Source organism: Sarcophilus harrisii, chromosome 3 (assembly GCF_902635505.1).
Source record: "Sarcophilus harrisii chromosome 3, mSarHar1.11, whole genome shotgun sequence".
Taxonomy (NCBI): Eukaryota; Metazoa; Chordata; class Mammalia; order Dasyuromorphia; family Dasyuridae; genus Sarcophilus; species Sarcophilus harrisii.
Window position 1 is genome coordinate 601,314,421 of NC_045428.1, and position 60,948 is coordinate 601,375,368.

At 53.7% G+C, this 60,948-nt stretch overlaps 5 protein-coding genes across 5 annotated transcripts; all 5 read left to right on the forward strand.

The window, feature by feature from the left end:
- Nucleotides 1–20,079: 20,079 nt before the first annotated feature.
- MYADM (myeloid associated differentiation marker) lies at nt 20,080–23,555 on the forward strand. The gene is given in 5 exon segments (XM_031961767.1): nt 20,080–20,123; nt 20,488–20,884; nt 20,886–20,933; nt 20,935–21,379; nt 23,262–23,555. Coding segments are annotated over 4 exon segments (1,182 nt in total). The 5' UTR covers nt 20,080–20,123; nt 20,488–20,489.
- Nucleotides 23,556–25,490: 1,935 nt separating this feature from the next.
- On the forward strand, nt 25,491–37,676 carry PRKCG (protein kinase C gamma). The gene is made up of 16 exons (XM_031961769.1): nt 25,491–25,731; nt 26,042–26,073; nt 27,093–27,175; nt 29,921–30,032; nt 31,819–31,975; nt 32,667–32,755; nt 32,923–32,951; nt 33,785–33,937; nt 34,100–34,288; nt 34,411–34,502; nt 34,587–34,649; nt 34,815–34,953; nt 35,409–35,489; nt 35,569–35,676; nt 36,438–36,578; nt 36,911–37,676. The coding sequence occupies exons 1-16, from the start codon at nt 25,562–25,564 to the stop codon at nt 37,109–37,111; spliced, it is 1,839 nt and encodes a 612-aa protein (XP_031817629.1). The 5' UTR covers nt 25,491–25,561; the 3' UTR covers nt 37,112–37,676.
- Nucleotides 37,677–41,310: 3,634 nt separating this feature from the next.
- CACNG7 (calcium voltage-gated channel auxiliary subunit gamma 7) lies at nt 41,311–45,511 on the forward strand. Its single transcript, XM_031963461.1, has 5 exons — nt 41,311–41,552; nt 42,007–42,093; nt 42,205–42,345; nt 43,457–43,602; nt 44,401–45,511. Exons 1-5 carry the CDS (start codon nt 41,357–41,359, stop codon nt 44,656–44,658), a joined length of 828 nt encoding a protein of 275 aa, XP_031819321.1. The 5' UTR covers nt 41,311–41,356; the 3' UTR covers nt 44,659–45,511.
- On the forward strand, nt 45,241–52,440 carry CACNG8 (calcium voltage-gated channel auxiliary subunit gamma 8). The gene is made up of 5 exons (XM_031961770.1): nt 45,241–45,453; nt 46,770–46,995; nt 49,427–49,792; nt 51,810–51,893; nt 52,226–52,440. The coding sequence occupies exons 1-5, from the start codon at nt 45,241–45,243 to the stop codon at nt 52,438–52,440; spliced, it is 1,104 nt and encodes a 367-aa protein (XP_031817630.1).
- Nucleotides 52,441–58,990: 6,550 nt separating this feature from the next.
- On the forward strand, nt 58,991–60,567 carry CACNG6 (calcium voltage-gated channel auxiliary subunit gamma 6). Its single transcript, XM_031961771.1, has 4 exons — nt 58,991–59,249; nt 59,355–59,468; nt 59,791–59,928; nt 60,314–60,567. Exons 1-4 carry the CDS (start codon nt 58,991–58,993, stop codon nt 60,565–60,567), a joined length of 765 nt encoding a protein of 254 aa, XP_031817631.1.
- The last annotated feature ends 381 nt before the right edge of the window (nt 60,568–60,948 follow it).

Here is a 60,948-nt window from a genome sequence, read left to right on the forward strand (position 1 = left end):
TTTCCCACTACATTACTTTCTTACTCGTTAATTAAAATTTTTTTCCCTTCACATTTCAGCATCACCTGTACCCCATATGCTTTCTAACTGCCCTAATAACGAGAGAGTTCTAATGAGATATAACTGTCTTCCCATGTAGCAATGTAAATAGCTTATTTAAACTAATTAAATTCCTTATGATTTTCCTTTCCTGTTTTTGTTTTTATGCTTTTTCCAGAGTCTTGTATTTGAAAGTCAGCTTTTCTATTCAGCTCTGGTCTTTTTTTAATCAGGTACACTTAAAAATCCTTTATTTCATTGAACATACGTTTTCCCCCCAGAGGGATTATACTCGTTTTGTTGGGTAGGTTATTCTTGGTTGTAATCATGGCTCCTGTCCCTTCTGAAGTGTCATATTTCAAGACTTCCAATCCTTTAAGGCAGAAGCTGCTAAATCTTGTTTTGTGGCTCCACAATATTTGATTTTTTCCCCCCTTGGCTGCTTGCAATGTTTTCTCCTTGAGAAAGGAGCTTTGGAATTTGGTTATAATATTCCTGGGAATTTTCATTTTGTGATCTCTTTCCAGAGATGATCAGTGGACTCTTTTAATTTCTATTTTACCTTCTGGTTTTCTTGGACAATTTCTTGAAAGATGATGTCTAGACTCTTATGGCTTTCAGGTTGTCCAATAATTTTTAAATTATGTCTCGTAAATCTATTTTCAGGCTCACTTCTTTTTCCAAAAAGATGCTTCCCATTGTCTTCTATTTTTTTTTTTTTTCATGCTTTTCTGTGAGGACCAAGTTAACATCCTGGATATTTTAGAATCAGCCAGAGTCAGGATAAGTCAAAATCCTTGGTCTTTATTCTTGGTCAAAATGAGAGGAATAGACACAGGAATCTCCACACCTCTCTTCTTCTTCTCCCAGCCAGGAGTCACTCTGGCTTGTCTTACTCCACCCTCTAACCCCACTTACGATTCTTTGTCTGCACTGACAGATGGAGCCAGCACAGAATAGTGGGGTGGGCCATTTTCCAAGCATATGCTAAGAGAGTATCATCCAATAAGTAATTAGCCTTAAGTGCTTGGTTGTCTGACCTCAGTGCATGAACTCAAGAGTTTTCAGTCTTTTACATCCCCTGCTTTTTTTTGTTTTAGAATACGAGTTCATGCCATCCCTGACTTCTCAGGGAGGTGAGAGCCCCCAAAAGGAGGTGATTACACCCTCCCTGACATCTCAGGAAGGGAGATGAAAAGCACCAAAGGGAAGTGGGGATTGCTAGTGGGTTTCTGGGCTGAAGGGTCTTATTAGAAACAGGTATGCACAAACCCATCAGCAGGGGATGTATTACCAAGCACATAACAATAAAGCACAGGCTATTAGTGGTGACTCTCCCCTCAGTCAGTACAGGCTCAATGTGGTGTAATAAACATGAATTGTACATGCAAATAGTGATATAACAAACAATATGAATCAACATGGTGTTGTAAAAGGTTTCCAGAAATCCTAGAAGGAGGGTATGTAAACAACAGTCATACATATGCCTCCTTCAGCAGTCAAGAGATAGTCCAAAACCAATCTATTGTCCATTGCTTCGCATGTCAGGGAATCCAATGATCTCTGGAGGTTTTTAAGGTCCTGCAACAGTCTTTTTATGTGTTAGGGAATCCAATGATTCCAGCAGATTTTGAAGCGCTACAAGTCTTATCATTTCTCAGAAAATCCAATGATTCCTGAGGCCTTGCAAGTCCTACAACAATCTTATCATGTCTCAGGGATTCCAATGATTCTTGAGGGTTTTCAAGTCCTACGACAATCTTTTCATGTCTCAGAGAATCCAATGATTCCTGAGGGTTTGGAAGTGCTACAGTTTTTGATGTCCATGAGTCAAACGCCATAATTGCCAGGCTCTTTCAGTGGTGGGCACAATCAGCAACGGAACCACCGGATGTTTCTTGGGTCTTCTTTGTTTCAAGGGTCTGCTCCATTTCTCTGCGATGGACAAGGCAAATATAGCTCGTTGGCACCCATCTGATTCCTTTTCCATCTGTGGAGATAAAAGCAAACCCTCTCCCGCAAGCAATTAACCGATCTGGTCCCTTCCATTCACCACTTTCTGGGTCTCTCCACATCACCTGCTGATTATCTAAAGATAGTGGAGCTGGTCACAATGGACACTTTTGTAAGTTGGCATGGTGAGTTTAAAGCACTGTCTCCTCTTAATATGTCATATAATGGTTGTAATTGATAGGTAGTCAAGCCTAACACTGGACGCATCCATTGGATAGCTCCTATCAATTTCTGAAAGTCATTTAAGGTGTTTAACTTCTCTGTTCTTAAGGACAGTTTTTGTACTGTGAGCACCTTAGGATGTACTTCATATCCTAAATACTGAAAAGGAGCATGTCTTTGAATTTTTTCTGGAGCTATGTACAATTTGTAATTCCTTAGTGTTTCTATGGTCTTTTGTAGACATGCCTCTAACATTTGCTCCTCAGGTGCACATCTCAAGTTATCATCCATGTAATGTAATAACATTCATTTTGGAAATGTTTTTCTTACTGGAGTAAGAGCAGCAGCAACATACATTTGACACATAATAGGGCTGTTTTTCATTCCCTGTGGCAAAACTGTCCATATCTTTTATAAGGCTCAGCTAAGTTAACACTGGGCACTGAAAAGGCAAATCTTCACATCCACCTATATCTAGAGGGATAGAATAGAAACAATCCTTAATGTCTATAACCCAAAGAGGCCATTCTTTAGGCAATTGAGTAAAGAGATGGAAGTCCAGGCTGAAGAGTTCCCATAGTTTCCATCTGTTTATTTACCTTTCTTAAATCAGTCAACATCCTCCATTTTCCAGATTTCTTTCTTACAACAAATACTGGGGAATTCCAAGGACTTAGAGAAAGTTGTAAGTGTCTTTGGTCAAGTTGCTCCTGTACTATATCTAATAAGGCCTGAATTTTATCGCTGTCTAAGGGCCACTGTTCTATCCACACTGGTTTATCAGTTTTCCATTGAATGGGAACAAGTGAGAGTATTGGCAGGCTGTCAACAGCAGCCCTGCCTAAAAAACCAAGGTACTCATTTGTAATCCTAATTGTTGTAAAATGTCTCTTCCCCACAGATTGATGGGGATTTTTTCTACTATAAAAGGAGTAAAAACTCCTGTTTTGCCTTCAAAAGTCCATCTCAAAGGGGCAGCACTAACTTCAGCTGCTATTGATCCTCCTACGCCAGACATGTAGGTGTCTGCTTTAATCTTTGGCCAGTGACTGGGCCAGTTGGCACCTCTAATGACTGTCCGATCTGCACCAGTGTCTACCAATCCTTCCAATGATAGGCCATTTATATGGATAGTGAGCATAGGTCGGTCAGCTGTCAAGCTGCTGTTCAGTATATTCCTGGAGTCAGGAATCTGGGTGACTATCACCAGATTGATTATTAGGAGCCTGTATCAGTAAACTTGATGTTGCTACTTGTCCAGGGTGATAAGTCACACATTGTCTGCCTGTATTAGTGACTGGGATATTAGCTATACATTCCCCAGTTTTCCACATCAGTGTGTGGATGAACACTGTTTTGTTAGTGCTTTCAGGAGGTGAAATGGTCGAGCCTACTGTGCCTGGAGGCAAGGGTTCCATAGGCTGGAGAGGAACAGATTTCACCTCTCCAGGGGGTATCTCAGTTGTCCCAGCTGCATATAATTCTATTCTCCCCAATTGTAATTCCTTTCTCCCATGTTGCTTCCTGGCTGGTTGATTGTATAATCCTCTTCTCCCATCAGATTGCTTCCTGGCTGATTGATCATGTCTGGGTACTGGACTTCTAGGCACTCTCTGGGTGTAACCTCGTCTACCATCATGCCCCTTCTGTTTTTTGCCTGGGGCCCTGGGGCTGGGCCCCTCATCCCGTTTCCCTGAATCTGTCTACATTCTGAGGCCCAATGGAAGCCTCTGTTGCATTTTTGGACATGGGGTTTTGGGTCTTGTTCTCCCACCTGTTTCCTCATTCTGTCTCTATACCAACATTGAGCTTTCAGATGTCCTACTTTACCACACTGAAAGCATTGACAAGTCTCTCTGGAAGTCCCTTGCCAGAAGGGACCCTGTCTGCCCATGTTGGGATCTTGGGAAGTCTGCATCATATCCTGGATATAAAAGGCATTTGTGCCCACTGTGGCACAGCGTCTTATGCACTCCTCTACAGGAGCATCCTTGCGGAGTCCTAGTATAATTCCTGTACAAACCTCATTAGCATTTTCTTTAGCAAGTTGCCTTATCAAAATGTCTCTTACTGCATTTTTAGCATTAGTTTGTATGACAGCTGTCTGCAAACGTCCCACAAAATCAGCAAAGGGTTCATTTGGCCCTTGTGTTATTTTTGTGAATGCTTCACCCTTGTCGTTTTTATTGGGGAGAGAAACCCACGCTTTGATAGTAGCAGCAGCAATTTGCCCATAAGCTGCTAAGGGGTAATCAATGAAATTTCTGCATAAGAACCTACTCCTGTTAGTTGGTCACAGGAGATTGGAGTATGAATTCCACTTTGTCAATTTGGTTGGGCTTGTATCCGACAGCGCTCACTATATTCAGAAAGCCACAAGTTTTGTCCGGGTTCTAAGCATGTCCTTGCTATAGATTTCCAGTCACTAGGGGTTAAGAATTCGTAAGCCAAATTCTGTAATAACATCTTAATATAAGATGATGTAGCTCCATAAAGAGTGCAAGCCTTTTTCAGGTCTTTCTATATCAGGATTTCTATATCAAAAGGAGTATATCTTCTACTTTCTTGACCTGAAGAGTTAAACTGTTGAATCACCAGATGCATTCCTAGTTTCAAATCAGGTATATCCTTCTCTTCCTCTGTGGCTTTAAGCAGTGCCTATTGCAATCTACTCATAAGAGGGGGTGATTGCTGAGGGGGAAGTGCTGGTGGCATCACTGCCCCTCCCACTACTTCTCCTCCCTCTATCCCAGAAGGTGGAGTTGATGGGGGCTTGTCAATTATCTGCTCCATAGGCATGGTTGAAGCTGCCTTGTAAGAGGGAGAATCACCATACCCTTGAACCTCATTTAAGTCCCCATGCCCTCTAGCGATATGGTCATTAAACTGTTCTTTGTCTTACTCTTTTTCCTCACACTTTCCTCATCTGGCTGTTCTGAAAACTTTTCTTTTTTCTTTTCCTTTTTTTTTTTTTAACTTGCAGGCCAATTGCATTATGTTGTATATATAGAATGTTTCTTTGGAAATTGAATCGAAACCATTATCATTATAATATTCACATAGTTGATCTCCTACAAGTTTCCAGTTATCTGCCCTTATATCTTCTTCATTGAAGAACCAAGGGGATGTACTTTCTAATGTATCCAGGAATCCACCAATCTGCTCCCAAGTTATAATGAAACCCTTTATCTTTATCAGTCTGAGTATGCTTCCTGTAGATCTTCTTTGGGGTGAGGTTGGGGGTGAGTGGGGGAGAATCTTTTCCTAATATGTGCCCCATTTCAGCTAGAAAAGGTTACTCGTTTAGCCCTTAACAAAGTAAGTTCCCTGTTTGTCTATTAAAATACTCACCCTATTTCCTGGTCACCAGAGACTTCTTCAGTGAAATTAACGTCCTTGGTCTACACGATGGCGCCAAATGTGAAGACCTAGTTAACAACCTGGATACTTTAGAATCAGCCCGAGTCAGGATAAGCAAAAATCCTTGGCCTTTATTCTTTTTTTTTTTTTTTTTTTTTTTTTTTTTTAGGTATAATTGTCGTTTTATTTTTTTAAATAATTATAACTTTTTATTGACAGACCCATGCCTGGGTAATTTTTTACAACATTATCCCTTGTATGCACTTCTGTTCTGACTTTTCCCCTCCTTCCCTCCACCCCGTCCCCCAGATGGCAAGCAGTCCTATACATGTTAAATATGTCACAGTATATCCTAGATACAAAATATGTATGCGGAACCAAACTTCTCTTGTTGCACAGGAAGAATTGGATTCAGAAGGTAAAAATAACCTGGGAAAAAAAAAGAAAAGTGCAAACAGTTTACACTCATTTCCCAGTGTTCTTTCTTTGGGTGTAGCTGCTTCTGTCCATCATTGATCAACTGGAACTGAATTACATCTCTTTGTTGAAGAAATCCACTTCCATCTGAATATGTCCTCATACAGTATCATTCTTGAAGTGTATAATGATCTCCTGATTCTGCTCATTTCACTCAGCATCAGTTCATGTAAGTCTCTCCAAGCCTCTCTGTATTCATCCTGCTGGTCATTTCTTACAGAACAATAATATTCCATAACATTCATATACTTGGTCTTTATTCTTGGTCAAAATGAGAGGAATGGACCCAGGAATCTCCACACCTCTCTTCTTTCTCTCTTGATCAGAAGTCACTCTGGCTTGTCTTACTCCACCCTCTAATTCCTCCTCCAAATCTCTCTATACACCAACAGATGGAGGCAGCACAGAATAGTGGGAAGGGCCATTTTCCAAGCATATGCTAATAGAGTATTGTCCAATTAGGAGTTAGCCTTAAGTGCTCGGTTTTCCGACCTTAGTGCATGAACGCAAGAGTTTTCAGCCCTTTACACTTTTCATTTTTTTTTTTTTTATTGTTTCTGGATGGTTCAAAGTCATGAACTTCCATTTGCTCAATTTTTAAGGAATTCTTTGTTTAGTGAGATTTTTATCTCCTTTTCCATTTGTCCAATTCTACTTTTTACAGGAGTTGCTTTCTTAAGTGAATCCTTGCCCCCCCCCCCAAATTTGGTCAATTTGGCTTTTTAAGGGACTCTTCTCATTACCTTTTTGTACTTCCTTTCCCATTTGGTCTAATCTGCTTTTTAATGTGCTATTTTCTTCAGTAGTATATGTGTGTGTGTGTGTGTGTGTGTGTATCTTTCACCAAGAATTGACCTCTTTTTCATGATTTTCTTGAATCATTCTCATTTTCTTCTCAATTTTTGCCCTTTCTGGATTTTGAAAATCCCTTCTGAACTCTTTCATGAATTGAAATCAATTTATATTTTTAGAGGCTTTGGATGTAGGAGATTTGTCACCTTCTGGTTATATGTTTCGAGCTTGTCACCAAAATAACTTAGTATGATTAGAATCTTTTTCTGTTGCTTGCTCATTTCCCCAGCCTATCCCTTCAACTTTAGCTCTTTACTAAAGTTGGATTCTAATTCCTGGGTGGAGAGTACACTGGTCCTAGCTGTTGGAGTTTTGTGAAGTTTTCAGAAATCCTCTTAGGGCCCTGTAAGTTTTCAATTCTTCTATGTTTTTATGGATAGGAAGAATAACTTCCAGCAAAAGACCACATTACTGATAGTATCTCAGGTGGCTCCAGGAAGGGAGTTCTTGTCCCTAAGTGAATTTGAATTTCTTGTATTGACAGAATTACCTTGAACACAATTACTGTACACACGAGGCCACTGTACAAATGTCAAACCCCAAGCTAGAAATCCCTTCTTGGGTTACAACAGCAATACAAGCTGCTGTTCCGTAAACAGATAAAATAGAACCTATATCCCAGGGTTATTTTAAAGATCACACAATTGTAAAAGTGCTTGGTGTAAGACAAATACTATATGAAAGTTAACATCGTTGGATGTTTAGCTGCTTTATACTTGATAGCTTTATATGGGTTTTTAGTTTACCAATTTATATTGATTTTTTAGTTTAATTTGGTTTCGATAACCAATTTATAATACAATGTTGAGGTAAATGATTTTATGTGTAAGGCAATTTGGAAGCACAGGCAACTCAATTAAAGTCACCTGATTGGTAATTAATGGAATCCCCAAATCTGGGCTTCTGTGGACTACAAGAAAGTCCTATACATGTCCATCTTTAACATGTATAGGACATGTATGTGCATCAAAGAAAGAGCATCTCTTTCTCTTTCTCTCCCCTTTCTCCCTCCCTGACTGAAGCAAGGGTGGGTGGTTAGGAAAGTGAAAGAAAATCAAGAAGCAGATCTGTTAGGTTGGGGGCTGTTAGTGAAAATTCTAGGTCGAAGGCCTCATTTTGGAATAAGAACTGACACTTAAATCCTTTCCCAGTTCACAAAAAGGAAAAGTTCTTTGTGAATTGGAAAATAACCAAAAGGTAATCAATTTTGTTTGGAACATTTAGCTAGAATTTAGGCTTCTTACAAACCAAAGTTAAGTGCTAGTCAATTTTAATATAGCTTATAAAATTGGTGTATGTTATTGCAAACTTGATTGTAACTGATATGACTCTTATTCATGTTCATGATAGATCATTGTATCTAGATTTTAAGAATTGTCTTGTTTTTTCTCTTAAACAAAAGGGAACTCAATTAAGGAAATAGGAATGGGGAACCCAAGCCCTTCTGAAACCTCCTGAGCTACAACAGCTTGGAAAAAGAAAATCCCACCAATTTGATCCACTACTGAATGATGAGACTTAGTAAATACTAATTGACAAGTAATAGGTGGGTTCTTCCTGACTGTAGAATCCATTTGGCTTGTTATCCAGCAACTTGCATGTTATGAACTGAACTAAAAGGTGGAATGTTTAAAACCTGTTATGTTAGGAGTCCTGCTAACTCCGTTTAATAGTGTTTTGTAACTGTGATTTTAGGGAATTGGATATTTTCACTTTTGCTTGTGAGTTTAGAGCAACTTACAACTAAGAAAATTTGATTATCACTTATGAAAATTGCAGGATTCTTAATTTAGTCACTTGAAGGTATTGTCATAATGTTAAAATCTAAAATTGGTGATTTCTGCTTATCCGAAGCATTTTGCCTTAGTGGGTGAAGATGTACCACAGAAGTATTGTCTTCCCTATCCCATTTCACAGGGGTCAAAGAGCATAGAACTTAATAGCCTGAAAGACAGATAGGGTAAGCAGGCAAAAGTAGCAAGCTTAGCCCCTTCTCCGGGGTCCCCGTTGATACCCCTTCATTTATAAGCTTTCCAGGTTTCTTGAAATCACCTTGTAAGCAAGATCATCAGCTGTGGGGAAAAAAGGTCTCTTATAGGGGATGAAATTCCCAAACAAAGGATGTGTAAGGGCTGAAACGCTTGAGTTAATGCACTGAGGTTGGACAACGGAGCACTTAAGGCTAATTACCGATTGGACAATACTCTATAAGCATATGCTTGCAAAATGGCCCTTTCCATCACCCTGTGCTGGCTTGATAATTGGTATATACAGAGAATTGTAGGAGGGACTAGGGGGTAGAGTAAGACTAGCCAGAGTTATTTTTTGGTGGGAGACAAAGAACGAAGGTTGCGGAGATTCTGCTTCCATCCAATTCACTCCTACCCTTAAAGACCAAGAAAAAAAACCAAGGACTTTTGCTTATCCCGACTCCGGCTGATTCTAAGGTATCCAGGGAGCTAACTTGGTCTTCACAAGGATGGATTTAATGAGGATTTGATAATTTGTTTATTATATAGCAGTGATTTCTAATGACTGATTTTTACACAAGAATGAGTTTAAACTTAAGAAAAACTAAAACATGTTCATCGAGATCTCTTACATGAGTGAAACCTGGCAAACTTTGTTATTGTGATAGGGTTAATTTAACTAGTTGTATTTTTCTTGTTGGCTTATAAAACTCCTCATTGTGAACACCTTTTAACTATAACGCTAGTAACTAAGTTGCTGGTTATCGAGCATCTTAAAGCAAAATTATCTGTGTAATGTTGAACTTAGAGCCATCTATTTAGATATCAAGATAAAGTGGGAATTTTCTTGTAATGAATCTGTTACCAAAGATCAATCCCATTTAGGGGATGTGAGCCTTTAGAGCTGAACTTATCTAAAACTCTGATTAGTGAAACTTGCCATTTGAGATGAAATCTCTTGGACTAAAATTGATATTATTTCGAGTTCTGAATTCAGGTATGCTTATCTGATGGAGTAATCAGTAACCACCATTTGAGACAAAGCTCTCTCAGAAGCTGCTGCTCAGAAGGATGTGATCCTGAAGGGGTTACAGCTGAACATCTGGATCTGAGCAAAAGCCGGAAAACTCCCTGTAGCTTCACTTTGGGTGGGAACTTCTGGCTCAGTTTCCCAGTTGTTACTGGGTTTTCCACCTGATTATTTCTAACTGTGAGGTGATAATGTTATTGCATTATTGGGAACCGTGACTCTTACCTGAAGTGAAACAGAGCTGAGGATGCTTTATCCTGCCATATGTGTTCCTTTAGGCTTAAGCCGGAAGAACCAGTTTGCTGCATTTATAATCATGTCCCTGCTTTCTCGTTTATAGCAAATTTCCGTAATCAGAGCAAGTAGGCAATTGAATAGATGAGCAAGGATGCAATAGCTCCCTGATTTCAACCTGAAAATATGGTGTCACTGTATCACAATCAGGTAAATGAGTATTTAACCTAGTCATATATATGTTACTATACACACACACACACACATATATGAAATAAGATCCTTAATGTTTCAAAATGTTACAATATTTGACCTAGTCAGTCATATACCTGTTACTATATATATATATATATATATATATGTATGAAATAAGGTCCTTAATGTTTCAAAATGTTACAATATTTAACCTAGTGAGTCATATACCTGTTACTATATATATATATATCTGTATGGAATAAGGTCCTTAATGTTTCAAAATGAGGCAAGAATAATTAGGTATTGGCAGCTGGGTGGCGCAGTGGATAGAGCAGCAGCCCTGAAGTCAGGAGGACCTGAGTTCAAATCTGACTTCAGACACTTAACACTTCCTAGCTGTGTGACCCTGGGCAAGTCACTTAACCCCAATTGCCTCAGCAAAATAAATAAGAATAATTCGGTATTATAGTCCTGTTTGTGGGACCTAGCTATTGGTCCTTTGATTACTGAAATTGAATCAGAAACAAATTCATTGTTATTTGAGAAGATATTTTTTAAAAATATAGGTGGAATAAAGTCAGCTCTTTATAAGTAAATTCATTTGTACAATGATTGAACCTAGGAGTGGAATGTCTCTACCTGCAAGTATCCCTGTTATTCCTGTTTCCATGCCAACTGGACTCTTCCCCTACCCCCTGCTCATTATCCTCTCCACCCAATGTCTAAACTCCTTTAAACACTTTGGCACATGTATCCTTGGCCACCTGAGCACCCTTCCCAGTCCACTCCCTTCTCTTTGGATTTGTCTCCCCTCCATTCCAGCTGACACTTTCCAACGATGGCCAACACGACAAACCGTACCGTTTCTCGGCCTGAGACTCGCCACCCTCCAGCTGCAGCTTTAACCAGCTTCCAGGTCCCCAAACTCCTTTTCCAGTGGGCCCATAAGGCAGGGACAGCCCTCCTCCCAGTCCTAGCAGGAAGAAGCTTCAGGAGAGCAAAGATTTTGGGGTCATTTGTTTGCATGCCGGTGTAAATGGATTCCAGCAAAAGACCACGTCCCTGGTAGCAAACCAGAGTCTGGGTGGGCCCCGAGGAAGGCTACTTGTAGGCTGATCCTGTCCCTAAGTGGGCCTTTGTGGAACTTACAGGATTATCTTACTAGCTACAGTTACTGGACAGTCAGGAAGGAATAGATGTGGACCCCAACCCCCAAGACTGATTTGTAGAAACCGCCTCATTCTCCGGTTCAGTTTGGGAGGCAAAGGCTGCCGTAGACAGCATACCTTGCTTTGAGTGCTTCTACATGGAAGATTCCCACCTTTTTCCCCTTGTAAATTGTGGGTCTGTTAGGAGCTTAGCCTGCCTTGTGGCATCCCATGATGCTTTTGCCCTTGACTTGAAGATGGCCGGAGCCTGTGGATTCTTTCTGGACAGCTCCCCACTTCCCTGCATCTTGCACCCCAGCAGGCTGACCTAAGAGAGCTGTTTACACTATTCTCCTGGCCTGCGAGTGACCCAGAGTTCTCTTTTCTGGCCCAGAACCTCGAGGAGGGTCCCCGCCTCACTGCGGCTACAAGCTCTGGTTGGCTCGAGCGGCTCCTTGCCCGGATCCGATATGCAAAAGCAACATCCTCAGAGCTGACAGAGCCCCTCCAACGTCCTCCCAACCAGTTATTTGACCCTTTACCATCTGTGGCCCGTGAGTCGGAAAAGCCGATGTTCCGGCTGCTGATTCGGCAGCTCCCACGGCCTGTTCCCACTGTGTTCCACTTTCACGTGGGTGCTGTGGACCTTTCCTGCGGACCTTCTAAGTTGTCCCAGACTGGAAGATTGCTTCACTCCACCTTTCTGGGGGTTCCGATGCTCTAAAATTGGCTTAGAGGCACCATTTCAAAGTATTTGGGTGTCGGTGGGCAGACTTCCTGCCTTTACTCTGCCAGTGTGGCTCCGCTCCTTCCTCCCAAGGCCTTAAATAGCAAGCATAAAAGCTCCAGACAGTTCAGAGTCCCGAAGTCTCACCCCAAACAGCAGGTGTGGACAGAATTGGTATCAGTATCAAATGATTATTGCAGTAAAGTCTCTTACAAATGAACGTTTAATAGGCTGCCTAAAACTCACACCAAATTTCTTACCAAAAAATTTTTTGTAAACTTTTCTTCCTAAAAATATTTCTCTTTTTAAAAAACAGTTTAAAAGTTTAAAGTTTATCCTGATGTTAAAGAAATAATCATGGGGCAGTGAGGTGGCCCAGTGGATAGCGACAAGCCCTGAAGTCAGGAGGAAGTTTAAATCTGGTCTCAGACACTTAATGCTTCCTAGTTGTGTGACCCTGGGCAAGTCACTTAACCCCAATCGACTCAGCCAAAAAAAAAAAAGAAAAAAAAAAAAAAAGGAATAATCACTAAGTTTTTGTGAAGTAAATTAATTGGAAATCTCTAAAAATGACAGATTTAGCTCAAGCACTTTTTCAACTTTAAAGCAAAAATAAATCTTTAAAATAGGAATGAATCAAAATTAAGTTGGTGTAAAATATTTTTATAGAAAATCAATAAATCCCCAAGTACTGTGACAAAATAAATTCCTAATTATTATAAAATTCCTAGTTATTACCTTCCTTTAATCAAAAGGTATTTACAATAGGGAGGAAATTAAACTTTTATAAATGAAAAAGGAAAAGATACCCATTTAAATTAGTCTTATCACAATAACAAAGTTTATCAGGCTTTAAATATATCCACTGTCCATTAGAAGTAGGCTTGAAAATTTCAGTCCCATTTTGTGAAAGGATTCTCATTTTGTATCTTATTTACTTTAGCAGAAACATAGAAAAACCCCTATAAAAATTGATAAGAATTCATGGCTAGATGGTTTTAGAAATCCTTGTAGGCTTATAAAGGAGATTTTACAATTGGATCTTTTCTTTCTAATTGTACAAATTACCAGTTTGCCCTTTCAAAATACTTATGTATTAACTAAGCTAAATTCATTACACTAAAATTAACTTAACTAATAATTTTAATTAATAAATGTAATATTTTAATTAATAATATAATTAATAAAACAGTGACTCCAAATGCCTATGTATTAACTAAGCTAAAATTAACTTGATTAAAACAATAACTCTAAATAACTTAACTAACAATTTCATAATTTTCATAAGTGATAACCAAATAATTTTCAGCAAAATTTTTTGTTTTTTAAAACATATTTAAAAATTTTATGTATTAATTTAATTTTTATTAATTATTAAATTAATTGTCAATATATTAATATTAATCAAATTTAATTTTAAAAGTTAACATTTTAAAAATATAGACAATATTTGGGAGTTTGTAAGTTCTTAACTACAACGCTTCAGACTATTATAGGGAGTGATCAGCAGGGTTGATCCTGACCTGATAGTTTTTTTTTTTTTAATTTCTTTTTTTTTCCTGGTAGCTTAAGTCATTTATTCTTTTATTAAATTATACAATATAACAATTTTAGAAATACAATACCGAAAACAATATTATGTGTTTAAAACTTGAGACCCATTCATGACTAATCAGGTGACCTTAATTTAGTTGAATGTCCTTCCATATGACCTCCACAGAAAATAATTCATCTCAACATTGGTATTATATATCGATCACATCTAAAAACCCATATAAAGTTCTCAAATTTGAACCAGTTACATTCAATAATAAGAAAATTAAAAAGTTAACATTTATTAACCCTTATAAATGAGAACTACCCGTATTCTGGGGTTTTGGACATCCATCAAATAAAGGATAAGTTATTTTTAGTAGAAATATCACCTGTTCTATATTAATTATAACTCATTAAATAAGGTTTCAAATATCTATTTTAAAAAGCACATTTTTTAAAAAAGGCCTAATTCATACGTAACAACATCCAGATCAAAAGGGAAGTTTTGTCTAGTAACGTTTGGGGTTTGCAATGGTCTTTGAAATTTCACAATAAAGATTTAGAAATCCAGTACAATGGAGATAAACTAAGAACACAAACAATAAACTTGGATACCGGTTGCATTTCTAAATTATCACATAGAAAAATCATTGATCTACCTTTAGGCCTTTTAAAAGCACTTTAGAGACATCGGGTATGTCATAAGTAAATTCAATTAAATAATGTAACCACTGTGAGAAACATTTTCACAGGAAAGGGCTGCAAGTGAAGGAAATGGAAATGCAAAGTGTGATGAACAGAGAAGTGGGGTCCACGGATTTTGCTCTCTGGGCAGCATGAAGCCATTACCAGTCCTAGAGCTAAGGGGGATTTGGGGGTGCCTAAGTACAGGGGGAAACATGAGTAGCACTAGTGGGAGGGGCAAGGGAGGGAGGGAGTGGGGCTGCTGAGGAGGGATGGATGGGGGTGCTATGGGAATTTCTCTTAAGGGAGGAAGCCTCTTTCCTCAAACCAGGGGTGGAAACACCCCTACTCTGATTTAGACATCATATAGGCCTTTTGACGTAATTTGTTCTTAAGATAAATCAATGAGGACCCGTCATAAGAATTCCAATGGGGCCAGCATGATTCAGGGCTCTCCACGTGCTGGCCATATGGTCATCAGACTGATACGGAGGTGGGCATCTGGCTAGCCAGATTTCTAAAGGGTGAAGTTGGGAGCCAATATTTGCTCCCAGGGCAATAGGGAGCTGGGGAGCTCCTTGAGCAGGAGAGGGCTGAGGTCAGACTAATGCCGAAGGACTTTGCTCACTTTGGCAGCCAGTTTTTTTCCACAATTTGTTTTTCTGGTTATATACGTACCTTTATTTTTAAGGAAACAAAAAATACATTTCTTTATGAATTGTGTTAGGAAAATCAGGACAAAAGGGAGAAACTATGAGAGAAAAAAGAAAAGTCAACATAGCATCTGTTGATTTATATTGTCTTCATATTAATCTCTCTGGATGCATGGGGCATTTTCCAGCTAAAGTTTATTGGGACTGCTTCGGATCACCGAACTGCTGAGAACCACCAGATCTTTCATAGTCGATCAACGCACAGTCTTGTTACTGTATACAGTGTATTCCTGGTTCTGCTTGTTTCACTCGGCATCAGTTCGTGTAAATCTTTCCAGGCCTTTCTAAAATCAGCCTGTTCATTTTTTAGAGAATATTCCATTACTTTCATATACCAGAACTTATTCAGCAATTTTTGTTGCACTACAAAAAAACTGCTAGAAACATTATGTGGGTCCTTTCCCCTCTTTTATGACTTCCTTGGGATACAGACCCATTAGTGACCCTGCTGCATCAAAGTATGATGAGTTTGAGAGCCCTTTGGCCATAGCCCTAAATTGCTCTCCAGGATGGTTGGATCATTTCACAACTCTACCCACAATGCACCAGTGTCCAGTTTTCCCACATTCCAACATTAATCATTTCCTGGCATCTTAGCCACTCTGAGAGGCGTGAGGTGGTACCTCAGAGTAGTTTGAATGTGCAGCTCTCTAATCAATAGTGATTTAGAACTAGCTTGAATTCATCTGAACATTGTTCATATCCCTTGACCATTCTCAGTTGGGGAACGCCTTGTATTGCTATAAATCTGACAAGAGTTTATATGTTTTAGAAATGAGGCCTTTATCAGAAACACCGGCTGTAAAATCCCCCCTCCCCCAGCTTTGGGCTTCCAACTTTTCATCTTATTTGTGTTGATTTGGGCAAAACCTGTTTACTCTCATCAAAGTTGTCTGTTTTGCATTTCAGAATGTCCTCTAGTTCTGTGGCCCTGAATTCCTCCCTTCTCTCAGCTCAGAGAGGAGAAGTGCCCCCTTGGCAGCCATTTTTAACAGTGGACTAGCTGAGGAAGGGCTCTTGGGTGGTGGGCAGCCTCCCTAACAGCCCAGGTGGGAGGGAGACGAGGCCTGGGGGCCCCGGCCAGGCCAGGGCCCTGTCAGGGCAAAACGGAAATGGGAGAGCAGGGACTAGGGGGAGAAGGCACTGGCCCTGGGGAGCACTGTCTTGTGCCTCCCCCTGTGCAGGAGTGTCAAGCCCAGAGTATCTGAGGCCTGCAAATGGGTAACGTCAAGGAGGAAGCTAGGGCTCCCCACACCCCTGGGCCCAGTTCTGGGGGAAATGGGGGATTTTTATAAAGTTATCTGGAGGCAGGAAGTGGCAGAGGGCAAACAAGGCTTTATTCAGCCCCAGCAACTTCCAGGATGTGCACAGGTGCCCCAAGGGGCGCCTGGGCCGTGTGGCTCGGGGGCCTCCGGGTGCCGCTGATGTGTGTCCTTGCGGGATCTGCCCGAGTTTGCCCGGCATCGGCGTTTTGGGGGGCAGGAAGCCCAGCCCGGGAGGGGCTGAAGCCCCTGCTTCTCCGATAGTCTCCTCCCCTGCCCTGCTCCCCCGCCCCCCAACATCACCAGCGGGATTCTGCTTCCCTGCGGCCCCCCGAGCCCCGCCCTGGACCCCAGACTCCAGCCATCCGCTGGCCGACCCCGTTGGGCCGGGACGGGCCGGCAGAACCGCACAGAAGACGGACCTTTGCCGCCTTAGCGGAGGTGAGTGGAGGGGCGGGGCGGAGCGGGAGGCGGAGCTGGTCCAGCCCCGGTGTCTCGGTTGGCTCCACCGGGCTCGGCACTCGCTGCTCCAGCCGCAGCCCCCCTCCCAGGTCCCACCCTCCGGCAGGCCCAAAGGGAGGCCCAGACGCGGGGCCCGAAGACTGCGCTGTAAGTGACTGGGATCGGGACAGGGAGGGCAGGACTCAGGCGTCGGGCAGCCCCCCAGGCCCCCCCCTTGTCCGGAGGACCCTCTAAGCTCCGCCCTTCTCCAGGACCCAGGTGTCCGGCTCTAAAGCCCCGCCTGGCTGTAGGACCCAGGCGTGCTCTTCCCATCCCCCCCTTTCTCCGGAACCCAGGTGTCCGGCTCTAAAGCCCCGCCGGGCTGAAGGACCCAGGCGTGCTCTTCCCATTCCCCCTTTCTCTGGGCTCCGGGCAGCCCCTCGGGGCCCCAGGCCCCACGGCCTCCCCCACCGGCCTCGCACGCTAGCGTCCGTGCCCCGACATCCCTTTAGGCAGAGCGGAGGCATTGGGAGGCTCGGGCCTCTGGACTCCCTCCCCCGCCCCCCTCCGGCCTCTCCCAGCCTTGGCTTCCTTTGGGATCCAGGTGGCTCCGGGATCTCAGGGCCTTTAGCCCTGAAGCTCTCGGAGGATGAGACCGGATGTATAGTAACGGAATAGTAGGGGACATCATCCCCAAATAAGGAGTAAATACGCCCGTTGCTATAGCTACGCCCCCGCCCACCCCACCCCACCCCCACATTCCGGAGGACCCCCCCTCCATCCCCCTCCCATCTTCCCCTTCTGTTGTCGCTTCCTGTTTGTCGTCACCATGGAAATAGTGACTTCAGTCTCCCCCTTCCCTCCCCAGCTTGGGCTGGGGGAGACGCCTGGTGGGGGTGGAGTGAGGAGTTGGGAGGTTCCTGAGGGGCGGAGATTGGGAGTTTTTACTTTGCCTCAGTGTCCCCATAGGCGAGTCTCTCTAGCTTGACCCCGCCCGCCCGCGGTAGGGTCTGGGAAAACCCTAGAGTCCCCTCGGAGTGAGTTCCCGGGGCCCAACTCCGCCTCCGTCTCGGGCCCGCCCCCGAAGAGCTCTCACTCCCTTCCTCCCACCACAGCCCCAGACCTGGGCTCGCCCACACTCCCCACAAGTGCCCGAGAGGGAACCCGTGGACCTCGAGGTGAGCCGCCCCGGGGCCAGGGCCCCGCTTAACCCTTAGGGGCCCAAGCTCTGGGAGTTCTTGCGATCTGAGGGACAACGGGCTCTTGGGGGGCTCGGGGTAGATGGAGGGGAACGACCGGGTCTCGGGTCCGGGACCACCTAGGAGGGCTTGTGCCTGGATCCCAGATGGGCGGGAGAATCCGCCCGTCTGCCCGGGTCCCTGAAGGACTTTTAGCCGGTTGACGGCTAAGGGGGGGCCCTGGGAGAGCCGCATCACTGGGTCCCTCGGGCGGTGAGTGCACTGGGAACGGGAGGGGGCGGAAGCTGGGGGTTCGGATCTGGCAAAGATGCCATCGTAACGGACTTCCGAATGCGGCTGGGGAAGCCCCGGGCCCGAAGGGGTTAAGGGGCGTTTCCCCCAGCCTCGGGTCTCCCCGTCCCTCCAGCTGTGCATTCCAGAGCCGTTACCTCAGGCGGTGGCGGTGCCGCCCCTCCCTCCCTCCCCCGCCGTCTGGGACACCTAGCTCACGTCCTCCTCGCCGTTGGAGCAGCCGCCGGGGAGGAGGCGGACCCGGGTCCGGGGCTGGGGACGGAGGCATGACTGCCCCTCGGGCACCTGGGAGGGCGGGGGAGGCCGCCAGCCGGACGGCCACTTCCCCGGGAGCCTCCGCGCCTGCGGGGGTTCCGGCGGGCGGGGTGGGAAGGAGAGAAACCCGACCCCGCCCAGATCCTTCTCCGGCAGCCCGGGTCGGGTCCTGCCGCGGGGATCCCGCTCCCGCCCAGCTGGCCACAGCCCCGGGCGGGGGAGGGGCGGCAAATCCCGGGCCTAACAGGGCCCAGGACCTTATAAGGAGAGCTCCCGCCGCTGGCTGGCGGCCGCTCCCCGCCTGCAGCTCCCCCGGCCCCGCGGCCCCAATCTCGGCCCCTCCGGGGCCACGCCCTTAACCCTTCCTGGGCTTGGCCGGCGGCCTAAGGCGGTGCCTCCGCAGTTCCCCTCTTGGCTGAGGGCGGGGCTCTGAGATAAGTGGGGGCCGAGGCTTTGTGGGTGGCCGGTGGTCCGGAAGTGGCCACATCCACGGGGTGACCTTCCCATTGTCTCAGTCCCCCCCAAACCCCTGTAGCTTCGCAAAGTAGCTGGGCTATCACCTGTCGTCTGTCCGGGGACAGTGTGAGCCGAGATTGCAGGAAGGGGGGCCCCCACAAACCCCAGGGCCTCCCAGGGCCGGAGCCTGGACATCCACACATACACGACCACCAACTGACTTGCATGCCCACTGACACACGACACACAACACCCCATAACATCACTCACTGCACACCGACACACTGACATACATGCGCCCACTGGCCCCACCAACCACACCACAGCACACCGCACATCATACACTCACTGCACTACACACTGACACATCACATCCTCACTGGCCCCTGCCCACACACACCCCCACACTGACCGCACCCCAACAACACTCCTTTTGAACACAGCACACACCTGCACACCGGGCCCACACACACACCCGCACAACCCACCACACACAACACCCTGCACAACCCCCCTCACTGCTGGCACACACATCAACACACACATACCGACAACACACACACTGCCTGCCACTGGCCCCACACTACACCAGACACTACACAACCCCCACACAGCCATGGCACCCTACACATCCTCCCGCAGCAACCACTGGCCCCAACAACACTCACTGGCCACCGGGCGTCACAACATGACCACACCTAACATCACTCACGGGCTTCCTCACTGGAAACCCCAGCCCAACCACATCTGACCCCCCCTGGAAAACACAATGAACATGGGCACAATGAAACCCCCATCTTCCCCCTGACACAGGGCGGCCACCTGGCCCTTTCCTCAATCCCCCCCGGAATTGACCGGGCCTGGGCCAATTTGGGGTCTCCCCTTGCCCCAACATCCCCAGGGAAGTTCTTGTCCTTTGGGGACTTTTGGGCCGGGATTGGGTCCTCCCCCCGTGCCCCCGGGGGTGGGCACTTCCCAAACCCCAGTTTTTTCCCTCCCCCCCGGGGGGAGGCGGGCCACCACCCCCCGGGGAGGGGGACCGGGGTCTGCCCTGGAAGGAGTGTGACCAGAGCTTGCAGGTAGGGGAGCCCCAGCATGTGTGAGGTGGGGGCTCTACAAACCCCAATGGCTCCCAGGGCTGGAGGCTGGACACACCCCCACACTCCCACACTGAGAGGAAGTCTGGATGTCACTTGGGGACTTTCTGGGCCAACGGGGTGGGGCAGCTGCCTGAATAGACAGCAGTCCCCCCTCCCCGCCTCAGGGTGGGTCCCCTCCTGGGATGAGGTCACCTCTAAGTCCAATCCAGCTTCAGTGGTTGGCTCCCCCAGGGCGGGATCCCCCACACGGGGAGGGGAGAGGAACTGGGTCACACTGGGTCAGGCCGAGGCCGGAGCTGGCCAGGCCCGGTCTGATGAGCCTCTCGACCTCCTGCCCCCCCAGCCATGCCGGTGACTGTGACTCGGACCACGGTGACCACCACCACCACCACCTCCGGCCTGGGCTCCCCCACCATAGTGGGCTCCCCGGCGCTGGGGCCTCCTCCCTGATTGTCCACCTGCGTGGCCTTCTCCTTGGTGGTGCACGTGGGGGCCTGGGTCGGGGTCATGGGCAACTGGGTGATGTTCGCCTGGTGCTTCTGCTTTGCCATGACGCTGGTGATCCTGTTGGTGGAGATGGCCGGCTTACAGCCCCGCTTCCCGCTCTCCTGGCGCAACTTCCCCATCACCTACGCGTGCTACGCCACCCTGCTCTGCCTCTCGGCCTCCATCATCTACCCCACCACCTTGCGTTCGGGCCACGGCCAGAGCGGACCCCGCCATTTGGGCCCTTTCTTCTCCCGCGGCCTGCCTGGCCCTCCCCAGGGCCTGGACCAGGGCCCGGCCCGGGGTCCGCGGCTCTGGCCACCGTGCCCGGCCTCCTCAAGGTCCTGGAGATTTCCGCTCATCACTTCGCCGTCAGCGCCGCCCATCCCCGGCCCTGGCCTGGGTGGTGTCTGGCCGTCTACTGCATCTGCTTCATCCTGTCTGCGGTGGCCATCATCCTGAGCCTGGGGGACTGCACGGGCCAGCTGCCCATCCCGTTCCCCACCTTCCTCACCGGCCTGGCCGTGGTGGCGGTGGCGCTCTACGCCTCGGCCCTGGTGCTCTGGCCCCTCTATCAGTTCGATGACCGCCGGGGAGGCCGGTCCCGGAGGCGGGAAGACCCGAGCTGCCCCTACCGCCACGCCTACTTCGTGTGCGACTGGGATCGCCGGTGGCCTCTCCCCGGGGTCAACCCGGCCCTCGTGGCCGACCTGGTGCACTCGGCCTGGCTGGTTTTCATCAGGGGTGTGGCGGGCGGTCTCCCCTCTTCCCTCCCGTCCTCCCCTTCCTGTCCCCCTGCCTCTCCTCATCATCCCCTCCTGCTTTCTCCTCGGTCCCCTATTCTCTCCATTGTCCCCCCACCTCGGCTCCTCTCCCTGTCCCCCTCTGCACCTCTCCCCACCATCCCCCTCCTGTACCCCTCCCCACCATCCCCCCCCCTGCTCTTCTCCCTGTCCCCTCTGTCCTCTCCCCCTGTCCCTCCTCCCTTCTCTCCATTTCCCCCCTGCTCCTCTCCCCATTCCCCCTCCCCTCCCCCCCTTCTCTCCCCCCCATCCCCCTCCTCCTCCCCCCAACCTTTCCTCCCCACCACTCCCCCTCTTCTTCCCCATTTGCCCCCCTCTCCCTCTCCCCACCCTCCCCTTCCCTCCCTCCCCCCACCCCTCTCTTCTCCCCCACTTTCCCTCCCTCCCTCTCCCCCCTTTCCCCATCTCCCCTACTCCCTTGCCTGCCCACCCCTTCAAGGTGCACTTCACCTCCCCATCCACCAAACTCCCGGTTCCCCTCGCCCCTCCCCCGGGCCGGGTTCCTCCAAAACATTTGTCCCCCCTCCCCTCCCATCCTGTGTTAACCCCGGTAATTTGGAAAAGGAAAAACTAACCGCCTTCTCCATCCTCTTCCCCTTACTCGCGGCAACCCTCTTTAATCCCTCCCCTTCCATAAAATTTCCTGGAGTTGTAATTCTCGGTGGGACCCCAGATCACCCCTCCACCTTGGGCTCCATCATCCCGACACCTGCCGCAGCTCCTCCCCACAGAGTCCTCCTCCTCCCGGGAGGCGGCGGGGGAGCTCCGGGCTCCCCATCTGCCTGGGCTGCTTTTTCAGACTGATGGGTCTGGAGGAGCAGAGAGAAGGGAGCAGAGGGTCCTTGCTTGCGCCCCCTGCTGTGTGTGCGCGGGTTCCGCTGCCCCTTCCGAGCACCCCACATGGCTTTGTCTGGGGGATCCTCGGCTGCGTTGGATGTGATGCTGTTACACGCTGCCCCTCCTCCTCCCCACACATCTGCAATTAGTATCTGCAATTTTTTTTTTTACCTCAACATAAAGGCCACATATGAAGTGTTTGTTCTGGTGGATTCTTTGGTGGGGAGGGGGGAGGGGACAGCCCCCCAACTCCCGAGTCTCCCAGGCACCGCCCGGGGAGGTTGTTGGAAAGGCCGGAAGTTGGGGAGACGCCATAGGGAAGTGGAGCCCTGGCCTGGGGCTTGGGCCCCTAGCACCCGCTTTGGGGCAAGTTCGGGCTTCCTGAGTTTTCTCATCTTTAAAGCGGGAATGGGGTGGACGAATGGAGTCTCTTCGCTCTAAATCGTGTGGATCCCACCTGGGCGCGTGTCATAGGGCCTGAAGTGGATTCCAAGCCCGGGTCAGATCCAGGAGCCGGGCCCGGCTGGTCCTTCCGAGCCTCGCTTTCCTCATTTGCCAGATGGGGAGAATAGCAGCTCGCTCCCAAGGGCTCCCAAGGGCAGGACCGAAGGTGATGCTGGTTCCAGCTGCCAAGGGCTAACTCCTCTGGGCCACCCAGTCCCGCTGCCTCATTTGCAAAATGAAACCGGAGAAGGGAAGGAACTTGCCCAACCCTGAGGTAGCGGGAGACCCAGGATTGGAACCCGGGTCTTCTGGCTCCAAAGGAAGGGGCTGTTTTAAAGCTGGGGAAACGGGTCCCCTGGAGCTGGGGGGATTTACCCGTCGTCTCAAAAGTTGAGCTTAAGACTCGTCCCCTGGGCTTCCTGACTCCCAGCCCAGAGATCTCTCCCCTGATCCTTCCTCTGATACTTTGTAGCACACGCTGGTGCCTCAGTCGCATCTGTAAAATGGGACGAATCCTTAATTGCCTGGTGTGCCTCATGCCCCTCAGCGGGTGGTTGGCCAGGAAACCCCCGAGAATCGGGGACGGGGACCGTCATGGCGTCAGGTGGGCGGCGCAGCTGGGCTTGGGGGTCCAGCTCTCCCGCCCCCGACCCTGAGGAGCCGCGAGGAGCGAGCCAGGCCGGGCGTGCCTGCCCAGGGCCCCACCCCCGGGCTGCCGGCGCAGCTGCTGCCGGCCCCGTTTGGCAGCTGGGGCCACGGGCCGGGTGGGGCAGCCTCGGGCCCCGGGCTCCGGGACAGGGCCCGGCAGCGCGGGGAGGCTTGGCCCCCCGCAGAGAGCTGATGGCCGGAGGCCGGCGGCGGGCCACGTGCCCCATGCTCTGCCCCCCGGCAGCCGCGGGTCTGAGCGCGAGTCCTGGAGGAGGAGAAAGGGAAAGTGAGACCTCGCCGGGCCGGGCCGCGGGGCGGGGCCTCCAGCTGCGGGGGCGGAGCCGGGCCTGGCTGCGGGGAGGGGGAGCAGGGCTCATTCACCTTTGGGTTTGGATCCCGCTTCGGGATCCTGGCAGGGGCCGGACCCCGGGGGACACGCCCGCGAGTCTGGTCCGGAGGCATGAAGCTCCTACTAGGTGCCAGGCGCCCGACTACGCGCCGCGGACCGAAAGGCAAAGCCCCGGCCCTGCTCTCGAGGAGCGCCCGACCCAGGGGTGGGGGTGGCTGGAGACGCATTTCCCCCCAGCGGGAAGGCAGAGGCCGAAGAGGCTTCTTGTAAGGGGGGCGGGGAACGTCGCAGCGCCGGGTTGGGCCGACCGCGGCCGAAGCGGGGGGGGGGGGGGGGGGGGGGGGGGGGGAGATAAGAAGGCCGGAAAGACAGACAGAGCCTCTTCCAGACTCCGAGTCTCAGGCGCCCTGATTGACATAAAGACCGACGGACTCGGAGACAGACCGACTGGACAATCGCGGAGGCAGAGGCCGAGCCTGCCGGCGCCTGGACAGCGCTCTGCCCCCGGTGCTGCCTGGGCGGCTCCGAGCAACTCCTTGGCTCCTCTGAGCCTCAGTTTCCTTTTCTGTCAAGTGAGGGACTGAGGGGTTTCCAGGTGCCAGCTCTGACACTGCGCTCCCGGGGGAGGGGCTGGCACGGAGCCCGGGAGAGGCAGGCCTGGAGCCACAGAGCCCCGGCTGGGTCGGGGGGCTGCCGGGGAGGTCCAGGCCGGGGACGGGCTCCGGGTCCGACTCATCAGCCTCCGAGGGCTGCCCAGGCTGCTAAGGGGCCGAGCTGCTGCGAGGCATGCTGGGGGCTGTAGTTTCCTACTCGTCCCGAGGCGCCCTCCGAGGCGGCAGCTGGACTACATTGTCCACAATGCATCGCGCTCCCTCGGCTTCGGGCTGTGAGGGGCGGTGGAGGATGCCCAGGGCAACGGGGGCGGGGCCGGGAGACAGAGACCGAGACAGACCCAGAGATAGTGAAGAACAAGTGGAGACAGAGAGATGGGGGACAGAAACGAGAGACAGAGACACACAACCCAGAGACAACGAGACAGAGAGAGACAGGGAGGCGGGAAAGCTGCGGGAGAGGAGAGCTGGGAGGGTCCGGGCGGGATGGGGGGAGACTGAGTCAGACGCGGATTTTTCGGGAACTGGGGGGGCAGGGAGCTAGAGCTGGTCCGTGGGGGTGTGAGAGGGACAGACAGATAGATGCACAGACTGCCTGGGGGGGTTGGGGGCACCTTTAAGAGGAAGTCCCGCCCTCTTGGTCGTCACGGTTAACACCCCTTCCCCGGGCCCCCACTTTTCAGCAGGTGCCCAAGAGCCTCCTCATAGCGCAGCGCAGCCAAAGCAACGGGGTTGGGGGCCCCTTCCGCCCCCTGGGGGCCCCCAGGGATCCCCCCTTGTCTCCCCTTCCCTCCTTCCCGCCCCACTTCCCAGCCGGTGCCCAGCTCCTCTGCCCCCCGCCCCGGGGTCCCTTCCCTCTGGCCCCGGGCCCCTGCCCTCCCCCCTCCCCCCCCCCCCAGGCTTTGCTTTTTCTCTTTTTTTTTTTTTTTTGGGTTTCCGTTTAGCTTCACTTTCCTCCTTTTATCTCCTTGGCCCCTTTTCTAATTCCTTCCCAAATTTTCGGTTTTGTTTTTTCCCCCGTCCCTTCCTCTTTTCCATTTTGCCTTTCCTCCCTTTTTTCCATCCCCCCCTCCCCCTCCTCGGCCTCCCCTTGGGCCATCTCTTCCCCTCCCAATCTCTTCTTTCCTCAGGATCCCCCCCTCCTTTCCCCCCTTGCCGCTTTACCCCCCCCACCTCTGCCAGGCCTGAGCTCTCCGGATCGGGTGGCCCCGGTTTCCCAGGCAGGGCAGGCTTGGGACCATGGCTGGGCTGGGCCCGGGAGGTGGGGAGGTGGAGGGCGGCCCCCGGCCCCTGTTTTGCAGGAAGGGGGCTCTGCGCCAGAAGGTCGTGCATGAGGTGAAGAGTCACAAATTCACGGCCCGCTTTTTCAAGCAGCCCACCTTCTGCAGCCACTGTACGGACTTCATCTGGTGAGGGAGGCAGGGCTCTGGGGCCCCAGGGGGGCGGGGCTGGGGGAGGGGGCTTGGGGACCCGCGGGAGGAAGCTGGGAGACAGGAGAGTGGGGGTCCTGGGGGCAGCAGCTGGGAGGAAGCTCTGTGGCTCAAGGGGAAGGGGCCTCCAGAAGTCAAGCTGGAGGAGGGGACTCCGGTGTCCCCAGGGGCAAGGGCTGAGGGGCTGTGAGAGGAAGGAGCTGGGAACTTCAGGGTTTCCCAGGGGCAGGGGCTGGGGGAGTCCCCTCCCTCTCTCACTGCGCTGACCTGAAGGTCTGGCTCATTTCAGGGGGATCGGCAAACAGGGCCTTCAGTGTCAAGGTAAGAGCTGGGGATGCGGAGGCCGGGGTCTCTGGAGAGCAGAGGGCCCGGGGGAGGGGCCCACGTGTTCGTGTGGAGCAGAAGCCTGAGCTGCTGAGGACTAGGATGGGGCCAGGCCTGGGAGGAGGAAGGAGGAGTGTGGGGGCCCCCGCAGCTCCAGGTGGGGAAGGATCTTTGGGGAATCTGTTACCATGGGAACAGCCAGTAAGGGGAGAGGGGAGAGTCAGAGACAGAGAACCCGGGAGCGCCGGGAGATTTGAAAACGGACGAGGAATGGCCAAGACCAAGACCAAGTTCAACGAGGGTGTGTGTGTGTGTGGGGGGGGGGGGGGGAAGGGAGGAAGGAGGAAGCAGACAAGAAAAGGAACAGGACAGGAAGGGGGAAAGAGCAGAACAGGGGTGGGGGTCCCCGGCTTTTTGTTATGTTTTATGGGGTTTTTTAGGCAAACCCCGGGAGAAAGGAAGCGCTTTAAGGGGAATACACAAGGGTTTGTTTTTTGGGGGGGGGGGGAGAGAAAGGGTGGGGAAGGCCAGAAAGGAATCAACCCCCTGGTCCTTTTTATAAAACCCCTTTTCAAATGGGGTTTCTCCCTTTGGGGGGGGGCCCAAGGAAATTTTCTCCTTCCCAAACCCCCTTCCCCTTGGTTTTTTCCTTTCTGTAACTGTCTTTGGGGTCTCCTTCTTCTTCCTGACCTCCTTCCTTTCTAGGTTTTCTGTCTTTCCTGTTTCTTCCTTCCTTTGTGTCTCTGTTCCCTGTCCCTTGTTTTTCTGTTTCCCTTTTTCTTTCGCCCTTTTTTTTTTCCTTTTCCCTCCTCAATTTTCCCCCCTGTATCCCTCTCCTTCCATCCCTGGTCTCTCCCTCCATGTCCTGACCGTTCTGGGCTGTCTCTGGTCTGTCCGGCTCTGATTCTGTCCCTGTCTCCATTTTTCCGTCTCTCTCCTGGACTCTCCCCTGCCCTGCCTGTGCCTTCCTCATCCCGGCTCTCTGGTCTCTGCCCATCCATCGCTCTTTCTGCCAGTCTGCAGCTTCGTGGTTCACCGACGATGCCACGAATTCGTGACCTTCGAGTGTCCGGGCGCGGGGAAGGGGCCGCAGACAGACGTGAGTGCCCCCTGTGCCCGGGTCTCTGCAGAGGCCTGGCTCGCTCCCCCCTTCCCCAGCTCCCCCTGGATGCTTGGCCCAGTTTCTCCAGCTATTTTTATGGGAGGGGGGAGGAAGGGGGGGCTGGAAGCAGTGGCTCCTGGCCCACATTCTCTGCCCTTGGCCTGGAAATCTAGGGAGGGGGGAGGTGATACATGGGACTGGAGGGGGGAGGGAGGAGGGGCTATGGAGGTGGAGGTGGGGCCAGGGTTGTTCCAGGATCTAGGAGGACAGGAGAGGGAAAGAAATGGAGAGGGAGATGGACACGGGCAGGGAGATGGACGCGGGCAGGGAGATGGACACGGGCAGGGAGATGGACACTAGGAACAGGGATATTGCGGGAGACAGGCGAGACACAGTGTGACAATGGGGAAGAGGTCCAGAGAGATCTGAAAGGCACCACAGTCCAAGAGATGGGGAGCCAGAGGGGGACACGTGCTGGAGACAGGAAGACGAGGGATCCATGAGACAAAAGGGCGGAACCCCATCTCTAGCCCTTACAGTCTCCAAAACGTGGAATCGCTCTTTGAAGCCCAAAGCTGGGTTGTATTCATTTATTATTAGTATGGGATTGTATTGGTTGGGAAACTGAGGCTTCTAGAAGGGAAGTGATTATCCAAGGTCATGAGGAGCCAGGGACGGACGATCCGACGCCACAGTTGCCTCAGTCTGGGCCCAAGGGGCTGTCCCTTTCTTGTGGGGGTTTTCCTGCCTCCTTGTCAAAGCCAAGGAGAGTGAGTGAGTGACCCACAAAGCAGACATCGAGGGAGGGAGAGCTTGATCACAGGATGGAGCCGCTAACTGGAGCGGCCCCCAGGGAGCACGAGTCCCTCTCTCTCGTTTTATATAAGTGAGAGGGGAAAGGGAAGGGACAAGATGCCGAGGAGAAGAGCTGAAATCCCAGCTCAGGGGCCCGGCTCCATCTCTGGTCCTGGGTCTCAGAGGGGACGGAGAGCTTGGGGAGCCACTTGGGTGCCAGCCTGCCCCTTCTTGGACGTGGGACGTGCCCTCTGAGTCTCAGTTCTTCTGTGTAAACCCTAGGGCCGCCTCCTCCACAGCCACGTGAGGAAGGAGCTTTGTAAACCCTCAGCGAGAGTCTCCTCCTTAGGAGATCAGACAGATGGCGGGCAAAGGCAGAGACAGAAAGGTGGGGAGCCAGAGGCCCCCAGAGAGGCACTGGAGGCAGCAGGCTGATGAGGGAGACCCCCGATTTGGAGGCAGGAGGCCAGGGCCCTGTTTGTGGCTGTGTGGCCCTGGGAGAGTCTCCGGTGCTCAGGATCTCTTCCACCATATGAAGGGGCCAGACTTGATAACAACATTTGCTCATTTCTAGAGCCCCTCACACATATTATTTCATTTGTTCCTCGCTACAACAATGGGAGATGTGTGCTAGTATTATCACCATTTTGCAGGTGAGGAAACTGAGGCAGAGAGGTTGAGGGACTTGCTTAAGGTCACCACTCATAGTACGTATCTGAGACGAGATCTGGCCTCGGATCATCCTGAATCTAAGCCCACTCATTCATGCGCTGAATCACCGCGCTGCCCAGTGAGCGCTAAAAAACTCCCTTCTGGCTCCGGAGCTGTGAATCAGCTTCCTCTCCTCAAACACCAGCTGCTTCAGGCAGAGCCGGAGGAAGTCAGAGACACGAGAGAGGCAGAGATGGGGAGACAGGCACGGAGACGGAGGGACCAATGGGGAGAGAGACAGACAGAGATAAAGGGAGAGAGAGATAAAGGGAGAGACAGAGATAGAGGAAAAGAGAGGAGAAGAGAGATGGGGAAACAAAGTGATGGAGAAGGAGGGACCGGGAGAGAGACAGACAAAGAGAGGAGACTAAGACAGAGACAGAGGGACAGAGGGACAGAAAGAAGAGAGTTGGGGAGACAGTCATGGAGATGGGGTGACCCAGAGAGAGACAGACACAAAGACCAACGAGAGAGACAGACAGAGAGGAGTTGAAAAAACAGAATCATGGAGACAGGGTGACCTAGGGAGACAGAGACAGAGACCGACTAGAGAGACAGAGACAGAGAAAGAGAGACAGAGACAAGAGAGACAGAGAAAAAGAGAAGAGAGTTGGGGAGGCAAAGTCACAGAGACAGGGTGACCAAGAGAGACCAAAACAGACACAAAGACTAATGAAAGACACAGAGAAAAAGATAAATAAACAGAGACTGAGACCCACAGAGCCAGAGGAAAAGAGAGAAGTTGGGGAAAGAGCCCGGGTGACCAAGGGAGACAGAGACAGAGACAGACCGAAAGACGGAGACAGAGACAGACAGAGACAGACAGAGACAGAGACAGAGACAGAAAGAGACAGACAGACAGAGACAGACAGACAGAGACAGAGACAGAAAGGGACAGAGACAGAGAGACAGAGACAGAGACAGAAAGACAGAGACACAGACACAGACAGACAGAGACAGAGACAGAGACAGACACTCAGAGACAGATCCAGACAGAGAGGGAGGGAAAGAGAGAAGTTGGAGAAAGAGCCGGGGTGACCGAGGGAGACAGAGACAGACAGAGACGGAGGGGCAGAGTCCCGGGACAGTGCCCGGGGAGAGAGGGGGGCAAGGGGCACCCCGCCCCCGAGACAGTGGCCGGCCGCAGAGCAGCCTGTGGGGAGCCGGAGCCCAGGGAGCCGGCGGGCGCTGCGGGGAGGGGAGGGAGGCTCCCGTGACGTTCCTCCTGCCTTCCAGGACCCCCGCAACAAGCACAAGTTCCGCCTGCACAGCTACAGCAGCCCGACCTTCTGCGACCACTGCGGCTCCCTGCTCTACGGGCTGGTGCATCAGGGCATGAAGTGCGCCTGTGAGTGCCCGCGCGCTGTGGCCGGGGGCGGGGGGTGCCCCTAAGGCGAGGGCCGCCGGGGAAGGAGGGGCGGGCCCTGGGGAGGGCTACTGGCCGGCCAGGGGGGGGTGGAGGGACTAGGAGACCTGGCAGGGGAGGGAGGTGGGGAGTTTGGGGGTCCCCGTAAGTTTAGGGGATGTGGGAATTTTTGTTGAGTTCCGGGCCCCTTTGGGTTGGAGATAATGCCCGGCGTGGGGGAGCGTGTTTCTTGTGGGGGGAAACGGCGGGCGGGGGCCTGAGCGGCTTGGGGTGAGATGGTTCCCAGGTGGGCCCCGGGTTTGGTGGGCCTTTGGGCCCCCCGGGCAGGGAGAGGGAAGAAGCGATTTAGTAGGACCCTCTGTGTCGGGCAGTGCGAATGGCCAAGGGTGGTCCGGGGGGGGGGGGGGGGGGGGGTTAGGCGGGGTGTTTTTCCATTGTGGGCGGGTACCCCTTCCCCATGGAAAGCTGTCCCCCAGGGAAATCAAGTATTTCGGACCCAAAGAATGGAGAAGGAAGACGGAGGGGAAGGCCCAGCTGAAGTGGGGAGACCCGTGTTGTGGGGGGGTCGGGGTCGGGGTGGGAAGCCCCGAGGGGGGGCTCAGGGGAAGCAGAGGGGCCTGAAAGGGTGATTTGGGATCCCCCCCGGTTTATCCGTTTTGGAGAGCGGGGTTTTAGCGTTTGGGTTTCCCGCTTTGTCCCTGTTTGTCCCAGGTTTTCTGGGAAGTTAGATCAGGGAATGAATTGTTGGGGGGGCCCCTCCCTCCTCCTCTCCCTCTCCTTCAAGTTTTTCCCCTTTTGTTAGAAACCCCTCCCTAGGGGGTTTCCCGGTTTTAAGGTTTATAAGGAGGGTTTCTGGTTCCCTATGTTTCATTTTTGGCTTTTGTTCTGGAAAAGTTTAATTTTGGGGGGGAGTTGTTTGATTTGTTTGAAGGACAGGGTGTCGAGTGCCCTTTCTGTTCCATGAGCCTGAGCAGAATAGAGACTTTAGACAGGGAGAGAGTGGGGGAGGAGGAAACCCCCCTGGGGCCGGTAAGGGAGAGCATGACTTAGTGTTCACTTGGGAAATACTGACTTTTTGTTTCAGTTTTTATCCCGAAGTCTGGAGAAGGAAAGAAAATGGGTTTTTGCCAAGAAAATGTAAAATGGGGTAAAAGACCAGGAGGATGAGGAAGAGGACGAGGAGATTAGAAAAGGAGACTTGATGGTGGCAGAGACAGTATTTTTAAAGATGGGAGGAAAGGGGCAGGAAACAGATGGGGGAGAGACAGAAAAGAGAAGGGCAGGAAGGGAGGAGGGAGCGAAAGAGACAGAGACAGAGAGACAGAAGTAGAGATAGAGACAGACAGACATATAGACAGAGACACAGAGACAAACAGAAATAGAGACAGACATAAAGAGACAGAGACAAACAGAAATAGAGATAGAGACAGAGACACAGAGAGAAACAAATAGAGACAGAGACACAGACATTAAAGAGACAGAGACACAGAGACAGAAACAGAGAGACAGACACAGAGACAGACAGACATAAAGAGGCAGAGACAGAGAGCCCTAGATTAAGACTGACACAGAGAGGCAGAGGGAAAGGGAATGACCTGGACAGAGACAGGGAGAGGGAGAAGCCAGCCTAGTAGAGACAGACACTGACAGACACAAAGAAGGTGACCAGACATCACGAGCAGGGGCGCAGAGGTGTAGGGGTGGGTAGGGGCCCCACGAGGAGGGCGGGAATGATCGCAGACGTTGGCCATGAGGGGGCCAGACTGAGCCCACCCTGGTCCGTGCCGCAGCTCCCTGAAGCCCGGGGATGTGGAGCGCCGCCTGAGCATCGAGGTCTGGGACTGGGACAGGACGTCTCGTAACGACTTCATGGGAGCCATGTCCTTTGGCGTCTCGGAGCTGCTCAAGGCCTCTGTGGACGGCTGGTGAGGCTGCTCTCTCCCCGGGGAAGGGGGCGGGCTCTGATCCAGCCTCCTCCTCTGTCCTCAGCTCTGCCACGATGCTCCCAGCCCAGCCCAACAGCCCCATCTCTTTCTGTTCTGTATTTCCGAGGTCAGAACATCTCGGATTTCTCTGGTCTATCGCTCCTGTCCGTGTCTGGGATGCGCTGGGGGACCTCTCACTGGCCTCTCTTTCTGAACCCCCCCCCCCACTGCTGCCTTTCCCTGTCTCTGGGTCCTCGGTCTCTCCACATGTCCCGCTCCTCAATGTGGGTCCCCGGATTTGGGGGACATCCACGTCCACAGCTCCCTCCATTGTCTCACCCTCTGGAGGATGTGGGGGTCTCTCATTCACTACATCTCTCAGGGTCTCTGGGTTTCTCTGTTATAGGTACGGGCTGGGGCTGTCTCCCTCGTCTCTCCTCTCTGAGCTCTCTTTGCCCCTCTGCCTCTGGGGGGAGGGGCTCTGCTATTCTGGGCTCACTTTTCCTTTTTCTCTGTGGGTTCTCACTCCCTTTGTGTCTGGACCGTTCATCCCTGTCTCGGGTTTGTTTTGGTCTGTGCCCCCTTCTTCTCTTGCGCTCTCTGTGTGGTGGGGCGTCTCTTCCTGTCCCCCTGGGTCTCTGTCTTCCCCTGCCCCCATGTTTGGTCCCTTCCCGGGCGGTGTGTGTGCCAGGTACAAGTTACTGAACCAGGAGGAGGGTGAATATTACAATGTCCCAGTGGCCGACGCTGACAACTGCGGCCTTCTGCCCAAGTTTGAGGTATCCTTCTCCATTCAGGGGTCTGGACTCAGGTCCAACAGCCTTCGCACCACCTCAGGGCTCCCTGTAGCTCCCCCTCCCTTTGATCCCCAAACCTGGCCTCTGGAGCTAGAGGCGAGCTGAGCTGTGTCTCAGCTTGCCTCTCCTTTCCTGGCCCAGCACTTTGAACCTGTAACTATCCCCTGGAGCTGTATGAGGTGAGGAGGGGCCAGAGCTAGCAGAATTGGGGAGCTGTATGTAACCTCAAGAATCTGGGGGCTTCTTCCCTCTCCCCAGACCTGCCCCACTCGCTCCCTCTTAGTCTCTGTTCCTGCTTGTGCTGTCTGGTTCTCTCTTCCACAGGTCCGCTTATATCATGTTTCTCTCTGTCTCTGGAGCCTTCCTTTGTCTTTTATTATGATTTCCCTCTCTCCCTTCTTTTTTCCCTTTCTCCTTTCCTTTCTTCTTTCTTCCTTCCTATCCTCTGTCCTTCCCTCCCTTCCTCCATCCCTCCTTCCTTCTCTCCTCTCTTCCTTCTTTCCTTCCTTCCCCCTCCTTCCTTCCCTCCCTTCCTTCCTATCTCTCTTCCTCCTCCCTCCCCTCCCTTCTTTTCTCTCCTCCCTCCCTCTTTTCCTTCTTCCTTCCTTCCTTCCCTTCCTTCCTTCCTTCCTTCCTTCTTCTTCCTTCCTTCCTTCCTTCCTTCCTTCCTTCCTTCCTTCCTTCCTTCCTTCCTTCCTTCCTCTGTGTCTCTCTGGCTCACATATGACAAGGACATTATCGCATCCTGGGGGTTCCAAACCTTTCCTTTCTTTTCACCAATTCTAAGCCAGACGAGTCAGGGATAATTTTTTTTGGGGGGGGGGTCATCCCTCCAGTTAGGGACTCTGGTGTCCTGGCCCCCAGCTGTTCCCTCAGGCCTCCGTAGGATGGGCTCCTCTGTGAGATCAGCTGTGTTCCTGTTTGGTGGCTGGGTTGGGGTTGAGAGATCACTGCTATTGCTGCCCCTCATCTCTCCTTTCTGTCCGTCCCTCCCTCCTTCCCTCTTGGGCAGCGGGTGCGCCTGGGCCCTTCTCCCTCCCCCTCTCCCTCCCCCAGCCCCACGGACTCCAAGCGCTGCTTCTTCGGCTCGGGCTCGGGCTCGGGCCGCCTGCACATCTCCGACTTCACCTTCCTCATGGTGCTTGGAAAGGGCAGTTTTGGCAAGGTGAGGGCCCCCAAGGGGCTGGGGTGGGAGTGGACAGGAGGAAAGGAGCTAGGGGTCATCGGAAGTCTGACCAGGCTGGGGGGGGGCGGGACGGACTGAGGAAGGGCCTGAGGGGCCCCTGGTCGGAGCCGTGCCGGACACCTGGGTCCCTCCGGCTCCCAGGTGATGCTCGCGGAGCGTCGGGGTTCCGAGGAGCTGTTCGCCATTAAGATCCTGAAGAAGGACGTGATCGTGCAGGACGACGACGTGGACTGCACGCTGGTGGAGAAGCGCGTGCTGGCCCTGGGGGGCCGCGGGCTGGGCGGCCGGCCGCACTTTCTCACGCAGCTGCACTCCACTTTTCAGACCCCCGTGAGCGCGCCAGCCCGAGGCGGGCCCGGGCTGCGGGGGCGGGGACGCAGAGGGCTTTGGGCTCCCGGGGTTCGGGGGCGGAGAAGCGGGAGCTCCCCCGAGCCGGGTCTTCCTTTCCCCAGGACCGACTGTACTTTGTGATGGAGTACGTGACGGGCGGGGACCTCATGTACCACATCCAGCAGCTGGGCAAGTTCAAGGAACCGCACGCCGCGTGAGTGTCCGAGTGCAGAGGGGGAGCACGGCAAGGGGACCCCGGCGCTGACCCGCTCTGGTTTCTGTCTCTCGCCCCACACAGGTTCTACGCGGCCGAAATTGCCATCGGCCTCTTCTTCCTCCACAACCAGGGCATCATCTACAGGTGAGGGGCCCCCTCCCCTGGGGACTCCGCGCTGCAGCCCCGCCCCCAGAGCCATCACCCCCGCCTCCAGCCCCTTGCCAAGTGTCGCTCGGGTCCCTTTCCCAGACCCTTCGGGTTCGGGACGCCCTGATCCCGTCCCGCCTTCCTCTGGCCCCTCCCCTGCAGGGACCTGAAGCTGGACAACGTGATGCTGGACGCGGAAGGACACATCAAGATCACGGACTTCGGCATGTGCAAGGAGAACATCTTCCCGGGGACCACGACTCGGACCTTCTGCGGGACCCCGGACTACATAGCTCCCGAGGTGCCTCTTCCTGGGGAGGGGGAGGAGCTGGGCCTGGAGCGGGGCGGAGCATAATGTGGGGTCTGGAGGGAGCAGAGTGCAGTGTCCTGGAGGCTCGCCTCCTGGGGGTCCGTAGTGGGAGCAGTGTAATGGGGGATCTGGAGGGGGCGGAGTGTAATGGAGTCCGCCTCCTGAGGACCCAGAGGGAGGCGGAGTGTGATGGGGGGTCCGAAGGGGGCGAGGTATCACGGGGGATCCTAGGAGGCGGAGAGTTTATGGGGGATCCTTAGGAAGCGGAGCGCAATGGGAGTCCTGAGGGGGAGGGGTGTAACCGGGGTCCGGAGGGGGCGGAGTGTGATGGGGAGTCCGGAGGAGGCGGGGTGTCATGGAGGCTCCGCCTCCTGGGGGGGGGTCCGGAGTGGGCGTGTCCTGGACTGCTCTCCCAAAGACCCCTCCCTGCCCTGTGCCCCCCGCAGATTATCGCCTACCAGCCCTACGGAAAGTCGGTGGACTGGTGGTCCTTCGGGGTGCTGCTCTATGAGATGCTGGCGGGGCAGGTGAGGAGGCGGGGCTGGAGAGAACGGCGCGAGCCTGGGGCCGGCCCGGAGAGCGCTGAGTTGTGGTCTCCGTCCCCAGCCTCCGTTTGACGGGGAGGACGAGGAAGAGCTGTTTCAGGCCATCATGGAGCAGACGGTGACCTACCCGAAGGCGCTGTCGCGGGAGGCCGTAGCCGTGTGCAAGGGGGTGAGCCCCGCAGCCTGCCTACAGCTGCCCCCTCCCCTTTCCCGCGTGCGGGCTTCGCTGCCTCGCGGGCCGGGGTCTCGGTCCCCCCTTTTCCGCGCTCACCTCTGCCGGCCTCTGGGCCGCTAGGTGGCGCCATAGTGCTCGGAGCGCAGCCTGGAGGGCTCATCTTTCCGAGTCCCAGTTTGGCCCCAGGCTCTTAGAGCCCTCTTAGTGCCCCCGGGCACGTCTTAAGCCCGTCTGTCCGTTTCCTCATGCCCCAAATGGGCTGGAGAAGGACGCGGCGGAGCAGCCTCTTCCCCAAGAAGGCCGGACACGAGTGCAGGGCCGAGGGCCGTTCCCCGGCTTTGTAATTCGTGGCGTCCCGGCCTTTCCTCTCGTTTGCGTCTCCCTCGGTGTCTCCCTGATCCCAATCTGTCTGTTCTTTCTTCCCCTCCGTCTTCACCCCTTTGCTCCCCTTCGCCCCAACGGGTGCCGCGCTCGGTGCCTCCCCTGCTCCGCGCCGTGTGTCTGTCTCACGGCTCTTGCTTCAGTAGCACGGAAGCTCCCCGAGGCCTTGCCTGCCCCAGTGGCCGCGGGAGCCGGGGGGCTCACTGTTCTCCGAGATCTTGTCTCCCTTCTGGTCTTTCTGAGACTCGTTTCATTGTTTTCCCAATGGCTCCACCTTTTCCGAGTCCGGCTTTTATCTCGTGCTCCTCTCTCCTTTCTCTGTCTCTCCCCCGTCTCTGCTGCGATTTTCCTTGTTTCTACCTCTTCCTGTCTAGTTTCTCACTAAACACCCAGGAAAGCGTCTGGGCTCGGGGCCCGAGGGCGAGGTTGCCATCCGGGGCCATGGCTTCTTCCGCTGGATTGACTGGGAGCGCCTAGAGAGGCTGGAGATCGCTCCGCCCTTCAGGCCACGACCAGTCAGTATCTTCCTCCGTGGGTGTGCTGTATGTGGTCTGGTGTAGGTGGTCTCTGGGTACCACGTGTGGTGTGTGTGGTCTGTGCGCACCATGTGTGTAGTGTGGTGTATGTGGTCTCTGTGTACCATGTGTCCAATGTGGTCTGGTGTATGTGGTCTGGGTGTACTGCGTGTGGTCTGTATGTACTGCGTGTGGTCTGTATGTACCATGTGTCCAGTGTTCTATGTGTTGTGTGTGTTGTGCGTGTGCAGCCCATGGGGTCTCCAGGAGCAGGGAAGGCCCTTGGGAGAGGAGCAGGGGCCCCACTGATCTCCCATCTTCCTTTCCCCCAGTGTGGTCGGAGCGGTGAGAATTTTGACAAGTTCTTCACCCGCGCGGCCCCGGCACTGACGCCCCCCGATCGCCTGGTCCTGGCCAGCATCGACCAAGCCGATTTTCAGGGGTTCACCTATGTCAACCCTGACTTTGTGCATCCCGATGCCCGCGAGCTGCCCAGTCCCGGGGCCGGGGCCAGCCCCGTGCCTGTGCTTTGAGCGCTCTGCTGCTTCGCCCTCTCCTCGGACGGGCTCGGCTGGGGGGGGGGGTTCTCGGATCTGTTTGTTCTCTCCCCCCTTCCCCCACCTGGGACTGGCATCCTGCATACGCTGCCCTCATTCTAATCTCCCTTATCCTGCCCCAGCTTCCTAATTCGAATCCCCCCCAATGATCTAGGTCCCTACCCCCGGCCTAACCCCTGGCCCATCACCCTCCTAGTCCCTCGTCCTGAGCCTACCTTCAATTTGAAGTCCTGTGGGAGGCTGTGCCCCCACACCTGGGACCCCAGGGGAGAACGGAGACGGCCCCCAGCCGGGGCCCAGCATCCAGATCTGCCCAGTCCCCCCTGCCCCCATCTGGTGTTCTCCGCCAGCTAGTATTCTAGAGCTTCCCGCCCCCACCACTGCCAACCCCTTCCCTGCTGCCTGTGTGATTCAAGTCTCAGCTTCATGGAGCCCTGGATCCACCTTTCTGGCCCCCTGGGGCCTCTCAGTCAGGCTCCCCCATCTGTCCCCACCCCCATCCCTCAGGGCTGGGAAATAAAGTTGGGGTTTTGATGCTGGCTAAGCTTGTGTTTGCTTGGGTCCCGAGTCAGGGAAAGGCGTAAGGAAGAGACAGTTGAGGAACAGACGGAGCTCAGGAGAGAACCAGGGGCAGTGGGAAGAACGGGCTAGAAGGACATTAAATGTTAAAATTACATTAATTGAGATGGAGCCCTTTCGCCCAGGCCTCAGAAAAGCCCCTGGGCGCCGCCGACCCGGTTCTCGGCGGCCAATTTATTAAGCATCTCCTAAGAGCCGGGCACTGATCTGGGGCTTACAATCCAGAGGTCAACGTGAAACGCTCCCTGCCCTGGCACAGCTTCCATTTCTTCTGCAGCAGCTAGCCTTAAGGAGGCTCAAACTTCGGGAACCCAGAAGATCCGAGTTCCACGCCTGCCTGCCAGGGACAATTAACACACACTCTTAGACTCCTCTTTCTTAACTGTAAAATGGGGATAATAATAGCATCTGCTTCCCAGGAGGCTGGTGAGGATCACATGATGAGGAGACACGTTCAGTGCCCCAGAAAGGGGAGGTGGTGTGGTTATTATGGGAGAAGAGAATAGACACACACATAAAATAAGAACAAGGCAACTTTTCTGGAAGGGGGAGAGCCGCAATGGCAGCTCGAGGCTTTGGGATGTCAGCCAGGAGCATTGAGGTTTGCTCCTTAGAGGCAGCTGGGGGATCCTGGAGTTCTTCGAGCAGGACTGGGGCAGGGTTAGACCACTGGTGGTTACACGGAGGGGGGGCTTCCAGGCTTTAGACACTTTTGGTCTCAAGTTAGTTTCCCTATTAAATTGTAAGCTCCTTGCAGGCAGGGGCTGTTTCGCCTTCCGCTACATCCCCGACACGCAGCACGGTGCCGGGCTCATAGCAGACACTTAACGAGGGCTTAGTGACTGGTGGGAAAGGTTCTCCAGACTCGGTCTCCCCTCTAAATAGCAGACCAAAAATAAGTGTAGAAAGGGAGGGTTGAGAGAGAGACAGAGAAAGAGAGAGACACAGAGAGAGACACACAGAGAGAAGAGAAAGACACACACACAGAGAGAGAGGAGAGAGAGAGAAAGAGAGAGAAGGAGGAGGAGGGAGGGAGGGAGACTGGGAGGGAGGAATAAGCCAAAAGACAGAGGTGGAGGGGAAGAGGCTGAGACAAGGACAGATGGAAAGACAAGCTCAGAGATGGGAAGATTAGGATCATGAGAGACAGAGACATGCTGAGCCTGGGACGGTGAAACAGTGAGAGACACCTACAACAGGGACAGACAGAGACAATGACAGAGAGAGTCGGAGATGGTGAGAGAGAAGCAAAGATTCAGGCTCAGGGTGAGTGAGAGACAGAGGGAGGGTCTGAGGGGTCACTTTCGGACTTATTGCTACTGTTAGCCCCCCCCCCCCCAAGCGCCTCCTTTACACCCAGACTCTATTTCCCATAAGCAATTGCGGCAAGCTCCCCTAATCCTGTCTCTTACCAGCCTTTGGAGGAGGAGATGTTGGGGGGGTTACCTGCAGGGGGCTGCTGGGAAATGTAGTCCTAGGGTGGGGGAGGGAGCGGGGGAGCAGTAGCCGACCCCTGAATGTCCAGGTCCCCTGGGCTCAGTGCAGACACTGGGGCCCTGTTAGGGCTCGGCAAGACGGAGGGTGCTCTTGGTTCCCCTCAGGGGGCGGAGGTTGAGCTCTGAATCTCTCTGAAGATGGATTGTCCAAGGAAGCTGGGCTGGGGGAGGGAACTCCTGGGTGCCTGAGGGCATGGGATTGGGAAGAGAGATGTCTGGGTCCCCAAGGGGGCGGGATCCCACACTCCTGAGTCCTTCAGGAAGTGGGGCTAGGGAAGGGATCTCCTGGGTTCTTGAAATGGTAACAATAAGGAAAAGGAAGCCCTTCCCGCCTGCCCCCTCCCCCCCAAGGGCTAGTTTCTAGGGCATTAAGGGGGCTGCAAGAGGGAGTCTGGCGGGGACTGAGGAAGGATCCTAAGTCTCCGAAGGGGAGGGACAAGTGGAGAAGTCCCTGGGTCTCTCAGGGGTCATTCTGGGATCCCCCTTCCCAGGCCAAGTGAGAGCAGCTTCGGACCCTGTGCCTTTAAGAGAGAAGGGTGGGGGGAGCGCACGACGGCCCGCTGACATCACGCTGGGGCGGGAGGGGGGTGGGGGGGCTCACTCAGGCTCTGTGAAGGCTGCAGGACCCGGCCCGGCCTCGGCTCCGTCCACCCAGCGCCCCCCGCCCCGGCCCCTGCAGGCCTGGCCCGCCGTCCCCGGCCTGCTTTTTTGCTGCTCCGTCCGCTGCCTCTGCGTGTGCCTGGCTCGGCCCCTCTCTCCCCGTATCTCTGTCCTGTGAGCGTCTCTGTCTCTGCATTTCCTTCTCGTCTCTTGTCTCTCGGCTTCTCGCCCGGAACCCGCGCCCCCCTCTCTCAGCCTGGCTCTGGCCGGGGCTCCCTGTCTGTCCGCACTGCCCCTGGCTGGCTCCCTCCTCTCTCCGCCCCTCCGCACACCTCCCGTATCCCTCCATCGCTTGGAATCCCGTTTCTCTCGGCGTCCTTCTCCCCGGCTCTCTGGCTAGGTCTCTTTGTCCCCGTCCCTGTCTGTCTCTGTGTCAGTGTCTCAGTCTCTCTCCATCCCCATCCTCTGCGTCCTCCCTGCTTCCCTCCCCTCCTCCTCGGCAGCCAATGAGAGACCTGGGCTCCCTGCTCCCGTCTCCGTCCGACGAGGAGTGAGGGAGGGAGGAGGAGGACGGAAGGAGGCAGGCAGGGCCAGGCAGGAGCTGAGGGCCGGAGCCAGGCAGGAGGCAGGAGAAGAAAGAAAGCCCAGGGGGCAGGGCCCAGAACACTCGGGGCCGGGAGCAACTTGGGCGGTCAGGGAGGCCATGTGAGGCCAGACATGCGGCTGCAGGCCAGGCTGAGCGACCGCCAGCGTTGAGCGAGTGAGACCAGCTTTCCGAGCCAGGAGATACTAACGGGGCTGGGGAGCCTGGGATGTTTGTATTTGAGAGGTCAGCGGTGACGCTGATGGATGGAGAGAGCCCGGGGTCAGGAAGCAGGATCCCCAGGACACCTGGAATCGCGAGGTGGCAGAGAGGGCCAGGAGGAGGGAGCAGAACTCTTGGGTCCCGAGCATTTAGATGGGGGAGGGGGAGGCAGCCCGTCAGCCGGGGCATGGGGTTTGAGGTCAGGCTTCAGGAGGCAAGTGGCCGTACAAGTCCCGACGGGAAAGACTAGAGGATGGCTTGGGTCCATTAGTCAGGGCCTGGAATGAGTAAGGGGTTGAGGAGCCGGGTCCCGGAGGGGATGCGGCTGGGGGCTGAGCCGGGGCCGACCGAATTCCGGAGGCACGAGGCAGGCCAGATCTCCAGGCGGAGGCGAAGAGTGGAGGGGCGGGGGCGGACACCTGGCTCCTATTCACCCGGGACCGGACGGGCCTCGGGCAGGACACCACCATCCTAGAAGGGACAGCAGCTCCAGGCCAGAAGGCTAAATCATGACTCCAGCTCCCGGGAGGAAGTGGAGCCCTGCGGGGGGCGGCGCCGCAGCAGGGCGGGGTCAGGTGGCAGCTGCCCAGGCCCGGCAGGAGAGCCTCAGGGCTGGGAGGCGCAGGAGAGCAGGCCGCCTTGAACTGACGCGTTCTCAACCCACATCCCGCTCCTGCTCTCCGTCCTTAGCCGCCCGTCTCCGCAGGCCCCGCGCGCCTCCCGCCCGCGGCCGCCGCCGCCATGAGCTCGTGCAGCAGCCGCGCGCTGACCTTGCTGAGCAGCGTGTTCGGCGCCTGCGGCCTCCTCCTGGTTGGCATCGCGGTCAGCACCGACTACTGGCTCTACATGGAGGAGGGCACAGTGTTGCCCCAGAATCAGAGCACCGAGGTCAAGATGGCGCTGCACGCTGGCCTCTGGAGGGTCTGCTTCTTTGCAGGTAGCGGGACCCCGCCGCCCTCCCTCAGCTCCGGGCCCGCCCCCTCGGGGACCCCGGCGCCCGGCCCCTCAGGGATCGGGGGTGGGTGGGGCCGCTGCCAGCCCAGCCCCTCCCCCTCCGGAACCTGACAGGACCTTCCCCCAGTCCCCGCTTCTCGGGGACCCCGGAGACCCTCCCCTTCTGGCGACTCACCCCCCATCCCCAGGCCTTTAGGGACGTTGCCCTCATCCCTTCTCCGGCTCCCCTTGTGGTTCTCCCCCCGCCCCTCACTACGGTGTTCCCCCCTCCGTTGGTGCCCCCGGGTGCCCCAGTTCTCCTCCGCCCCCTCCCCCGCCCGGGCCCGCGGAGCCTTCCTCGAAGCCGCTCCTCCCCCGGCCTTTGCCCGCGGCCCCGAGAGCTCGGAGCGGGCGCCCGTCACACTGGCCGAATTTGACCGCTCGCTCCTTCCCCGCAGGCCGGGAGAAGGGTCGCTGCGTGGCCTCGGAATATTTCCTCGAGCCCGAGATTAACCTGGTGACCGAGAACACCGAGAACATCCTGAGTGAGGGGGGAGCTTTGTGGAGGGGCGGGGGAGGGGCTCGTGGGCCGAGGGGCGGGGCTCGGGCTGGCAGGCTGCCAGGCTCACCCCCGCCCCTCCCCCCTGTTCCCCTAGAGACTGTCCGCACCGCCACCCCCTTCCCCATGGTGAGTCTTTTCCTGGTCTTCACGGCTTTCGTCATCAGCAACATTGGCCACATCCGCCCTCAGAGGACCATACTGGCTTTCGTGTCCGGCATCTTCTTCATCCTCTCCGGTGAGTGCCGGGCGCCCGCTCTGCCCCCGGGCATCTCTCTGGGCCCCTCCAGGGTCCCGCGACGGCTGTAAGGCCTCCGGGAGAGGCCAGCCTCCGAGCCTGCGCCCGACCCCGGACTGGCTGCGGGAGGACCCCTCTTTCGGCTCTGGAAAGCGAAGACCAGGCTCAGCGGCGCCAGTGGCGCTGGCCGTGGGTCCCGGAGCCTTCCGGGTCCCTTCTGGTCTTCAGCATCCCTCGCTGCAAAATTAAGGTGGGGGAAGACCAGATGGGGGAGGCCTTCCGGGAAAGGCTCCTGGGGACCCTCCTCTGTCTGCTTGGTTTTGGGGAGCTTAAGCTCCCCGTGGGATCTAGGAGAAGTCCCTTGTTTCTTTGGACTTCACGCCAAGGAAAGGGAGCGGCCAGAACAAGATTCAAGGCTCATAGAGACTTTCAGGGAATCCATGAACCTGGATGGGAAAAAAAAGATATTTCTATTTTTCCTAAACTCTAACTGAAATTTAGTATTTCCTTCAATTATTTAAAAACTTGATTCTCAGAAAGAGTCTGTGGACTTGCCAGACAGCCAGAGGGTCCATCTCTCTCACACACACAATCACACACACAATCACATTCATAAACATACACACACAATCATGCACACACCAATCACACTCACACACAATCACATCCACACACACGATCACATTCACACATACACACACAATCACGCACACACATACACACTCACACACACACACTCATACACAAGATTTAGAACCCCTGGCCAAGGTATCTCTAAGATGTCTGTCCAATTCTATCATTGGAGGAATCTCTCCTGAGCTCCCCTCCCTCTTTCCAACCCAGTGCTGGAGGGGCAGAGTAGGGGAGATAAGGGGAGGGGGAGCCTTAAGCCTTATGCCAAGGGGGAGTGTGTGTCTGGGTGTGTCGGGGAGGGAGGAGGGTGGAAAGAGCCCCCTTCCCAGGAGAGGGGGTACCCTGACGCTGAGGCAAATGGGGGTGGCTGTTGCCAGGTGCCCACCAGGGCCCTGGGGAGGTGGGGGGACCCATCGGGGCTGCCTCCGGGAGCCGCCTCTGGGACAGCCTGCTGAGCAGCCTCCTCCTTCCGGGGCAGGCCTCTCTCTCGTGGTGGGCCTAGTCCTCTATATCTCCAGCATCAATGACGAGGTCATGAATCGGCCCAGCGGTTCGGAGCAGTACTTCCACTATCGCTACGGCTGGTCCTTTGCCTTTGCGGCCTCCTCCTTCCTGCTGAAAGAGGTGGGAAGGGGCTGGAAGCTGGGATTTCTGGTGGCCTGGAAGCCCTTTTCCCGACCCCCCCCCCCATATTGCATATCTGGCGCCCTAAGCCGGAGAGGCAGGAAAGGGTTTGGAGGAGACCCTGGGGTTCCGAGAGGGACTGGAGCTGGGGAGGAGGGAAAGGGTTTTGGGAGGGGATTCTGGGTCTCCGAGGGGCGGGGCTAGAGTTGGGGAAGGGGATGGGTTTTGAGAGAGAATCCTAGGTCCCCAAAGGGGAGAGGCTAGAGTTGGGGAAAGAAATGGATTTTAAGAGAACCTAGGAATCCCCGAAGGGGCGGGACTAGAACTTAGGGAGGGGAGGGGTCCCTGGATCTCTGGAAGGTTCGGTTCTAGAGTCGGGGAGGGGGAATGGGTTTTGGGAGAGGATCCTGGGTCCTCTAGGGGGCAGTAGAGCTGGGGGGGGAGGGGTTTGGGGAGAGAGCGTTGAGACCCCCGAGGGGGTGAACCTAGAGTTGGTGAGGGGGAATGAGTTTTGGGAGGGGTCCTTGGGTCTCCGAGGGGGCGGGGCTAGAGTTGGTGAGGGGGAATGGGTTTTGGGAGGGGTCCTTGGGTCTCCGAGGGGGCGGGGCTAGAGTTGGTGAGGGAGAATGAGTTTTGGGAGGGGTCCTTGGGTCTCCGAGGGGGCGGGGCTAGAGTTGGTGAGGGGGAATGAGTTTTGGGAGGGTCTCTGGGTTTCCGAGGGGGCGGGGCTAGATCTGGGGGGAGGGGTTTGGGGAGAGAAGCTGGGGGGCCTGAGTCCCGGATCGCGGGTCCCCACAGGGGGCCGGCGTGATGTCCGTCTATCTGTTCACCAAACGCTATGCGGAGGAAGAGATGTACCGGCCTCACCCGGCCTTCTACAGGCCCAGGCTCAGCGACTGCTCCGATTACTCGGGCCAGTTCCTCCAGCCCGAGGCCTGGCGTCGGGGCCGCAGCCCCTCGGACATCTCCAGCGACGTCTCGATCCAGATGACACAGAACTACCCTCCCGCCATCAAGTACCCGGACCACATGCACATCTCCACCTCGCCCTGCTGAGGGGCTGCGCCGCGCGCCCCCCCCCCCGCCCCCGCCCCTTCTCCTCCACTTTCCCGAGACCCTCCCTTCTACTCCCCGCTTGGGCCCCGTCCTTTCTCCTCAGCCTTTCCCCTTCTTCCCAGTTCCTTGCCCTTCTCCGAAGCCCGTCCCCTTTGGTCCTTTTCCTTCCCTTAGTCTCCTCCCCTTCTCAAGTCCCCCCTCCTCCGCTCCCGCGACCCCCCCCCCCATCCCGTTTCTTGGGTATCTTCAATGTCAGGCAGCTCCTCATAGAACCAGACTGCGGGCCATCTTCAAGCCTAAGGGTCTTTTCTCCCCCAACGCTCTGACCCTCATTTTTCCCGGGTCCATCCAGCTATAGGCACTTCTTCCCCGGCGGCCCCTCCCCTTCCCCCCCCCCCCCTACCCACTCAGGAGTTGGGAGGGGCGGGTTGCTAACCTTGACCTTCTCATTCCCCTTGACCCTGGGCCACCTGGCCCCCCTTCTCCCCCCCCCCAGGTCTGTCCCTCCCTTATGTTACTGGAATCTTTGTCTCTCTTTTTCTTCCACCTTTCTTTCTCTTCCACACCAGAGGCCCCCCTGGGATGGGGAGAGAAGGAGGCCGCCAGGCTGACCCCGACGCCTGGGTCCCCTCCCTCCTCGCTCCTCTCCCCCAAGGCAGGGGCAGTAGCGGGGCCGAATGGCCCCCCAAACCTCCGAGTCTTCCGCCTCTGCCTCCTCGGCACCTCCGCCCCTGCTCCGTGCTGGGCTCCAGACGTCAGCCCCTCTTCGGGGGTCTGCGCTCTGGGGCCGCCGGGGTGGGGGCAGGGGCCCGGAGGGGGCAAAGTTATGTACTATGAACCAGACGGCCCCCGGTGGGGGGCCAGGGCTTTTAGTCTGCATCTTTGGGGGGGGGAGGGAGGGAAGCGGGGCAGGGCATCAGTTAACCCGCCGTTATGCAGCGGGTTTTTAATGAGGCTTGGGGGGGGGGGGGCCCGAGTGGGCCAGGGTTAGGGTGGGGGGTGACTCTGTTACTTACTATGTATCATATGTAAATACCAACAGAAACTTCAATAAACTCTATTTCAAACACTGGGTGTCTGCCTGGCGGACCGGGCGGGAGTGAGTCGGGATGGAACCGCCTGCCTGCGCTTGGGGAAGGTCTAGCCGACCCTCCTCTCCACACCTCAGTTTCCCCCTCTGGAAACTGAAGGAATTGGGCTGCCATTTAAAGGGCTCTGGGGGATGGGGCTCTCTGGGGAATGGAGTATCTGGGGGATGGGGCTCTCTGGGGGGATGGGGCTCTCTGGGGAATGGAATATCTGGGGGATGGGGCTCTCTGGGGGATGGGGCTCTCTGGGGAATGGGGTATCTGGGGGGATGGGGCTCTCTGGGGGGATGGGGTATTTGAGGGATGGGGTTCTCTGGGGGAACAGCCTGGCCGTCCTGGCCTCTGCCTTTCACCTGAGCGAGTCGGCCTCTCTGAGGCTGCAAGTACAATGCTTGGGTCTCCTCTACTGGACCACCGGGAGATGTTTTTCCTCTAAGCCCTCCCTTTTTATCTCCTCTTTGCCCCTCCCTGGCTGTGCTCCAGGAGCTGACTCCCTCCCCTGCGTTGCCCCTGGGCCGAGGAGCATCCATAAAACGACAGAAAAGGCTTGTGGGCTTCCCTTCTGGGCTTGTATTCCGGGACTGGACGCTTCCTATGGGGCTTTTCTCCTTGGAAGGTCCGGAAGGCGGGCACTGACTTTGCGTTTTGCCAGACTCGGCATCGGGCGGGGGCATCTTAGGCATTTGATAAATGTCGAGGGCAGCTGGGCAGTGCAGGGGATAGAACGGCCTCTTCCCGGGAGTCAGGAAGATCTGAATTCAAATTCAGCCCTGGGCAAGTCGCTCCATCCCTCTAAAGGGGCCACACTGGAGATGGACATGGCAAAGCACCCCAGAGTCTCATCTCACAGAGTCACATAAATGAACAATAAATGAAGGTTTATTGATAAACGGTGCCTCAGTTTCTCCATCTGAAAAAGAAAGGCTTGGATTTCATACTTTCCAAGGTCCTTCTTTAATTGTTTTTTCCATGATACTCTCATATTCCCTAGAGGGTCTCATCCCACTCACCCTTTTGCCTCAGTTTCCCCCTTTGGAGAAGGAGAAGGCTGAGCTGAGCACGCACAAAGCTTCTCTACTGGTTCTCCCATCCTGGGACTGTGCTGCTTTCGAAGCCCCATCACTCCTCTCACCTCCCACTAAGCCCAGTGAGACAGCAGGGGGCTGCCGGCACGCTCTGGGACCCGGAGGGCGGGGGGAGGTCCCAGAGCCCCCCTCCTCTGGGCGCCTGATGGCCACAGGGCTCTCCAGTGAGACCTGGCTCCCCGTGAAGCACAGGACCCCAGTAGCGAGCCGAGCTAAGCTGGGTCACTTTAAGAGCGACATCCCTCCCTTCCTCCTCCCCCCTGCTTCTCTTCCTTCTTTCCTGCTGAGTCTGGGGGTCCTGCGGTGGTCGGGGAAGGATCCCCCAGATCCATTCTCTGCTCCTGGATTCAAGAGGATGAGGAGAGGGTTTGGAGCAGCGGCTGGGGGAGGGGAGAGGGAGATGGAAGGGGGGGTCCTCCTTTTAAAGGGCCCCCACTCTGTTTCCGGTTGAGGCCTGAATCCGGTTGCCATGGGGACAGGAGGAGGTGGAGGAAGGGAAGGAGGGATGTTGCTACAGGGGAAGTTAGAGATGGGGGAGGGGGGCTTGTGCCCCCTTCTCCCCTCTCTCGTGACCTTGGCCACTTCCCCACGGGGAGTTCCAAGGGTCCGCCCCCACCTAAACCACCCTCCATCCAAACCCCGGGTAAAACAAAAAAACCCCCTCCCAAAGAACAAAAAAAGTTGAAAACCCAAAATTTCCTAAGAAAAAAGGTGGTTTTTAAAAAAGGTAAAAATTTTCTTAAAACCCCTTCCAGGGTCCACCTCCCCTCCCCCCCTTTGGAAGGAAAAAAAACTTTCACCCTTATCCCACCCTGGGCTTCTGTTTTAAAATCCCCCAAAAAACCCATAACCCGGGGGGAAAAACAAGGAAAAATTAAACCCTTCCCAAACTTTGTTTCTCCCCTTAACCCAACCCAATTCCCACCATACCCAAAACAAAATTTTCTTCTTCCTTCCCTTTCCTCTTTCTTCCCTTTAAAAAAAGTCAAAATTTTTTTTTCCCAATTTTCCCAAAGTTTTAAACAAAAGGGGAAAAAAGCTTTAAGGAAACTTGTAAAAACAAAATCCATTTCTTTAAAACAGGAAAAAGAAAGGGGGAAAAAAATCCAAAAAAAATACGCTCTAAAAAAACAGGAAAAAACCTTTACAAATCCCCCTTCTCTTCTCCCCCCTTCTCTATCGAAAAGGTTAAATAAAATTTGCCCCTTTCCCCCCAAAAATCTTTCCATCATCCCCCTCCCCTATCAAATTTTCCCCCATCTTCCCCCCCCGTTGAAAATCCTTTCCATCACCTTTCTTCTTTCCCCCCCAAACCCCCCAAAAAACCTCAAATTCTAAAATCCCTCCCTTTTTTTTCCCCCATCTTTAAACTCCCCTCCCCAACCTTTTTTTGAAAATAAACTATTTTGTATCAAATTCCCAAAGTCAAAATCGGTTTCCATAAAAAAACAAAAATTAAATAAAAAACAAAATCCCTTTTCCCTCCACCCCGTTTCCACATCCCTCTTTCCCCCCCTCCCCCACAAACAAATCTAAAACATTTATCCCCCACTTCTAAAACCCCAAAAAACTTTAAATCCCCTTTTTCCCAAAAAAAAAACCCCTCAAAATCCCTAAAAAACCCACCAAAAATTTTAGAAAAACTTCTTTCAATAAAAACAAAAACAAAAAAACTTTCCAAAAACAAACTTATACCCCGCACCTTTCCCCGAGAATCCTGGGGCAAGGCTTCAAAAAATTAAACATGCGATGGGGGGAACCGGGCGGAATGGGAAAAACTCCCCACAAACGCCAACCCATTTCCCATGCAAAAACCACCGAAAAAATAAAAAAAACCCCTCAGGAAAATCCAAAACTATTTAAAACTTTTTAAACCTACCTGCACTAATTTATTTACAAAACAAAACCTTGGGCATCCCCTTTCCCCCCCCCTTTTTCCCCCCTAACCCCATTCGCCTTTTCCCCGGGCTTAGCAATGGCGGAAAAACATTTAAATTTCCCTCCGGCCAATTTCCCCACCAAAATGGGCAATTCTAAAATTTCAAATCCCTTCACCCCTAATTCTTTAACCAAACCGGAAGGGCTACAAAAATAAACGGAAAAAACTTAGCTTTGGGTTCAAATCACCAAAAACCCAATTAAACCCACCGTCACAAAATACATAATAAAAGGCATTTGGGGCCCGGACAGGGAGGGAATCCCTTTCCCATTATACCTTCTAAACGCAAATTTGGGGCTTAAAATGGGAAATCGGGGGACCGAAGGGGAGGGGGCGGGGTTTAACCCAGGTGGTAAATCCCAGATGTGTGCAGAGGGAGGGGGCCAAGATCCTCTGGGGCATTGGGTTTGACTGGAGCACAATGGGGGATAAATATTGGGCAAGCAGCAGGGAAGGCTGCTGGGCCCGGAGCCCGCCCCCCGGAGCAGGGGGAGGAGTCCTGGCCTCTGGGAGGACCTGGGGGGTGGGAGCGCCCTAATCCCTGTCCTCCTCTCTCGATAGCCGCTGACCATGGCAGCCCGCTGACCCCGTGCTCGCCCGCCCGCCTGCCTCTTCGCTGCCGGCGCCAGCCCCCCGGGGGTCCCTGTCTGCCTGAGCCTGCCCAACCCCCGCCGCAGGCACGGCCCCTCCCCCGCTGCCCCGGTGGTGGCCGGCGGCCCCCCGGCTGCCAGCCTTCAGACTGGAGTCCCTGAAGCGCTGGACAGAGGCTCGGGGCCTGTGGTGTGAGAAGGGCGTCCAGGTGCTGCTGACCACGGTTGGTGCCTTCGCCGCCTTCGGCCTCATGACCATCGCCATCAGCACCGACTACTGGCTCTACACCAGGGCCTTCATCTGCAACACCACCAACCTGAGCGCCTCTGCCTCCGAGGACCCCCCGGCCCGAGGGCCCGGCGGGGTGGCGGAGAAGAGGGACCCTGGGGGGCTGACCCACTCGGGCCTCTGGAGGATCTGCTGCCTGGAAGGTACAGCGCCCTCCTGCCAGGGCTGGCCGGCGAGTCCGGGCCAGGGGTCCTCTTCCCAGGGGTGTGAGTCCTGGCCGGGCCTCCTCCTCCCAGGGCCCGCCCACCCGCCGGGCTGGGGCCCCTGGAGCCTCTGCTCCTCCTTCTGTGAAGTGGGAGGGTCCCGCTTCCCTTCCAGCTCTGATCTCTCCGGTTAACGGCCATCCCTGCCCTTTTCTCCGTTTCTCGGACCCCCTCCCTGGCCATCCCGTCTCCCTTCCGGGGCGGGAGGAGTGCTGGCTCCCCCTCAGGGGTCTCTGAGCTCTCCGGGCTGGCTCCGATTCTCTGGAATTCTCTGGCGCTGTTCATTGCCTGGGGAGGAAAAGGGAAGGAATAAGCAGTTATATGGTACCCACTGTGTGCCAGTGTCCGAGCTAAGCCCTTGACAGTTACTATCTCATTTGATTCTAACCCTGAGAGAGGTGCTATTTATCCCCGTTTTACAGGAGAGGAAACGGGCAGAAAGGCAAGGCCACTTGTCCAGAGTCACACGTCTAGGAAGTGTCCGAGGCTGGGTTTGAACCCAGATTTTCCCATCTCCAGGCCTGGTGTTCTATGCCCTCTAAGCATGGGTGTCTCCTTTTCCTGTCCTTTCTGAGCCTCGGTTTCCACCTCTGTTAAATGGGAATTTGTTTGACCCAAGACACATGCTGGCTGTTGTGTTTTCATGGGTTCTTTCCCTTCTTGCTTCTTCCTCTCCCATGTTCCATTCTTCCCTTCATAAGGTAGAGGACGTGGTCATCCCCTTCAACTCCAAAGCTTTGAGCTGAGAACAGGGGTTTCCTCCCATCCTTTTATGGTCATCCTCTTCAATGCCAAAACTATGAGCTGAGAACAAGGGCTCCCCCCCCCCGCCCCCATCCTTTTATACTCCCAGCACTTAGCACAGTGAATGGTACACAGTAGGTACTTAATAAAAGCTTGATGACTGAGTCTCCTTAAGAGCTCCCTCCCAAGGTCAGAAAAGAAAGAGCCAGCCTTTAAATGCCTACTATGTGCCAGGCAGGATGCTAAGTGAGGGGATGTGGTGGTGGTGGGACACAAGGCTCCTAAGGACTCAGAGCTTTACACTACTCTTCTCTCTCCCCCTCTTTTCTGGGAAGTGGGAAGGGTCTGCTCCTTCCTTGCTCCTTGCTCCAGAGTCCGGGCGTTGTTTCTCTCTCTGCCCCTTCTCTGCTTTCTCTCTGCTTCTGGCTCCCTCGTCTTGCTCTTTTCTCCCCCTCTTCCTTCTGCCTCATTGCCCCTTTTCATCCATCCTCCCAGCATATTGTAGCCATTGTAGAACTTTGGATGGGAACTCCTTCCTGCTTCCCTCACCTCCCACTGTCACTTTACAGGGACAAAAATGGAGGTCAAGGGAGGGAACCCGACTTGCTTAAAGCCATATGGGGTGGTGGGCTCCCCACCCCCAACCTAGAGTTAGTCCCATTCTCTGAGACAAAGAGACAGACAGACAGACACAGAGACAGAGATCAGTCAGACAGACACACACACAGAAAGAGACAGACAGAAAGACAAGAGGTCAGTCAGACTGAAACCCTGGGAGCTTAGTCTCCCAGACCCCTGGAGAGCCCGTGTTGGGAGCCTCCCACTTAGTGGGGAAACTGGGTGGAAGACCTTGAGTCTTTCCCCTTCCTTTCAACCCCAGAATCGCCCTCTGAGAGATGGGGGTGGGGGGATCTCTCCGGAGCCTTCCAACTTGAGCGTTTTCTGATGCAAGGACGTGGACACCCCTAAGGTAACCGCCTCCCCCCTCCTCTCCCGCTCTGCCCACTCCCACGTTTCTCCTTCCTGTCTCTGGGACTCCAGCCTCTTCTGAGACAGGGAAGGAGGTGGGTCAGTGGGCTCCCCTTTGCAAGAGGCCAGAACCGAGTCCCCCACCCGAGGGAAGGAGAGGGGAGAGGGGATGGTCGGCGATGCAGAGGGGGCCAGTCCCCCTTCCCCTCCCCCCCCCGCTAATCTCCATCTCCCCTCTCCCCAGGACTGAAGCGGGGTGTCTGTGTGAAGATTAATCACTTCCCAGAAGACACAGATTACGACCATGACAGTGCAGAGTACCTACTCCGTAAGTGGGGGCTGGGAATTGGGACTTGCCCCCCCCCATCCTAGGGGGTGGAGCCTCGGATGCTCATCTTTGAAACCCATTGGCTGGGATCCCCTGGCTTTTGATTGGCTGGGAGGACTCTCCCGGGGAACCGAGCTCGGGGACGATGGAGTATTCTGCTCAGCCAGCCTGGGAATCCGGGGCCGGGATTGGCCGCTGTCTTTGGGATGTCGAGGCCTCCCTTCTGATTGGCTCCTTCTTACTCCGAGTTGATCTCGAATCTGAGCAGTCGGTCCCGGGCCTTGGGGGCAGGGGGGAGGGCTGCGAGTGACCTGGTCCTGGTCCTCTGCCAGGTGTGGTCCGAGCATCCAGCATCTTCCCCATTCTCAGCGCCATCCTCCTGCTGCTGGGGGGCGTGTGTGTGGCTGCCTCTCGAGTCTACAAGTCCAAGAGGAACATCATCCTGGGGGCCGGCATTCTCTTTGTAGCCGCTGGTGAGGGCCGAGGAGGGGGCACGGGGCGGGGCCCGCAACAGCGCGGAGGGGAGGGGCCTAGAGTCTCGGGATGACCCCGCCCCGTTTCACAGAGCGAGGATGTGGGAAGCCTAGCGAGGGCGGGGCCTCACTCAAGGTCATCCCTAGTCAAGGGCAGAATCGGGATCTCAGGGAGAAGAGCTCAGAAGGTCCTGGAGTTTCAGAGAGAGGCCGACAGGGAGGCTTAGGCAAGAAGGGGGCTGTTAGGCAGGAGCTGGGACAGAGGCGGGGATTTAGCCCCGGGAGAGGGACCGCAAACGGAGGCTGGGCAAGAATTTAGGGAGGGGGAGGGGCTTAGAAGGGGCGGGGCTTGGGAGAGGCAGGGCTTCCATGAAGGGGCGGGGCTTGGAAGGGGAAAGGGCTCAGGAAGGGGCCAGGACAAAAGGAAGGAAAAAGGAAACTCAAGGAGAAAAAGGAAGGAAATTTAGAAAAGGAACCAGAAAAAGAAAACTTAGAAAGAAAGAAAGAAAACCAAGAAAAATATCTTAGAAAAAGGAAAAACTAAATCCAAAAAGAAAAATTCAACAACTTTAAAAAAAGAGGAAAATTTGAAAAAGAAAACAAAACAGAAAACCACAAAAAAAAAAAAAGAAAAACTAATAAGAAAAAACAAAACTTAGAAAAAACTCCCCGAAAGAAAAATTGAAAAAACAAAAACAAAACCTCAAAAACAAAAACAAAACAAAAACAAAACTTTAAACCCTTTGCCCCCCCCATCCCCCCCCTCCCCTTTCCCTCCCCCCCTTCCCCTTCCCCCCCTCCCCCTTCCCCCCCCTCCCCCCTTCCCCCCCCCCCCCCCCCCGCCCCCAACCGCCCCCCCCGCTCCCCCCTCCCCCCCCCCCCCCCCGCCCCCCCCCACCCACCCCCCCCCCCCCGCCCCGCCCCACCCCCCGCCACCCACCACCCCCTGCCATTTAAAACCCCCCCCACCCCCCCCTCCCCAAAATAAACCCCCCCACCACCCCCCCCCTTTCCCTCCCCGCCACCCTTTCCACCCCACCCCACCACCCACCCCACCCCACTCCCACCCTCCCCCCACCCTCCCACCCACCACCCACCCCACTCCCCCCCACCCCACCCTTTTCCCCCCCGCCCGCACCCCCCCCTTCCGCACCACTCCCCTCCCTCGCCCCACCGCAAAAACTTCCAACCATCCCAGCGGTTTCCCTCGCGAAAAAACCCGAAACCCTTAAACAACGGAAAGAAAAAAACCATTACCATACGCTTTAATCCCTTCACCAAAAACCTCCTTCATCCCAAAACCTTGGCCAGCACCGCCGTAAACGCCCCACTCCAGAAACCGCAAAAACCCCTTTCCCAATCCGGCAAAACCTACTCCCCCCAACGGCAAAAACCGCGCGCGAAAACGCCCGGAAAAACCCCATCCCATCCCTCCGCCTACCCTACCGCCCCACTACCACCACCCTTTACCCTCCCAACTCCCCTAAAAACCCCTCGCCCCTAAAAACACTCCCGAAAACTTCCCCTCCACAAACATCTCCATCCACCCCAAAGCAAAACCCTCCAAAACGCGTAAACGCCCTTTCAAACACCCCGGAAAAGCCCAAACCGGAAAACCAAAAACCAAAACCAAAACAAATCAAACGCCAAGCAAAACGCCTCAAAAACTTTCAAACCTAACACCCCCCAAAAGCAAAAATAAATAACCTAACCGGCAAAACTCCACCCAAAACCAACAAAACCCTCCAAAAGCAACCCCGGCAAAACTCCCCACCAACACCCTCAAAAAACCACCGGCCGCCAAAACAAACCGCCAAAAACGAAAAACCAATAACACCAAAGGCAACAACACGCAAAAAACCGCCGCCGCCTCCCCACCACAAACAAAAAAGCAAAATCCCCGCCCACCCACCCCCCCTCCCGCGCAAAACACAACAAAACCCACCGAAAACAAAAAACGAAAAGCAAAGAAAAACGCAAAAAAACCATAATATTTTCAATTTACTTTTTACTTTACCCAAAAAACCAAAAGTAAATAAAATCTTCCCGTCCAAAAAACACAAAAACCCCAACCCAAAAAAAACCGAAAAGAAAACTTAACTGGCAGAAATGCCAAAAACCCCGAAAAAGCCCAAAGGGCTTTAAAAACCGCAAAACAAAACAAAACGGCCCAACATTTACCCGCCCCACAACCAGCATCCTCTATCCAGGCCAAAAACACTGGAAAAAAAACAAAAAACCAAGCGTCATCCCAACCTTGCCGGGCGCTTCGCCAAAACCGCCAATCACAAACGGAAAAATAAAACCGGGAAAAACGGCCAACTAAAAACAAAGGGAAAACCCAAAAACATGAATCTTCCAAACCAGGAAAGAGTCAACCAAACAAAACAAAGCAGGTAAAAAACACGGAAAAATCAAAAAGCAAGTAATATAAAATAATAAGAGGCCAAGGGATCCAGAAGGAGAACACTAACCTTCTAAGGGCCGGGAAGAATCCAACAACAAACAAAACAGTAATAAAACATGAAAAAAATCAAAAAGCAAATTACTATAAAAATAATAAGAAAAGGAAGAATACAAGGAAAATAAAACATAAAAAAAATAAATACTATAAAAATAAAAAGAAAAAGGAATCCCGAAAACATTGATCTCTCAAAACCCGGAAAAATCAACCTAACAACAAAAAAAGAAAAAACATAGAAAAATAAAAAACAAAATTACTATAAAAACCAACAAAAAAATCAAAAAAAATATGAAAAAATAAAATAAACCGAAACCAACAGGCCCAAGAACAGAAAAACCAAATATTTCTGTAAAAGTTGCCTGCACCCACACCACACCCTGCAAAAATTGCCCAAAACGGCCAAAAAACACCTACCACTCTCCCCAACCCAGCCAAAACCCAAAAAAAACCACCAAAAACCCCACTTAAAAAGAAAACAAAAAAAAACACAAAAACTCCAAACCAGCCTTCCAATCACTTGTCCCACATAAAACAAAATCCCCTCCCCTCCCTCCCTACCTCCCCAGGTCCACTCCCTCCCCCCAAGTCCCTGGTACAATTCCCCAAACCAAACTCAAACACAAAAGGCAAACCCCACCCTGTGGTTCCCTCCCTAGCAAAATTGGAAAAAACAGTTGGCCCCCAACGGCACCCCCCCATTTCCCCTCCCCTTGAAAAATCAAACTTCCCCCCCTCCCACCCCCCCCCAGGAAACCCATCCCAAACTCCACTCCCTCCCCCCAACCTCCCTCCCTCACCCATTTCCCAAACCCACCCACAAGTACCGGCCCACCACATGGCCCCCATGCCCAAAACAACCAAGCTCCAAAAACCTTTACCCTATCCAATCCACAAACACCAAAAAAATACTAAGCCCAGCCCGAAACTCCCGCTTTCCCACTTAAAACAAAAGGAAAAACCACCACCAAACCCACCCAACCACAAAAACACGAGGCAAGCAAAACACCCACCAAGCTGTAATTTTCCACTCCAGAAAAACCCCCAAACCCTCAAAACAAAACAACCCCAACCCAAAACCACCCCATCACCCCCACACCCGCAAAACCCCATAACCGAAACCCCAAAAAATTCGTAAACCGGCACCACAAAACACGCAGTTAAGCACCCACACCAAAACTTGCCTTGCCCACTCCACGAAAACCCCCCCCAAAAACCTGCCAACCCCCACCCGTTTAAAAACCCAAAAAACGGGCAAAAAACACAAAAAACCCCCAAAAACCCCACAAAACCACCCCTCCAAAAAAAAAAAAAGCAAAAAAATCAAAACCTCAAACAAAAAAGCCAAAAACCCAAAAAACAGAAAACCCAAAAACCCAAAAAAAAACAAAAAGGCAGAACTTCAGAAAAGGCCGCTCCTCTGAAAGCCAATTAAAACCCACCTAAAACCTACTCCAAAAACACAAAACCCAAACAACCCCAACAACAATCGCTCCAAAAACAAAAGCCACCCTTGCCCAAAACGTAAAATACCAAAACCCCTTGGCCCCACTCTAAAACTCTTCGCCCCAAAGGCAAAAATCACTCCCCAAAAACAAGGCAAAACTCCTACCAACCCCCCAGAAAAAACACCCAAACAGCAACTCCCAAAACATGCCCCTTTCCCAAACTCAAAACCAAAACAGACAATGGGCGAACCCCCAGAAACCACAAGAAAACTCCCAAAAACCCAATCCCTCAAAAACCCCAAATCTCCAAAACAAAAAAGCAAGCTCCCTTCCCAAAAACAACCCACCACCTCCCAAAGAAAAACCCAAAACCCTCACCTCCCAAAACCCAAACATCCAAACCACAAAAATGCCACCCCAAGCCCAAACCACCCGAAAAAACCACTAAAACCCCCAACCCTCAGCCAAAACAAAAAATACAAACCACACCCCCTCCCAAAAACACGAAAATACCCAAAACACCCAAAACAAAACACCCAAAAAAAACCCTCCCAAAAAAAACACCGCTTTACCAAAAACACAAAACCAAAACAACCCCCAAAAATACCTACCCAACCAAAACACCAAAATTGCCCAAAAACTCCCACTCCAAAAACCGGCCAAACACAAGGTAGCCAAAGAAAACCCACCTAAGCAAAAAAAGCAAAAAACCTTAAAAATCCAGCAAAACCAACCCCAAAACACACCACCCACAAAACCCCCCAAAAAAACTCTCACCCGCCCCAAACAAAACCTGAAGAAAAATTCCAAGGCCCCAAAAATCCAAAACTCAACCCCACCCGTACTCCCAATGCCACTAAACACCCTCCGGCCCGCCAAAACCACTCCACCACCCCAGCCCAGGCACCAAAAATACGCCCAACAAAACACGCCACCCCCCCACCCACTCACAAAACAACACCCCAAAACAAACCTTTAAATCACACCAAAAGGCACAAGGAGCCCTGAAAAGCCAAACAAAAACAAAATTTCCCAAAAAACTTGCAAAAATACCCCACCAGCCCCAAGAAACAAAACAAAAACCACCCCCCGGCCAAACGAAACCACACACCCTACAACAACCCAAAAACACAGAAAAACAACAGGTTTAAAACCCCACCCAACATGCACTACCCCAAAACACTTAAAAGGCAAAACCCCAAACCACACCACTTTAAAAAAAACACCCAAAACAAAAAATACCCCCAAAGTAACCCCGGAAAAAACAAACCCCCTCTTCAAAACCAAACCCAACACAAAAAACCACTTTAAACCCCTCCACAACAACAAAACAAAAAACATAGAAAAAAAAAAAAAAAAAACAAAGAAAAAAATTAAAAAACAAAAAACCAAAAAAAAAAAACAAAAAAACACAAAACAACAAAAACAAAAGAAAAAAAACACAAAAAAAACACAAAAGAAAAAAACACAAGGGAAAACCAAACGGGGAACAAAAACAAGGGAAAAAAGCAAAACCCCCTAACCCCAAACAAAAACAAGAACAAAAGTTAATCGCCCAAAAAAACAAAAAACAAAAACCCCCAAAAACTAAAACCCCAAACTCTATCAACTGGGCAAATCCAAATCCAAAACTCCCAAACCCCAAACGGTTCAAAAAAAACAGGGGCCATCCCATCCAAAACACCAAACCCCCAGAACTTTCCAACCTTAAAAATTTGAAACCTCCAAAAAAAATCCAATAATTTTTTTCTTAAACAAAAAAAAAAATTAATTGGAAAAAGGCCAAAAAAGTAAACCAAAAAAAAAATCTAAAATCTCAGGGAAACTACCAATTCAAAACAAAAATCCCAGGGATGGACCACCTGCGCTATTGGGGCGTTGGGCTCCGTGGGGGGCCCGGCTTTGGAGAAATGAGCAGAGAGTCCACCTCCTGTTCTTCTCCAGATCTCTTTAAATTTTGGGAGGGACAGTGGAGGATATTTGCTGGGGGAATATCCAGAGGGTCCAGGGCGGGGAAGGGCCTTGGATCTGGGTAATATGATGCTCAGTTGAAGGGCTCAGAATGTGAGCCTGGAAAGGGGAGGGCACGGGTGGGGAGGGGCCTGGGGCTGTTCTCCAAGTACCCAGAGGCCCTTGTTGGCGGAGGGAGGGGTGGCGGGCTGCAAGAACCTGGAGGGGCCATCAGGGTGATGGTGGGGGGGGCTGCCAGACCCAGAGGGGGCGATCAGGGTGATGGGTGGGGGGCCTGCCAGACCGGAGGGGGCCATCCAGGGTGATGGTGGGGGGCTGCCAGACCTGGAGGGGGCCATCAGAGTGTGGGGAGGCTGCCAGACCGGAGGGGGCCATCAGGGTGATGGTGGGGGGCTGCCAGACCCAGAGGGGGCCATCAGAGTGTGGGGGGGGGCGCCAGACCGGAGAGGGCCATCAGGGTGATGGTGGGGGGGGCTGCCAGACCCGGAGGGGGCCATCAGAGTGTGGGGGGGGCTGCCAGACCGGAGGGGGCCATCAGGGTGATGGTGGGGGGGCTGCCAGACCTGGAGGGGGCGATCAGAGTGATGGCAAGGCCCGTGGACGCTGCTGCTGTGGGGGGTGGGAGGGGGAGGGGGCTGTGTGGGATCTCTCTGAGGTTTCTTCCAATCAGGGAGCCCCTCGTTTGTGACTCAGTTTACTAGACTTCTCTTGGTAAACCCAAGACCAGACTCAGGAAAGTGGGAGATGGAGGAGGCAGGAGTCGGGCTGTCCCGGAGATCCCAGAGGCCGCCAGCAGCTCTCCGGCCTGGGGGCCGCCACCGGCCTTCTTGGGAAAAGGGTCCAGACTCTGAACTGAAGTGGGGAAGTGGGGAGGCCGGGGCCTTGGGGGCACAGCTGTGGTACAAGGACGGCGACTTTGCCAGCCTGACTCTTTCCCTCCTTCCCTTAAGCTCCACCCACTTGTCTCTGGACTGTAGCACAGGGAGGCCCATTTCCCAGAAGAGCAAGTGGAGGACAGTGCCTGTTCCAGGATCAGCTAGCTGAGAGCCGGATCCTCCTTCGTCCTCCCACCCACTTCTCTCCCTTTCCCTGACTTTGGGGTCCCCAGGATCAGCATCACCCACGTATCTGTGTCTTCTTCCCACAGAGGCAAACTGCTCTTACTTCAGATTCTTCACCACGGGGGAGAACAACCGGATCCTGCAGAGGACAACGAAAAAAGGTAGGAGCTCTCAGCCCTCGGCCGTCTCCTGGGCCAGGACGCAGGCCCCGAGGGAGCCTCAGGGAATGGCACCCGGCTCCACTCCATTCTAAACTCCCCATTTTACAGGTGAGGAAAGTGCCAGAGAAATAAGGTCACTTCCCTAAAGTTGCCGGGGCAGTCGGGGTGGGCTCCTGTTTCTACAATGCCACTGCTTGCCTACCTGGGGAAGAGCTCTCTCTAATGTGCCTTCCTCCCCACCTCCCCTCTCCTGCTCTCTCCTCCTTCATCCCCTTCCCCTCCCTTTCCTCCCCCCTCCTTCACCCCCTCCCCTCCCTCCTAGAGCTCGGAGTAGCCGCCGCCATCACTGCCACTCTGGCCCTGGCCATCACGGTCCTCGGCTGCATCTGTGTCATCATGGTCCTCAGCAAAGGCGCCGAGTTCCTGCTCACGCACGCAGCCGTCTTCTTCAGCCTCTCAGGTAGGGACGGTCACATATCTGCCCGGTTCCCCTGTGCTCCCGACTCCCGACTGGCCCAGAGCTGGCCATTTGCAGCATTCAGCCCAGTGGCAAGCTGGAAGTTGTCAGAGACAGCATCGCATTGTGAGGGACAATAGCGTATCAGGGCAGTCGTAGTTCTTGGAGTTTTTGCCACTCAGTTCCTTGCACACAGTAGGTGCTTATAAATGTTTGTTGACTTGCCGGTGCTGCAGGCTGGGAATGGTAATTCTAGGGGTTGTTGCTCTCTGAGATTGTGGACCCCAGAAGCAGCTGCCAGGAGCCTGGGCGGCTGAGTGGGGCACGGGACCCTGGGCGGCTGAGTGAGTGGAGCGCTGGGCTCCCTTTTCTTATTCTCTCCCCGCAGGACTTTTGTTGCTGGTGAGCCTCGAGCTGTTCCGCCAGGGGGTCCGCGAGCTGCTGGCCAGGACCGGGCCAGGCCCAGCCCCTTGGCTGGGATATGAGTACTCCTGGTCAGTGGCCTGTGCTCTTGCAGCTGCTGCCCTGCTGCTCCTGGGGGGTGGCTCCTTCCTGCTACTGTCTCTGCCCTCCAGCACCTGGGGCACGTGCTGCCATCAGCATCCCGATGATCGAGGGGCTGGAGGTGCCGGGGCCACCTAACAGCCAGTTCCCTTCCAAAATGGGCAGGTTTTTTGGGTCCCCCCAGAGATCCCCTCTGACCCCCTGCCCAGCCTCATGCCACGGAGCTGCTCAGAGATCTCCCCAACCGCCGAGAACGGGATCTCCTCGGACCTTAACCCAGCCTCAGGGACAGCATCTCCTCTCCTGGCCCCATGAGAGGGGCTCCTTTTGGTTGACAGCTGATGTCAAGGAAGAGGTCCCGCTGGTACGAGTGAACAGCCTCCAGCCTCCATCTGGGCCTCCATCGCTTGCTGAGTCCCAGAGAGCGGACCTCTTCCTCTCCCCGTGTCCTTGAGGAATAGATTCCTCCTTCTCCCCTCTCTTTCCCCCTTGGCCACCAGCTCCCCCCCTCCCACCCCC

Coding starts and splice junctions, on each gene's coding strand:
- PRKCG (XM_031961769.1), top strand. CDS start 25,562: ATGGCTGGGCTGGGCCCGGGAGGTGGGGAGGTGGAGGGCGGCCCCCGG. Junction 34,954..35,408: donor CGGACTACATAGCTCCCGAG/GTGCCTCTTCCT, acceptor TGCCCCCCGCAG/ATTATCGCCTACCAGCCCTA. Junction 35,677..36,437: donor CCGTAGCCGTGTGCAAGGGG/GTGAGCCCCGCA, acceptor CTTCCTGTCTAG/TTTCTCACTAAACACCCAGG.
- CACNG7 (XM_031963461.1), top strand. CDS start 41,357: ATGAGCTCGTGCAGCAGCCGCGCGCTGACCTTGCTGAGCAGCGTGTTC. Junction 42,346..43,456: donor CATCTTCTTCATCCTCTCCG/GTGAGTGCCGGG, acceptor CTTCCGGGGCAG/GCCTCTCTCTCGTGGTGGGC. Junction 43,603..44,400: donor CCTCCTTCCTGCTGAAAGAG/GTGGGAAGGGGC, acceptor GGGTCCCCACAG/GGGGCCGGCGTGATGTCCGT.
- CACNG8 (XM_031961770.1), top strand. CDS start 45,241: ATGGGGAGAGAAGGAGGCCGCCAGGCTGACCCCGACGCCTGGGTCCCC. Junction 46,996..49,426: donor GATGGCCACAGGGCTCTCCA/GTGAGACCTGGC, acceptor TGTCTGCCTGAG/CCTGCCCAACCCCCGCCGCA. Junction 51,894..52,225: donor CAGTGCAGAGTACCTACTCC/GTAAGTGGGGGC, acceptor GTCCTCTGCCAG/GTGTGGTCCGAGCATCCAGC.
- CACNG6 (XM_031961771.1), top strand. CDS start 58,991: ATGGAGGAGGCAGGAGTCGGGCTGTCCCGGAGATCCCAGAGGCCGCCA. Junction 59,250..59,354: donor GAGGCCCATTTCCCAGAAGA/GCAAGTGGAGGA, acceptor TGGGGTCCCCAG/GATCAGCATCACCCACGTAT. Junction 59,929..60,313: donor CGTCTTCTTCAGCCTCTCAG/GTAGGGACGGTC, acceptor CTCTCCCCGCAG/GACTTTTGTTGCTGGTGAGC.